General features: G+C 33.1%; 3 long non-coding RNA genes across 4 annotated transcripts; 2 read left to right on the forward strand and 1 right to left on the reverse strand.

The window, feature by feature from the left end:
- Positions 1 to 1,331: 1,331 nt before the first annotated feature.
- LOC123539021 (uncharacterized) lies at positions 1,332 to 15,030 on the reverse strand. 2 transcript variants are annotated; one of them, XR_006683888.2, is made up of 3 exons: positions 14,813 to 15,030; positions 3,368 to 3,521; positions 1,332 to 2,754 (listed from the first exon to the last, which is right to left on the reverse strand). It is a non-coding gene; the product is annotated as an uncharacterized LOC123539021 (long non-coding RNA). The 2 variants fall into 2 exon arrangements; XR_006683889.2 differs by lacking the exon at positions 14,813 to 15,030 and adding an exon at positions 6,505 to 6,964.
- Positions 15,031 to 29,099: 14,069 nt separating this feature from the next.
- Positions 29,100 to 41,012, forward strand: LOC123538767 (uncharacterized). The gene is made up of 3 exons (XR_006683824.2): positions 29,100 to 29,365; positions 37,747 to 37,900; positions 38,753 to 41,012. It is a non-coding gene; the product is annotated as an uncharacterized LOC123538767 (long non-coding RNA).
- Positions 41,013 to 50,317: 9,305 nt separating this feature from the next.
- LOC123538608 (uncharacterized) lies at positions 50,318 to 52,989 on the forward strand. The gene is made up of 3 exons (XR_006683757.2): positions 50,318 to 50,526; positions 51,596 to 51,749; positions 52,755 to 52,989. It is a non-coding gene; the product is annotated as an uncharacterized LOC123538608 (long non-coding RNA).
- Positions 52,990 to 72,089: the final 19,100 nt, after the last annotated feature.

A 72,089-nucleotide genomic window follows, 5' to 3' on the forward strand; every position in this document is an offset into this window, starting at 1 on the left:
ACATAGTAAATTAACACATTTTACTGCTGATACCACATAAAGTATTTAAACTTCGCATTTTAACTTGTATGAAGCGTTTAAAACTATTGAGATACCATATTCACTGTAGTAGGAAACTATAACGGTAAGCTAATGTATTAAATGAAGGATCATAATTCTCAAACAATACACAGGGGCATATCAATGACATTACATATGAAAGAGAAATACCACATCTATGTCAGAAAGTATACATTAAATATCTACAAATTTTAGAACATCTATGGAATTCATTCAAACCGAATTTTGTAAGTTAGCCGGTCTTTAATGGTATTTTAATAGGCGTCATAAAGCAGATTTATGATGTACTTGTATCAGAATATCTGGATGTTATTGAAATAATCCCAAATGTAACGAAATGAAGTAACTCAAAGAGAGAAACATTTATTTATCAGATTAAAACGGAAAAATATTCAACAGAAAAAGCCACGTTCAAACAAAAAAAGAGAACAAAACACGGAAAACAAAACAAAACAAAACAACAACAAAATAAATAAATAAACAAAAAAATAATGAGAAAAAAAATCTCAAAAGCGCTACCCACAGTACTGTTTTTGTACTCAAGCCAGTATGTCATACCATGAATTGTGAGTCTTAAATGATCGAGAAAGACAAAAGATTCCCCTACAGGCATTACTTCAGGTAAGAACAGAACTACTGATCTTCCGCAAGCCAATTGTTATTCATATGGTAGGAAGCACTATAAGGCCCTACCATGGTAATACAATTCAAGTACATTCATATCAACATACTGTATTCTTTCAATCTCATAATAAATCTAAAATGATCTTTTAAATACATGTATTATGGTATACATTTAATGAAAACTTATGATTCAAACAATTTCGCTGTAATACTATTAGCTTGCAATCTTCGACTGCAATATGCCAAATAACAAATGCGAACAATGAACAAATATACCACCAGAGTTCCATTAAAATGATTTGCACAAATTACTCTTTTCAGTTAAAGTGATGAATAGCATCACGATTTAAATATTCTACTCCTGGTTATACATAATGATCATGTCGCCCTAGGAGACAGAGAACTGCATAAACATGCAAATAACTTTCTAGCTGAAAACCATATGAGCCGCGCCATGAGAAAACCAACAGTGCGTTTGCGACCAGCATGGGTCCAGACCAGCCTGCGCTTCCGCGCAGTCTGGTCAGGATCAATGCTGGTCGCTAACCGTTTCTCTAATTGCAATAGGCCTTGAAAGCGAACAGCATGGATCCTGACCAGACTGCGCGGATGCGCAGGCTGGTCTGGATCCATGCTGGTCGCAAAGCCACTGTGTTGGTTTTCTCATGGCGCGGCTCAATTATGTTGTTGACATGTTGACATTCTTTAACAAAGTGAACAGTGCCCAAATGTATGATACTTTTTGTATATTAATCACTTATATAAATAAACTATTTGACTTGACTTGACTTGACTTATAAAGTTTACATTGATTGCATAAGTTTGTAGATTTTGTTTCGTATACTTGAAGAAATACTAGAAGTTCATCCTAGGGTCTTTTTGGCGGATATTTTCTTCTCTTTTAATTGTCTTTAGTTCACCAAAACGTGATAAAGCTAGAATATAATAAATCACATGTATATCTAAATGAAATTTTCTACCGCTAATTGAAAAACGTATTCAAACTCTTACAAAAGCTACAAAAGTCTTATAATATTTATAGAAATGTTCTATGTATTACATAGCTGTTTAAGGTATCCGATCCACAAATAAGCAAGGTCTCTATAACAATATTATTAAGATATATCAAGTATTGTTACCTGGTAACCTCATAATATTTTGGTATCATTTGAAAGTGTATTGCATACTGAAAAAGAAAATATTGATTCTATGAATTTCTTTTTTCTTTCACTATTTAGTCTTCATTGATATTTCAACAGAATTCCTCTCATTACAGTGTAAGATTTATCATTTCACAGTCAAAAACATGACTGTAATGACTCTTGCTTATTATTTATGGTCATTTTATTTACTTATTCTTGTTCAGCAGACACACTCTTTGAAATGATACAAAAGCATTGTGTTACCAGGCATCGAAATTTACTTATTTGTGGATCGGATACCTTAAAGGGAAATACCTCCAGATCAATATCAATTTTTATTGATATCAAAAATGATACAATTCAGATTATTTCATGTATGGAAATAGAAAAGTGTTTAACACCAATAAAGTTCATTTCTGCATGGAAGCTAGACTTTGTTGTAGTTTATGTAATTAGAAGCTAACAGTTTCACGTACCTCCAACCCATTTTGTGATCAAGATTTGTTCTGCGGGCTCATGTAAGTTATCGTTAATCTACTGTCAAGAATAGGCTCTTTTATTATACAAGTTATTTCTTAATGATTTTGATTATATTTCTTCTTAAAAGCTAAAGGATTCGTAGACACAAATTAAGAATCATTTTCCATTTGTTCCATATGAATAAACATAAACCATTTCATAAAACTATCAAATAATGAATATCCAATAATATACATCCGTTTATCACACGTTGGCGACTCCAGTAGATGTAAATTGCATAGAATTTGAATAAACAACACACGACTTTTCTTCTATATTATTTTCTTTATCATCTACAATATACGCCTTGTATTTTGCTTTGACAATATTAAGGATGATTCGGCGTTCCCTAACACGCTCCCTGGTCTCAAGTACTTCTGATTTTCTCTCATATTGCAACCGTCTTCTCCTGTAAATATAAAAGACTGATATTCAAATATAACATACTTGCTTGATCAAAGATCCACTCGTTAACATTACAATCAGAGGAACAATCATTGTGCCAGACCTAGTATTTCGGTGTGACGACAAACAAACCAAAACAGAAATCAGCAAAACCAACAGTGTAAAATATTAATGCTTTAAAAGTGATATACCAAATATAAATAGTATTACGCTTTTGTCATTCTCTATTAAGACACAATTGATTTTTAATGTATAGACATGATAATTAAAATGACACGGACTCAGGTGGGGAAAAGTCGACATAGCATAGTAAATAGCAAACACCATTTTGCAATAGTCACTTCAGGTTTATTGGTGCTATATTGTGATTTTGTGTCAGTATAGTCGTAACGATCGTTGCACGATAAAACCTCGCGGGATTGTTTACGATCGTCATACAACACAATCGTCACACAACACACGCCGTCTCCATTATGACTACTGTATTCAATTCATCATTCCATTTCATATTATCTAACTTCTAAGCATGTTTGACTGTGTACTTAATAAAAACAGGTATCGGCCATGATTTAATGTGCAATGATCATTGTTAAAATCCTTTACATTAAATTACATACCTGTGATAACACCAGAAGTTAATGGCCAGAAATACGAGACATACAACTGTAATGATAACGTATGGTAACCATAGCAACGACTGTTTCGTTTCCTTGTACTTATCTGTAGTTGTTACATTTAGATATGGCGTCATTTGTGCTTTTTCCACATTTTCTGTAAGAACATTAACATAATTATGGTTATAAATTTATGACTTAATAGGTTAAGCACAATACTGCAAATTATGAGGTCGTAGGTTCAAACTACAGGCAAGGCGTATATGATTTTTCACTCTCTTGACCAACTTAACGTCTAACTCAATTGTTCCCTAAATTTGTTTAAAGTACAGGGGAAGAGAAACATACGTTAGGGCCACTGGAGAAACGCTTGTATTCGTCAGAGTGAAAACAAAACGCACTAAAATGGTATTCTACCTTTGATGGCATTGTGGATGTTATCACGTAATTGCAAAATAAAAGAGTAATAGATGAAACTCCATAAATAAACTCTATGATCTGAAGGAACAGAAAATGTATCAACGCCGTGTCAGAAAACGCAGATACTTGTTGTTGCCCACATACATCTTGAAAAGTGTTAGTTTGTGTTAGTTCATAAAAATAGTTAAGTAAAAAACACGAAGCAAACTTTTGATGTTGTCGGGCCTTGATAGGCAATTAGTTCTTCCACGACATTATTATCTGTCCTAAACCTATAATATGTCTCAGGTTCGCTTAAATTTTGAATACTGTTTTGACTGTTACAACGAATAAATCTACCTTCAAGTTGATAATTTTTACAACGTGAAGACAACATGACAAAAGTCCAAGAGGAAAAACTACATGCAAAAAACACAGCCTCCCATACATCAATATACACGAAATAAATGGTATGAGTATATGTGTACACATATACAGAGACTGGGCACATATGTCTATAATACATAAACTCAAATGAACGCAATTATAAAAATACAGTCTTACAAAACCTCTCTATTAGGGTTCTATTTGTACATTAAAACCATCTTCTAATAGCCGCTAAGATACATGTATAAATTAACTGTTTTACTGTCGCAATTATCCATGTATACAATACAATAAGAAATGTCTGCTTTGAATGTTTTATGACATTCTATGACGAAACTTTTTTTCAATGACGGTGGTGCTGAGGTCATTAGGTGTTAGTTATTTTTCGCTAAGTGTCTGGTTGGGTATTATCCTTTTAATAATGTGATCGGTTTCTGAAGAATTTAATTTTATTTTTATGGAATGTTCCTGAATAACAATGCTATATATAGACATTGTAAGACATTATTAAACTTAGGAGACAGATGGTCGCGTAATGATCTACACGTAGTATGACAATTAAAAAGTTATTTTAATACATCGACGCCCCAGAATTAGAAGGGCGTAAGTGGAAAATCATAGTTTTCGGCAAAACGAAAAAACCTGTCTATGACAGATACGCCCTTCTAATTCTAAGGGCGTAAGTGGACTTTTCTGGTACTACAATTAAGTGCAGATACGCCCTTCTGTTACTAGGATTCTGAAAAACTTTTCACTTACGCCCTTTTATTATTGCTGAATTTGGTCAACAGCAGTTTGTGACGAAAATTTTTTTTACAGAATTATGCCCCTTGGCGTGTAGTTTCAAAAAATGTATGATTCATAAAAGGGCGTAACTAACACTTACGCCCTTCTAATTCTGGGGCGTCGACATATATCACAGTAAACAAGATTCATTGGAGGACATCAACTTTTGTCTATTTAAAAGTCTTGTCACTAAAGTAAGTTAGAAAAATGAATACCAAAAATAAAATAACTTCAGAACTAACTATGCAAATTATTATTAACCATTGAAATATCAGCATCCCTTCTTAGCTACATCGATCTTCAAGGGCTTCAAACGTAAACATGTGTTACTTCATAATTTATTGTAAAGCCTCAATACATAAAACAAGAGGGCCAAGATGGTCCTAGGTCGCTCACCTGAGAAACACATCAAAACAGTGTAAACATGTTTCCCAGATGACCCATATTTGAACTTGGCCTAGATTTCATCAAGGCAATCATTCTGACTAAATTTTATGAATATTCAGTGTAAAATGAAGCCCTTATTGCGTACAGGTTTTTCTTTAATTTGACCTAGTGACCTAGTTTTTGACCCAAGATGACCAATTTTCAAACTTGGCCTAGATTTCATCAAGGTAATCATTCTGACCAAAATTCATGAAGATCAATTGAAAAATACAGCCTTTATCGCATGCACAAGGTTTTTCTTTGATTTGACCTAGTGACCTAGTTTTTGACCTCAGATGACCCATTTTCAAATTTGGCCTAGATTTTATTAAGGTTAGCATTCTGACAAAATTTCATGAAGATCAGTTGAAAATTACAGCCTCTATCGCATACACAAGCTAAATGTTGACAGACAGACAGACGACAGACAGACGTCGGACACCGAGCGATCAACAAAAACTCATGGACAATATAGTCTGCATACAATTTTTTTATCACTACAAAACCGTTTAATTCTTGACAGATGTTAACTGGAAACCTTTGTCATGAAGAAACCTTTTCGCACTTATTCAACAAACAATAATTTTGACAAACTAAAGCATTTCTCAAGAAATTCTCGATACAATAAGTGATAGTTGTTATTTAAATTATTAATCAAGAAAAATTTTCTGTAATGTTAATTTCAATGAGTTCTTTGATTCTTCGTTAATTATTATTTATTTATTTATTTTGTTGGGTTTAACGTCGCACCGACACAATTATAGGTCATATGGCGACTTTCCAGCTTTGATGGTGGAGGAAGACCCCAGGTGCCCCTCCGTGCATTATTTCATCACGAGCGGGCACCTAGGTAGAACCACCGACCTTCCGTAAGCCAGCTGGATGGCTTCCTCACATGAAGAATTCAACGCCCCGAGTGAGGCTCGAACCCACATCGATGAGGGGCAAGTGATTTGAAGTCATCAGCGACCTTAACCACTCGGCCACGGAGGCCCCCTCGTTAATTATTAGTAATAATGAAATAATGATTTAGTGTCAAAACTGTGAAATAGAATTTGAAGCAATTTAATTACGACCAAAAGAAAAGATGACAAATATAAGACTATTAATGAAATACCTTCATTCTTGTCGACAATGCTTACCGTATATATCTTATAAGCTATTAAGATTTCCTTCTCGAATATTATTTATTTGTCCCTTGAATGGTAGACACCAAAAAAGATGCATCTGAAAATCCGTCGTAGATATCTTTTCTATTTTGCTTCCAATATCATACACAAATAGCGTTAATTAATACGATTCCAAGATAACAGTACTATGATGAAAACATTCATTGAATACATCTGCAAATGCTAACATCCAATAATAATGTAGCATAATTACACCCAAGAAACAATGTCTCAGTTGCAACAGCAAGACGATGTTGATTCATTAGACCATGTCTCAGAAAACAATAAAGTACTCTTAAGTGGGACCATAAAATTCTGTTTGTCTCTCTAGACTTTTCATATGTCGGTATATATATGAGAAAATCCGATATTGGTAAAATATGTCTCCAAGAAGTTGGCAATGGTTCAAACCTGTTATTTGATATTTTTGCACTTTAGAACAACCTGTCAAACAAAAAATAAATCGGTAAGTTTGTAACCAATCAATACACATAAACTACTGTATTTCTAATCTATTTCAAGTACAACGGAAAAGCGTTTACAGTTCCACTTACTGAAGTAAAACAGTAACTTAATATGCTCGTTAACTTTTCACTTATGTGGGTTATCACTTTCCTGCAGGCATTTCAAAAACGTTAGTATTTAATTTTGAATTTTATACTTGTATACATACACGCCAATAGGATTATTACAATATAATATTAGGCGCCTATCTAATGCTTTATTTCTTATAGAAAATCTTTGCTAATATTTTTGGGACAATTTTTTATGGATCTCGTGGTTGTGTCAATCCATGAAATTAACCCTTATCCTGCTAAATTTCTATAATGAACTTGTCCATCTTTCAGTTTAGGCAGTGACTGTCATTAACTGTTTAAAGGGGTGCTTACCTGAAAGAAACAGACTGAATGGCGAATAGTGCAGATCATGATCAGTCTGCACGGATGTGCAGGCTCATCATGATCTACACTAGTCGCAAAGGCAGAATCAATCGTGTCCAGCATGATAAGTGTCAATTCCAAATATACATGCGAATTTCCAATATTTGATATTGATAAGTGTAGCTCCGCGAAAGAACAAGGCCAAAAACTTTTACAGCTCCAAAATTAAATGGTTTCACAGTAGTGTAAGACTGTTTAACAATAAGAAAATTATGAAAATGTGAGCGTTCCATAACTTCAAACCTTATCTCGTATAAGGCAAATTACTTGAGAAGTTATACGGTTGTTAGCCATTTACGCATATATTTTTACATGTATAACTCATCTGCATGCAACATTTAAATGATTTCAGCGACGACAGTATCAAACGCTTCGCCTGAATATTGTCGGTGAAGTTACACCGTATAAGAGATAATACCTTCATACCTTATATCGCCAAGGGGCCTCCGTGGCCGAGTGGTTGAGAATCACTTGTCCCTCATCGATGTCAGTTCGAGCCTCACTCAGGGCGTTGAATTCTTCATGTGAGGAAGCCATAGAAGGTCAGTGGTTCTACCAAGGTGCCCGCTCGTGATGAAATAATGCACGGAGGGGCACCTGGGGTCTTCCTCCACCATCATAGCTGGAAAGTCACCATATGACCTATAATTGTGTCGGTGCGACGTTAAACCCAACAAAATAAATAAATTATATCACCAAATTCTGCTACCAGTAAGTTATTGTTATCTTCTCTGCAACAACCCACTTCTATTAACCTTAAATTGGCAATCAGAATTTGTTCCCAGCATGTGTATGTTTTGGAAAACGAATATAAAGTTAGTCACATTTGATAAAGTATTTCTTGTATAAACACAAAGCGATATTGATACCAAGATTTTTTTTATTCGTAGTTGTTGATTTCCTAATAATCACACAAATATCTTATAAACAACCGTATAGTATTTCTTCTTGGTTGCATTCTTTGCTTCCAAAGGGTCTTTTTACAGATTTTAATGAGCACGTACAATTCGTGTTGCGCTGGTGTCTAACTAGAAATCGATGTACAAAAAGTGTAAAACAGATTAAACACGTAAGATGACATGCTGGTGTACAGTATGATAATATAAAGAAAATTCTTTTCTATTTTAATGCTATATTTGATTCATATAATGTGATTTTATGATTTCTGCTTATTTTTTTAATAATCTTATAACTGAGCTTGTTGCTATTAAATATCCTGGCTTCATTAGCTTCAAATCAACAGAAAGTATGCGCATCATATGTAATGTCTCTACTCCAATTAGATTTGGTTAAGTATGTACAAGCGTTTTTCCTTTCAGGATATCCGCCATTTTGAAAAATGTTTCTTCAAATATTGCTTTCTATCAAAAGTTTTGCCAAAAATTAATGCTAAATAATTAAAAGATGGCTTATAATGTACCATTTAACCAAATAGATTCTACTTTTTGCGAAATATTTTTAACCCTTACTTTTGGCTGGCATTTGCCAAAAACCGACGTAAGATTTACAATGGAGTAGGGGTAGGTAATTTCGAATATCTATTAATTTAAAAGTAGATCAGGTTTGGTTTTGATATTTTTCTGACTGATACATATTCACGCCTGGTAAACAACAGAGCTACCTCTTTCAAAGGTATACGCTAAATCGCTCTTTCGCAACTTCCGAGGTAGTGCTTGTCGCGATAAAAGAACGGCAACAAAGGTGAGTGTCATCACATTTTTTTGCATTTTTACAATCATGGTATCGAATATCAAAAATCGGGAAATGGTAGGCGATGTAGGATTTAACTTTACAGAGAACTTAAAGTTTGCTAATTTATTCTTGATTTGTGGTCGTGACGGTGTTTACCAGCAAGCTGATTTAGCAGTGAATTTGGCTGTTTCGTCAAGAAAGCACATTCATTGTCAAATATTTGCATTTTAACTGATATTAAGAAGCAAACCGAGTAGGCGTGAGATAGCTGTAAAGTATACAATGCCTTTGGAAATAAAAATGTACCGAAAATGGTTTGGGAGTAAAAATATTCACGTTTTATTGTGAGAAACAGCTCTGTCGTGAAGGAGATAGACATGTCGACAAGGAGATAGCTCTGTGTTGCATTAACAGTTTTGAGCAGTTTTGAATGTAACAGGAAAGTAGTTATGTCCAGATACGAGATACAATTCAGTTATCACGTTTTTATATTTATACCTCATTTGTTTAATACAAATTGCTTTATATGTTCTTATATTTATTTTGCTTGTTTTATATTTTAGTGCCGTTTTAACCAGAACTTCTAGATTCAGCACTAGTACTAACATGTTTTCAGCAAGTGACTATCAACTTCTCAATTTTCATCATTGTGTCATAGATGGAAAACAAATGATTTCAGACACACTGTGAAATAGTCGGGGGCATCAGACCCAAAGCCCATGATCAATATGCATCCTCACTGTAGACCTAAGCGGGCCGTCTATATCATCTTAGAATCGGCATGTGCTGCTTGTTCTATAAAATAAATAAATTCAGTTAGAGAAAATGTAATACGTGAAATTATCTTGTGAAAAGCAAGGGTTACCTGTATTTTTAAGACGCCAACTTTAGTGGCAGTGGCTCTGAAACTTGTTTACATTACGTTTTACAATTGTTAAATCAAATCTGAATATAATGATGCCATAATTACTTTGCGTTGAGGACACGGCCAGTTTGTTTGAACGTACCGGTAAGTAAAATGTACTTTGTACAAATATCAGAGTCGCTGTGACTTCATCATTGTACGAGCACGTTCAAATGCACTTGTGAATATAAAATCTGAAGTTTTAAACAGTCATGCTGATTTACTAGCTAAAGAAAATTTATAGGACAACTTTACGCGGAATCTAATCATAATGCATTTCGTGTGTTGACAATGTACGCATGAAATCAGCAACCTCAATTACACATGCAATAACTGACAAAAAGACTAAAGTGATCGAATTCTAAATTTAAGAACTTTCTGTATAATTGGAATTCTAATTTTCATTTCTATTAATCTATCTTTTATCTGAACCAATCGGACGCAATTTAAATTTGCTAACATGCAATTTCGCGCAAACGGCAAAGACAGTTTCACACGGGCTTTAATTCGCGCATTTTCAATTTAAGAAGTTTTTTTTCCCATAAATCGCCAGAATCGCATGTGTCACTATTATGTACCGCCTGTCAATAAAAGCGGTACTTTTATGACCTTGTTAAAAATCAATATGACAGTGCAACTGATAACTGGTGACCTAGTTTTTGACCCCAGATTTTTGATTTTCGAACTTGAGCTAGATTTTATCGAAGCAATCATGCTGATCAAATTTTATGAAGATCAATTGAAAAATACAGCCTCTATGGCATACACAAGCTCAATGTTGACAGACATACAGCGACAGACGCCGGACGCCGGACATCGAGCCATTACAATCACTCACCTGAGCAAAAGTTAACAGAATGTACAACTATTAAAAATTTACAATTATAGCCTTATGAAATTTTTTTATCAAAACAATACTTGGCAAATTCATACATATGTATATCCGATGGAACAGTTACTGCATATTATTTCAAAAGAGGACAACCCAACGTAAATATTGCAAACTTTTTAATATTACATTAAAATTATGAACACAGAGCTCTATTATGAAAACAGAGCTATCTCTTTGGCGACATGACTATCTCCTTCACGACATAGCTGTCTTTCATAATAAAAAGTGAATATTTTTACTCTCAAACCAATTTCGGTGCATATTTCATTTCCAAATGCATTGATTACTTTACAGCTATCTCACGCCTACTCGATTTGCTTCTTAATATCAGTTAAAATGCAAATATTTGACAATGAAAGTGCTTTCATGACGAAACAGCCAAATTCACTGCTAAATCAGCTTGCTGGTAAACACCGTCACGACCACAAATCAAGAACAAATTAGCAAACCTCAAGTTCTCTGTTAAGTTAAATCCTATCTACATCGCCTACCATTTCCCGATTTTTTATATTCGATACAATGCTTGTAAAAATGCAAAAAGTATGATGACACTCACCTTTGTTGACGTTCTTTTATCGCGACATGCACTACCTCGGAAGTTGCGACAGAACGATTTACCGTTTACTTCTGAAAGTGGTAGCTTTGTTGTTTACTAGGCGTGCATATAATGATAAGTTATAATTGAAATAAACGTTTTCAATATAGCACTTTATATTATCTAGAAAATATAAATTTAAACAAAAAGAACAAAATATATCAACATTCACCAGTTTTTAACAGTTTTTTTCTTAATAAATCTCTTAGATGCAGGGTGACCCCAACTTGTTTCTTTCCATTTTGAAGCATTTTTTTGTGTTTCATTAAAGCTGCAAAATATTTTGAAAATCTTAACTTCAGAATTTTTTTTTGTAGATCTAAATACGTTTTTATTCCATTGAAAATTAAATTGGTGGGGTAATTATGTCAACATGTAAAACATGCTTATATAATACTGACATCACCGTATATTCATATTAACCTGTAAGACTTGAAATCCCTATAACATTAAGTGGGATATTATATGTTTTATAAAGTACCACCATTTTTTCAATTTTACAAAATTTCAGAAATGCTTAAAAGTGGGGAAGAAAATGCCCTATAAAATTAAAACGAGTTGCGTGACCTTCGTTTTTTTCTTCTCTTATTTGTCTTGGAAACTAATGTTCTTCAAGCTCTCAGAGTATGAAAACATTCTTAACGTTAGAAAAAATTTGTCCCTACATCCTTAAAGATACATTCTAACACGATCCGCAGCAATTGCTATATAAACATATAGCGGAATCGCCTTTACATGAATCTGCGATAAAATATGGTTGGCTGTTACATTTCACCCCCTACGATTGTGACATAAGAGATTCTACTTCTGTTCCATTACATACGAATTATTTCAGGGCCAAACGGTTGAAAATAACATTTCAAAAACATGATTATGATAAAAAGTCATACTGACTTATGTGTAGGACCGTAAAACACGTTTTGATCTCTACAAGCGCATTCAATTAGCTCAATTATGATTAATCGGTGACGTCATACATGTATGACATAAAGTATGACGGCATAATGATGTGACGTCATATAAAAGTTAAGCTTGTAACTCGTAATACAGGGTCAACTAACCTAATTTTATTATTCTGTTCATAAATAATTTGCGAGCTGTTAGATAACTAGTTTACAAATACTTCTCAAAATGCTAATATAAAAGGAACAAATATCTATATTTTCATTCGGCTATGCAACACTTTCTAACCATGGGGGTAAATTGTAACTGCATATATGATCCGAATGACGCATTACGCTGAAAATGTAGTACTTTAAAATGCGAATTATTTGCGTTGTTAGAATCGAAATAATAAATATATTCCAATAATTTTATCAGTTAATAAAATATGAGCAGTCGTTCAGATGCGAATAATTAAACCACTCGTGCTACGCACTCGTGATTTAATTATTACGCATCCAAACTCCTGCTCATATTTTATTAAATGATAAAATATCGGAACAGATGTATTATTTCTTGATTAAAATTTAAATATTAAACACGACATAAGGGGATGAGTATCTGTTTGCTATATTCAAACATTAACAAAACGATCCTAATCAGCCGCTTTCTCTGCTTAGAGGTGATTTCAATTTTATTTTGTGTGTTTTGTTTTAATATATTGATAAATTTTCGTTGAAAACAGTTATGTTAAAGAGAATAGTCTGAGTCCGTTATTCGCATAAATCTAGTTCGGGTATCTGTTGTACACAAAATACGTTGTAATGTATAGCTTTTTATTTACCTATAGTGTTTGTTTTAGGGATTTTCAAGTCAAAGAAAGAATATTCAAGAGGAACAAAATTGTAATAAATGATATTTAAGAAAAATTAATACTATCTCTACGTCAAACTATTATGTAGCAATAAATGGATAGAAACACTTAAAAAAGAGAAGATTAAAAGTAAGTTTCGTGTTTTTCTGTGTGCGATTAATTTAGCTGAATCGGAAAGTCGGGGCTTTGGACTCATTATACAAATATAACTGTGTTTGCATAGTAGCAATAGTAGCAAGCCTTTGGACAAAAATTTCAAAACCATTAATTTTACACTTTTACCATTTAATTTCCTACAACAAAATGTTAACTTCTGCAAAAAAAAAACAACAAAACAAACAACATCAACAACAACAAAAAACAAACACATAAAAAAAACCCAACTTTTTCGAGCATTTAATACATAAAAGTGGATTTTTGTGATATATTTTATAAGAATCCAGGTTCACGCTTACATATTTGACTTATTTAAAGAAAAAGGGCAGAAAATGACCTCACTTCATTTGTAACACACTTTCAGAAAATACTATCGAAAAGCTTAATATTATTTAATAGATTACGTGAATACATAATTGCATCACCTTTAAGCAGCTAAATAGTGTTTAAAGTGCCCATGACCTGATATTTGACCTTGACTACTGAATTCATTCTGGCTTCCGGTTTGAAACTGGTTATTATTGTCTCTAGCAATATGGAGTATACCGAAGTAACATTATTAAATATAAAAAGTGAATAATGTAAATTACTCTATGAATCATGGTATGACTTTTAAAAATTATTCATCATTTCTACTAAATTTTACCAAAAAGAAAATCGAACAATGTCAAATCAAAATTTTCATGATGAATTGGGCATATCAAATTACATTGTTTATGATGCTTTCAAATTGATAATCTGACTGATTTTATTCAATGAAAATGTGCATAAAAACCTGAATGCTTATAATCGTTTTTATAAACTTAAAGTGGTGTAGCGCAAATATTTCGATACTGATTTATTGTTTATAAATGAATTGATAGTAATAAGAAAAATCCAAAGACTTCTAAAGTAAAAGCCAAGCAAATGACGAGATTTACAAATATTAAACAAATCCAGTTCAATAGAAATACTGAATAGTGTTCTAGCTAGCTATCTTACAGAATAGTTCCAATGTATACCAACTTATACCTATTTAAATACTTTGCAAAACTAGCCACATTTCAAGACAACATTTACCCCGTTATAGATTTATATGTATAATTTAGCTGTTAACAAAGTTTTCAATAATTTAACATTCGGAAATTGCAACTATAACAAGTTTGAATTCATTAAAAAAACTACTACAGAAATATCTCACATCGTAAATATAGAATACATAATAAAAATACAGAATAAACTTGTATGCAGCGTTCAAAACTAGTGAGATACCATTTTCACTGTAACGAAATCTGTAACGATAAGGTAAATGTATTAAATATTCTTTCTTAAAATAACCCATCCACCAATAAATTAAAACAATTACCTTCACATTGACAAACAACGTTGGCAAAAACTTAAATCTTCCTTCTCAGATTTCTTATTTATTTTGCTTCAGACTATTTACATAAATAATACGGTTCCAAGAAACAACATTCACAGAGTTAGTTCGATGTTATATTATACAAATGTAAGAATCCAAATCATGTCAAATATATCCTTATCTAAGAAAGAGTGACATAAAATCATGATGTTGCACGAGAACGATGTGTTTCATAAAATTCTGTTTGTCACGTTACAATACATGAGAAAATCCGATATCGGTAAAGGAAGCACGCAGTAAGTTGCCATTAAATTAAATGCTCTAAAAGAAGATAATTGAGGTTGTCAAACCCATCCCATGGTTTTCCATTTTTAAATTCCATTTGACGTATGTTCATGCGTCTTTAAAATAAACTTTTGATAAAAAATGAAAGTATGGTATATTTACACGATACCTTCAAACTTCTAAAAGGAATTGGTGTATTTGATTACCACGCCGGTTTTGTATTCGTGATTCACATATAATTTGTTAAATGTGAAATATGAATTTCCTATGGGCACAACACATCCTTACAAATATCTGAGTTTACTAGACAGATATTAAAAATACTATTTTGTTTCATATATCAAATTGGTGAGAAAAAGATTAATTTACTAAAATAAGGCCAGACCATTTTCTTAACGTTTCATTTTGTGAATAGATTACATTGCAATGCTCCAAAAAAAAAATTTTGAAGGAGACACTAATACTAACCTTTCAATAGTTTGGAGAAATAATTGTTACAAAATCACCAGTATTCGATTTGTTTCTGAGATAATATTCGCCCTGTCTGGTCTTAAACGATTTTAATAGTAACAATATGAATATAATAACTTTAGATAACGACTATAAGTACGCACTTGACTACAGGACAGTCCAGTCTTCATCATAGTCCTATTAACTTAAAAATTCATGTTGTGTACAATTCATTAATTTTTAAAGTCAATGATTCATATGTATACGTTTTTAAATTAATTCTGGTTATTTGAAAGGTTTTTGAGGTCAATTTCAAGAGACCTAATGGTCATACATCGTGGCTATCAGAGAGTTACATGTATATGTATGCATTTTCTACTGTAAGCCATGTTTCATGACAATAAGCTAAGTGGACAAACTGTCCAGTACTCCCGGCAATAAGTAAAGTACAAAGTCAATCTAATTTAAGATAAACTAATTTTCGGACTGAAAGACTTTTATACGGAAATGAAAGTTTCTGCCTTATCTTTTACTTAAAGTAAAGAATCGTGGTGATAAGTTACATTTGTTAAAAATTACGTAACGTTATGACACGACATTTCTGTGTACGTGGCGGTATCCATTGGACCTTTGATATCTTGATTTCCATACGTCCATAACTTCACATGCTTTCGGTATTTTTATTGGTACAAATCTATGACAAATATTCCTACAACTAGGTACTTTTTGATATATAGAAAGTGGAAAAATCCGTTACAAAGAAAGATAAAATTCCTTTTCTTTATTTTGTTTTATTTTAATAAAATCATGACTGATACAGAAACACTCACTGTCGATAAATCTAATTTCGTTAGTAATTTCAGACCTAAGCTGTGTGTCTATGGAAACATTTCTTATGTCAAAATGATAGTAGAAAAAACATTTGTTTTTTTCTAAAACTCTCATGATTGGCCTAGTTGGTAATTTTCCTGTACTTAAAATGTCTTCCTTTATTACTGGTTGTGAAATCATTTAGACAACCTTTGGTACCTTATGTATAAACAATCTATTTTTAAAACATATAAAACACACATATTTTGCTGTATATAAAACCTATTTACATTTGGTAAATAAAAAGTTGTATAACTAGTAACTTAGATAAAGACAAGTCCTTGATTGGAATTGTTTTTTTTTACAAAAAATAAAAACAACATAAAAAAACAAAAAAAAAAACAAAAAAAACGGAATGCTGTCTTTCTGTAGAAAACGACCATTCCTTACACACTCTTTGATATCCTTATTATTACTCTTATCTTTCAAAACAACCGTATTGTATTTCTGACGGAGGCGAATTATTCATGCTTTAAGAAACTTTTTCGTATTAATGATGTCAGTAATCTAAGATGTTCAACAAGAAATCGATGTACAGACACTGAAATAAAACTGAAATAAACACACAAGATTACATGGCGGTATATATAACATAACGAAAGAAAACTATTTTCTGACCATAAGACTGTTTGTTTGTTTGTTTTGGGTTCAACGTCGTTTATCAACAGTCTTAGTTATGTAACTGCAGGCAGTTAACCTTACCAGTGTTCCTGGGTTCTGTACCAGTACAGACCTGTTCTATGCAAGTAACTCCCAACTTCCCAACATGAATCAGAGGTGAGGACGAATGATTTCACAATGTCTTTTATCAAATCGTCACGCAGAACATGTGCCTCACCTGGGGATCGAAATCACGACCCCGAGATCCGTAGATCTGAGCTCTCCCTATTGAGCTCAGTTGGCCGGTTCCTAGGATGTAGTTGATGAAACTTGAGTTTGTATTTGGAGGATAGATAAATACATTACGAACAACAAAATGGTAGTATAAAGAGACGACCACCTTTTACATCGGTGGGGTAGGACACTAAATTATCAAGGCGAACATTTAATCAGAACACATGCGACTTAGTTATGATACGGGACAAAAGACAATACTAATCCTAATAATGAGAAAGAGTATTGTAAGTGTTGCAGAAGGTATTGATCAGAAGTTGGAGATTCGCAGCCCACAGATTAATGTCTTATGTAATGACTTTGGGATTGACTTAGAATGTGGAAAAGTAATAAACGGTATGGCAAAATGATGATAAGTCCTCTTTCTCCCATAAATCAGGCAATTACAATTATTAGAACACTTTTCTACATACATTCATTGCATCTTAATGCATCCACTACTTTTAATGATCAAATTCTAAGAAACAACGATTTTGATATTGATTTAATTACGCCGTCCAACAATAACTGTTTTCTGTCAAAAACAGCCTAAGTTGAAAGTATATTTGTCATTATTGTTACAATTAAACGACAAATAGATAGCAAATTCTTTCAAATAGTATAGTTTATACACCATTTTTCTGTGATAGAAGGTTAAACAGCCAGAAAGTACTCGTATTGCATGTGTAGAATAGAATAGACGTAGTTCTATATAAACTGCTTTAAAAATGAACTTATTTCAAATATACAATACAGAATTACAAAATGTACACCACAAGTCGTTAATTGTCGGTAGAAATAATTACAATGTATACTCGACTGGTATTTATACGTCAGGCTGCATCAATTAATTAGGCGTCATTAAAGTAAGAGCAACTCTTGAACAGTTTTCAGCTATTCTACCTCCAATATATTCCTGCAATTAAATGAATCTGGTAAGAGATGTGATCATTATTGTGGAATAAATGGGACTTGTTATCGATGTTACCGTTGAATCAATGTATTGCATCAATAGTGCATGTATCATTTAAATAATGTACTTTATCGGGAATGTGTTTTCAAACAAAGGAATGTTACTTAAAAACGGTATAATCATATATGTGAGCGAGCCAGGAGTTTTATCATTATACAGTGTGTAACAATATCAATTTTCATTCTTTTTATCTTCACATTTTTATCTCTAACGCTGTACATACAAGATTTTGTTTTGAGTTATTGCCAAAGATAAATGTTGCTGACATGTCAGGCAAATTATACAGTCATGCTAATGTATCATTTTTATACAAGGATGTTTTGCGAATGTTGATATTAAATTTTATCTGTAAACGGCCTTCGTTATCCTTATCTTGCCTCAACATCCTGATCGTATTCTAAATGAGGCGTCAGGATCGTGATAAGACAAGTGACAGCAGCAACGACACCAGCATCTTCGATCTTCTAACTAAAATCAATACATGCCACCATGGAATCAAGATTATCAATGAAAGTTTTGGGAAAAGTTGATAATTGAATGATTGAAAATGCACGTGATTCTCTAAAACAAGACTGGTTGTGAAACAAGAAACTATTACAGTGGTTTGCTCACTGCAGGTTTTCTTAAAAAGATAGATGATTTATTTTGGGCTTGTTTCCTAAGTGAGTGTAAAAAGCTACTGAATGAGCCTGTGAACTGTACGATTCATCATATGTGGTGGTATAAATAATAGTCTGCATATAATTTGTAAGAGCCGCTTTTGTAGGTAGAGCCGGTGGAATAAAGTGTATGTTTACTAAAGTGTTGGTGTGTGATATTTTTACAGTGTGAAAAGGGCAACATACTGGTTCCGGACTCACTCGAGCATTATTGAACATATTTTTGTAACAAGTAGCCATATAAAATGTTAGATATTATTATAAAAGTCTAATAGTAATTTTCTCTCTTGGTTGCGCTTATAAATGAATTTATTTCTTGCTCTAACAACCGTGAATACGAACGTCATATATAGCAATTTGCGGAGTGTATCATGCGCATATTGTTTTCAATTTTACGTTCACATACACTCTGGTCTATTAAAGCTACTCGTCCACAGTTTGGATGAAAATTTTCAACATGTTCATTTCCATCAAGATTGACCTAAAGTGTACAATATGACTCTGAAAAATGATAAAGTGGGTGGAAATAAAAGTTAGATATTGGTAAAACTGCAAGAATGTCAATTGTCCGTATTATTTCAAAAGCGTTGCAACGGTTTACTATCTTCTGCACAAATTGTTGGATATTTATAAGAATATCTTGCAAAAAACTTATGTCAGTAGATTGTACCACTAATAACTTTCACGATAATTAGCGCTGCTTAAACATCGAGTTTTCGCACCGCGCCCCAACATTCCAGTTATAAAATCTCGCCCGCGCCCCTGCCATTCTAGTAACTTGTTAATTCTCGTGTTTTCGCTCGGTGGGATTGCAGGGCGGAAATTCGCTATTTTCTTGCGGCGCGGAGCGAAAACATGATAATTAGCGGGGTCGCGGGGCGAGATTTAGTAACTGGAATGACAGGGGCGCGATGTGAAAATTCGACGTTTAAGCAGCGCTAATTATCGTGTTTTCGCCCCGCGCTCCCGACATACCAGTTACTAAATCTCGCCTCGCGACCCCGCTTATAATCGTGTTTTCGCTCCGCGCTCCCGCTAAATAGCGAGTTTTCGCCCTGCGCCCCAGCCATTTTAACTTGTTTATTCTCGTGTTTTCGCTCGGCGGGGTCGCGGGGCGAAAACGCAAAATGGCAGAAATCAGCCACCATAGTTTGTGTATATCACGTCCTTAGTCTGCTGCTTTATAGCCACTCCTTTCATTTATAATGGTGTAGGAGACTTCTCAGTTTTACGCAAGCCGTACGTATTGACTTGTAGTAAATAGTGGTTTCATTGCAAATGTTTTCAAGTCTTGATTTCCCAAATACGAAGATGCCAAACAATTCTATTTGGACGTACAATGCCGTGTCCCTGTCATCAAAATGTTTCACTATTTATTCTGTTTAATGCGCCTAGTATAAGTAAAACAATAATTTTCATTCTATGTTTGGCAAATTCTAAAAGGAATGCAAAGTTAAGTAGAACTTACCCTGCGTCAGGTTCTTAGGCAAGCAATAAATTAATCCTTTTGGCACGGACTCCTACGAGTATTTCTTGTCAAAGTTGTTAGTTATAAAAGTAAAATATTTTGGCAACGTTAGTTAAAATGTTTCATAGATTTAACAAACAATTTATTCTGTTTAACACCAAGAGTGACGCTCATCTGTCGGAGAATATTTGAAGGGAACGGTCGCCTTGTGCTTATTGTTTTAAGTCATTTAAGTTAGCTCAACATTTAAGTTAGTTCTGCACGTCTGATAAACCGGAAGTGATGGCGTAACGTCATTTATCCGGAAAACGTAGATGAAAGACTTGATTCGGCGTACGGAAATGAAATCATTTTATGCATTAAATGCAATCCGTGAGTAAATTATTTCAATGACACTGTTACTATCTTTCTTAAGTTACAAAATAATATAAAAACATCTAACACGTGAAAATAATTCAAAATAATGTCATAGAATTACCCTGAAACGTGTAGTTCACTTTAATCATGGTCAAATATCTCAATAATAAGCACACGGACATATACAGTTTATTTAACCACATAACAGACCATATGTTTATTTACGACTGTGAGATGTTTCATTAAAATCTACATTGTAGAAAAATTTCTATAAGCGAAAATGTTATAAAAGTTGTGATTTTCCCATAGACTCCCATCATGAAAAATTGCGTGAGGTCCAAATTTTTCCAATCAGTCTAGCAAAAAAATCAAGCACACGACCCTATCTGTTTTAATTGCTGAATTTTATAAGTATATTCTGAAGTTTTGAAAAATCAGGACTTAATCAAATTCTACATTGTAGAAAATATTTCGATCCAAACGTGCAAAACTACCTTAACCCAGAGTTTATAGGTTTAAACCCCACAGGGTCATGAACATGCATTCTCATCTGACATCAGTACTGTCTTTACAGGAAGCAGCTCCTCGAGAATGATTTAAACAAGCTCTTACCTTTTACCACAATCGATATAAAATAGATAAATAAATTAGTCAAAAAATAAAAACCATAGCCAAATAATGAATTTTAAGGAATGAAGGACGAATTTTACTTTTCAATGTGCCTTGAACAAATTCATTGTTGTTTGCTTAAAACTCCAGCTAACACTTTAAACGTTAAACGCATGGTTGTAATCATAACATATTTAAAACTCATGTTTGTAATCATAACATATTTAAAACTCATGTTTGTATATCTACTAACTGAACACTATCGTATGAAAAATTGATATTATAAATAATTTTCTAAATAATAAAGTTTACGCACATAGAAATTGTCTGCCTAAACTGAAATGACATTTGTAAGTGTCCATACTAAGTCGTGTAAGTTCATTAAATGCATGTTTAGATAATACTCACACCACATTTATTTTACCCAGTGATACATACGAACATTTCAAACCAAAATGAAAATATAGTAACGGAACTGATTCACTATAACAAACATTTTTCGGGAATTAATTATACTTTAGTCGTTTCGAACAAATGTACACTTCATTACTTACTTATTGTTCTACTCAAAACACGCAAACTCTAATTAATGATGGATAGGAAATCTGCCTAACACAATCTTACATCGGATACTTTGAAGAAACTAAATGTAGGTTTATTTTATACGCTTGCAAACACGACGAACCGGCTGTCCCGCAATAGGACAAGCACGAGCGGGATTATTTACTGCCACTATATAATATTTAAGGTTTTTGGTCGCCTACAATTTTGCTTTCCGTTTTAATTAAGGATATTAAACTGTTAATTACTGGAGAGACGTCTCTTTACTCAAATTACTATATTGAAAGGCTCAATCAAAAATATTCTAGTTTCGTCCAACGCTTTCAAACAAAATTCTAAAAACAGATTTTATCATTTATTTAAATAGGTCTTCATTTTCGCAGATTCTTCTATTTTTTCTTTTTTGTCAAATTAGGAAATTGTATTTCTACCAGGCTAGGTATTATAAAATTACTTAAATATTCAAGCTTTTACTAGATATCGTTACTATACTGATGCCTTTCATATTTTATCACATGAAATCATCGTGAAGATATTGATGCTGGAGAAACAGTTTTTAAGTCAAAATAGAACGATAATATTCATACAAGGTACAGTAGCGGACCCGTAATGATAAGCAATTTCCATGCGATTACGTTGTCGCGGTATCCTACTTCAGTATTTTTTGGCAGAGGAAAAAGCACATGGGTCTAGGCACCTGCTGGAAAATCCCAAAATCGCATAAACGGAGTACGCATCCGTTATCTTAAATATTTTTTTTGTATTAATTTTTTTTTAATTATTAGAAACGTTTCTCCAATGTTTTGTGGCATTTAGCTATTTTCAAAACAATATGTGACAACACAAATAACAGGAAACTCCATTCTCAGAAGACTACAATGGATTAAATGAGACTTGATGGTTTGACGTAGAGATACCATTCAAGTACACTTCTTAGAAGATATTACGTTTTCACATTTGGCTAAGTATACTTTTACTGATTTTATTAAGCCCCTGGTTTGTCTCAGTAAGCGAAAATAGGTCAATAACGTTGGATAAATATCAATATTATACAGCGGCTTTTAAGTTCAACCAATATGATGTTTAAATAAAACGTTATACATCTAATAGTTTAAATCTATTACCTTTTTGTAAACATGTAAATCTTAGAAACATATCAGTAGCAACATTAATAAAATAAATGTACATGTCTGTACTAAGTAAACGGCCGCCTGTGGTATGAACTTCCCCCTCCCGTACTCTCCCCCTTACTTACATTTAAAAGTCTTTCGTCCTAGGCATATACCTGCTAATTCAGTGCGTCCGCCCTAAAACCAACGGACATGCAATTTTAATAGTCTCTGACCATCTTAGTAACTAATGTCTGCTTGTTTCGCTCACAAAATATGGTATCAGTAATATTTATAATAAGCTGAAAAAGTAGAGAAACTAGACGACAGACCAACTGTCTGATGATATACACTGATGTTTTTTAGTTATATATATATTTTCTATGGGGAATACTTGCATTTTGGATCTAATATTACTGACTTTGTTATATTCGATATTTTGCTGACTATATGCAATATTATAAACTGATCGCACAACACTTTAACGTTACGCCGTTTTGGCGTTACCGTACTTCCGTTTGATTTTTTTTTATCTTGAAAAGACATAGCGCCGAAACGTCGATAAAATAAACAGTAAAATTAATGCAGGTATCTTGTTGGTGTTGATCTTTTTAGCATCAGTTATACAAATCCTAATTTTTGAATGTAATTATACCTGTAGCTGAACTGGTAAACTTACATGAACTCTTCTAAAATATTTTGCTTCTTCTACCTTGTCCTATCCATCACTTGTCTTAGAAAAGACTGCTTGCAACTCGGATTATATCTAGATATACCTATGCAGTTTATGATGTTGTCTTACCTCAATGCAATTATTATTGAAAAGAGAATATATATGAAACATTTTTTTTTCTCGAATTTAGTGTATAAGGTTGCATAAATTCCAAGACTAGACCTGCGTGATTACGATCAAATTACTATACCAAGAATTTTCTACCTGAAGGTAGCACATATTTGTAGGTATCAGTCATATATAGTAATACATTTTTAGCAAGTGAATTTGAACCATTTTGTTATTTGTTTATGAAACTGTTTAAAACTAGAAGCTATAGTTTTGGTCAAACTGTTTCTTCTTTTTTTTTTTTTTCGCTTATAGTGCTTGTTAGTTTTTTGTAAATGAATCAAAGTAATCTTTCTTTCGTTACTCTAAACTTAATGTTAAGGATAAACCCCCTTTCCTCAGAAGTTGAAATGGTCGACCCCTTACTTATTCAGACATGATCAGTACAATGTAAATAGCTAATAATTTGATTCTACGTTTTTTGGATTAAGAACAAGAGCGGAGTTCAAAGGAGTACATCTCTTGTTTCGAGAAGAATTTTCTTATATTTTTAAATTGAATACATCATGCCATCTTGCGTGTTTGTCCAGGTTTTTGTACATCGATTTCTAGTTGTTGGTATCATCAAAGCAACAAAGTGTCTTATCGCACGAATTATTCGCTTCATTTAGAAATATAATACGGTTGCTTTGTTATATTTTTGTGTTTATACAACATGTAATGAGATTTATTTTATACTAGGTCCGTAGTCTGGCACGTTTATGAGAATTGCTATAATTAAAGAAGCAATGTTTCATAGGGCATGACACGCGACTAACCGTGTCGAATCTGCATTCATTTTGGAAGCAAATTAGTATACTATCAGATTTCATTTAAAAAAGTACAATCTGGCAAAGGAAGTGAGGATGTCATTTAGTGGATAATTTAGAATATACATGTACAGTGATTCAGATCAGGAATGCCCGCAGCTTAATATTAGTGCAAATAAAAACAATTTACAGCATTTTTAAAGCGAGTACGCCATGCAAAAATGGAAGTTTGCAGCAATATTTGAGGACAAAGGGGTTTTCAACGTTCTACATATTTATCGCAAACTTTTATTAACCATATCATCATTTTCTCATTAAAATGATACATGATTGCAGAACCATGTTTTAATATATTAAAACACTCATGGTTCTGCTATATACTATTTCGTTTCTTGCATGTTGATTGTAAAAAGGTAGATTATGTCGGGAAGCATTATTGTGGCTCATATATGGCACCAATTGGTAGGTCGACGTAACGTCAACGTTATCGTGTTTTAAAAGGCGAAGAGGTTACATGTCCTGTGAAATAAATTTGTAGTGCGTAGATGTCTAATAGAATATTCTGTGAGCCTAGTGATCGATTTAAGAGTTACACCTTTGTTTTATTACCCGCCGCCAGGAGGCGGTGGGTTTCTTGGTATGCTAAATTTTTTTCGCGTGTGAGACATGGAGCAAGTCACGTGACAGGTTTTCGATACTGCACATATTCTTATCCGTAGATTTGTGATACACTAATACTTTATTTAAATGATAAAATATTATATTTTTGTATGTATATTTTATCTTTTTTTTTTAAATAAGAAAAAAACTTGGGTCACGTGACACGTTTCAACCATCTTCGTAACACACCGTAAGTTACGACCATCTTCAACTTTCGCTTTCGGATGGCTGTGACCTAGTTCACACGATCCTTTTGTTTACATTTTTATTTTTACAATTTTCGCCTTTCATGTGGTACATTTGGCTTAGATACAAGACTTTTATAATTTGGTTGTGATGTAGGATTACCATGATTATCGGAGATTTGTAGAATAATTCGTTCTGTTTATATCAAATTGTAACAACGGATTGATGCGTATGACGTCATCAATATCTGCGTAAATAACATGTAAACAAATAATCAGCTGTTCAGTAAGATTATAACCTTTGATATGTAATGTTTGTTGAGTAAATGGAAATGTGTTTACATTACATCTGTTAGGATTCCGGTTAGGAAAGTGTGGTTAGTTTGCATAAACTATAGATATTAGATTTTTTTGTATATAATTTAATATATATAGATTGCCATGACCTGAGATCATCAGCCAACAAAACATTGCTCACAATAAAAAATGACCATCATTATGACTTATCTGAATATAATTTCTGGCGGCGGAAAAACTTTTGACTTGTATCATATCTGTTATATGATATAACAGATCAGCTATGGTGACACCCTTTCGGGCTCCTCCATGTCCGTGTTCCTGCTGTTGTTCCAATAACTTGCCCTTTGCCTCGTAAAACAAAACATTCCTTGGCGTCTGTAATGTGCCAAATAACATGTTGTCTTGACGTTGTCTTGACGTCTGCTTTGTCGTGTTTTAATGAAAATGAACATTGTTGCTCATATTAAAATTACAATTAATTTTAAGTACTTTAAAAAGTTGTATTGTTACAGAGAAGGTAGTATATATTGAACTGCCAAAATATTAATATTACATAGATGAGGCGTTTCATTGATACAAGTGATATATTTATATTAGCACTCTATTTACGTTTGTAGAAAATATTATATTCTAGTTTTACCTATTATCTGCCTTTGCTAATAATAGCTGTCATTCCTTAACTTTGTTGGCGTACGGAAACCATAAGGAATGTTTTTGATATAAATTATTCAGCTAAAGTTATTCCTATCCAATATGTAAAGCACGTTTTCCTGAGTTGGATACGTGTTTGTTTCATCTCTAGTGTTACGGCGGTCCCGTGGGAAAACTAGCAGCAAGCGCGGAACTTTTAATGAATAACATAGTAACAATTGGCGCAAACTGTACCTCTATTCAAATTGTAGGGATGTAGGGAGTTATTGCAGTGTTTTTCTTTGTTAAGAAACTGAGAGACATTTCAGAAGAAATGAATCTTGTAAGGAAATACTGCTTGTCAATATTTGTAAATTGTTACTTACGTATTTTGTTTGGGTTTGGGGGGTTCATTAATCACCATATTGATGTTCAATTCAATATCGGGTGCGTGACGATATAGACCGGTTATATTACTAGAAACAATTTTTTGTTACTCATGCAATATACGGAAAAAAGTCCTCAAAAGAAATCCGCGCCAAACTCTGAAAATTAGGTTATATTTAAGTGCAGATTCCTTTAGATTTTAAATAAATAAATTATTGCAAATTTATCCAAAACAAATCAGTTAAACGAAATATAAGTTTCATTTCTTTATTCACATGCATACATTACATTATAAAGCAATTCAAGAAGCATTTTGTAAATAATTGCTGAAACTGTTTAAGAAGTTCAAGAAAAAAATATTATCACAATTTGATGTTATTAAGTCACCCGCTTATCTGTAATAACATTGTGAATACAGTTTTGTTTTGCAAATCCCATGTAAATGTCTTTTTCTTGTTTCTGACTTTGAAATAAACATGTTTCAACCCCTTCTAACTCCAATGCCGACAAGCATGTTTTAGAAATATTTAATGTATAAATTTGGTTAGAAATTCTATGTTCTGACTTTCCACATCTATGTTCTTAATTTTGACAACCCTACCCTTTTTTGACAAAAACTGTAAAGTGCTAAACATAGCCTACCAGTACTTGCCAGAAATCTTAAAACATCTTTTTTTCTGATATTTGAAAGAAGCATTTACGCTATTGTATACCAGCAGTAGAATAATACAGCATATGGTCTACAGTAACGGCCACAATACGTATTAGAGTACTTCAGAATTCCAGATGCAATCTTACAAAAATGTGCCATGGTATTTTTGAGGACTTTTTTCTGTTTCATTTCCTTACATACTACTTGTTCCAAAAGGTTTATGTTGGAATTAGTTCAACCCCAAAAGTTAAAATGACCAGCCTTATAAGTGAGACGTTATTTTTACACAATAAGTACAAGTATTCATGCGTTTGAATTATGAAAATGTATTTGCTTTGAATCGATAAATGTGTACTCGTATTTTCACAAAATAATCTTGCGCTGTTTATATTCGCTGCATTACTCGGACATATTTCTCGATACAATTCTAATAAGCCATGCTTATCAAAAGAGACATTTTGAAAATTCCACGGGGAAGAGAGATGTATAAACCGCTTAAAGTCTGACAATGATGCCAGAAATTCTAAATACATAAAGGTATTGCGCCGTTTTGTTGTGATACACATAAAGTCGGGTAGATAGTTAAACTATATCCATGTAAATGGTAAAAGATTTTTTTTCGAATCTGTGGAAGTGTCAATATTTATTTTATTTCCAAAATAAATAAATAAACCAATTGCATGTTTTTAGAAATATACTGTAGATAATCTTTAGAGAATATATTGAGCATTACAAATTTCGTGAAAGGTTTAATATATGTGATCATTGTCAAGTTAAAAATAACTAAGTACTAGGTTAATCGATAACGCAAAGAAAATAAAAGTTGATTTCTTTTTTGCATAAAAACATGTAAATGTTGTATTTCAGATTTCCACACCAATTTTTGTACATTATTAAGTATTGCAACATAACGATAATCACCATAAGCAAATTAAGTTACCCTTATTTTTTTCTAAAATGTATGGACATTTAAATGCTTCACTGTGCATTTACAAACGGTGCAGGTACAATATCCTGCATTTGTAGTTTATAGGTAACATTTATATGCATCTCTCAATAGGAAGAGCGCAAATCTACGGAGCGCGGGGTCGTGAGCGCGATTCCCGACGGGGCGTAAGTTCTCCATGACGATTTGATAAACGACCTGCCTTTCACCTTTGATTCATGTAGGGAAGTTTGCAGGTACTTGTGGAGGACAGGTTTGTACTGGTGCAGAATCAAGAAACACTCCTTAGGTTAACTGTCCGCTATTACATAACATAACTGAAATGTTATTGAAAAACGGCGTTGTTAAACCAAAAACAAACAAACAAAAAATACATGCATGCGCTACTGGGAACTTGCATTTCTTCTTTGTGTATCAAGTCGTTTTAGTTGAAAGGAAATGGCAACTTCCGAGGACAATAAACCTTCCGTTAAATGGAAATCGTAATGAGGATACAGAAGTCAGGGTTTGATAAGCTCTTTTTATTACTTTCTCCAGTTGCAAGTTTGATCTATAGGCAACTTAATGAGTACTTCTCAGAAATAAAACATGTTTTACCAATATCGAATTTTCACATTATCTTTACTTATGAGGCGTCTAATGGGACAAACTACGATATTTTCCCGGAATTCTATAATGCCACTTAAAGAGAACTTTATTGTTTTCCTGAGACATGCGCTACTGAATCATCATCGTTCTGCTATTGGTTTTGTGATAAAGTGACCGTGGTAAAGATATAGGAGACAACATTTGCATATAAATTAAACTATGTTTCCTTCCAGGATCTGGGATATTTGAATCGTATTAAATTGTGTTTTTTGCAAGGCGGAATTTTTAAATTTTTTTTTGTTCACAATTGACCTTGTCTGCAAAAGTGTAGGAAATTATTAACTGAATTTGAAGACGACGGTTAAATCAAATTTGAGAAAGGAAGAGTGGATGTATAAGTACAGGTAAAGTTAATTTCTTGCCATTTTTAGTGATAAGAGGTAGTTAAAACGTAAGTCGAATTTTGCATGACTTTGTGTACTTAAGTATTATGTCAAATGTCTTTGAAGCAGAGTTACATGTAGAATTAAGAAAAATGAACATGTTTGACGTGGTATTGACAATTGCGTCTTACGAATATAAAAGGTAAACATTGTTTTCTACATCAGCGTTTGTTGCTTGGATGCAAGCATGATATAGTGTTGAAATTGAATCTCAGTTTAAATACACAGAGAAGTAAATCTATTTATCTTTTAAAATACCTGATCTCATTCTTGGCTCAGATGGTTTTGCTTTATCACTACACTTTCTGTTATTATCTTGTTGCATTCTACTGATTCATGAAACAATATAATTTTAAGTTCCGTGTTTAAAAAAGACTACTATAAAAATTGGAGGAAATTTCAGCCAACTTGATACTATACAAAATAGATATACATGTACATTAAAATATTTTGCTTTTCACTTTCTTACAAAAAGTAATCTATCCCTTCCATAAATGACCATTTAAATAGCAGGTATTCAAGTGTTCGTTCGTGAACATTGGTCTTATTTTCATCAAACGGTTTCATGAAACATTTCACTAAAGGTATATAATCACAGGTGAAATAAGATCTGTTTTTTTTTTACCATAAAATGAAAACAGGAGTATATTCCACATATTCCAAGACCTGACTTTATAGTTAACTTTGTACTCACATAACTGAAATTTGTTAAATGAGAAATGCGAAAGCATAGCAACATTATTATGTTCGTCTGCAATTGAAAATTTCCAAATGGCAAAATGGTTATTAGTGAAAAGAATCGTCCTTTGTCACATAGTCTGTAAAACTATACTTTTTTCGAAAATGCTTTGATATAACTATACATGTATATATATCGCTTAGGCAAAAATATACTCAAATATGAAATCAAATAGTGTGAAGCGTTGAATTACAAATCAAAGCGTATTCTGCTTTTAAGAAAGCTTTATTAAGGGTAGAATAATATTACAACAATATTGGCGTATTTTCCGCCTATAAAGTTTGATATATAAATGCTATCTGAATATAGCGATCAATTAGATACCATAAGATATGGTCTAGTGATAAGAGATACCAGGCATCTGTTTCGCTCATTGGTTCAGGTTATCTTAAATAGCACTCTATCTGGTTTGTTATCGCCAATTCTACCAAAGTAGAAATATGTTGTATGTTATGGTAGATAAAGAGCGCGTTTGATTGGCTATCAATTACTGCTGCATTTGTCCCTCAGCCTTCGCTGAAGGTCCGTTGAATAAATTTATGATATGACTGCGGTCAACTTTCCTTATCTTTGCAACTGACTGGCTATCCGATGGGGGAAGTATATGAATCATACGATATTTGAACAGTATAGCACACTCTTGTATGTAAGGATCTGTGACGTCACCGATAAGGTCTGCTATCTAAAAATAGCACAGGACTCAATTTGCGGACAAACAACCAGTGCATTCATTGTACAATAGCATAAGTAAACCATAAATTTTGCATTTATTTCGTTATTTTTGTTCAGGTTTCTAGCCTGCACATCGCAAACAAATGTTTTTTTCTTCACTTTTTATTTCACTAAACTAGCCGAGAAACTCTTTATTTTATATACATGTTAGAAATAACATACCGCATTTTTATCAATACATATATGTATGAATGGATGATGTTATTATATTATTCTGTTCATTTTGTGACATATCCAGTTTTAAAAAAACAATATTTAGAAAAAGTAGAATAACTCGGAAAAATGTATTAATACCAAATGGAAAGCATTATTTAAAACAAAAATGTATTCACAGATCCAAATTGTGCTTCTTAGATACCGTCATATATTAACAACTTATTTTCGTAAAAAATTCATTTTAAGTGTTTATAAATTTAATAGATCTACCTGTGAATGTAAAAAGAAATCTTATGATCGCATAATTTAAATTCATTGAAATTTTGAAATGTGATGAACAACATGTATATTTTAAAGTAAACTGTCATACACATTATTATTTTCGGTCACATATTCAGTTATTCGTTGAAACAATTAACACCTATGTGATATACATATGTTGTGTTTTATTACAAATGATCCCTTAGTGCGACATAATCAATTAAAGATATTTGACTTTTGATAGTAATATTTAGATGTTATCTGATAAAAACATGTTCGAATCTAATGCAACACCATTATTTTCTACCAAATCATGCATATCTGTATTTTTAATAAGGACCAGACCGACCACTGACATCGAGGATCATAAGCAAGTTTGCGTCTAGTGTTGTGTGAATCAGTAGTTTAAAGTAAAAAACATGTAGTTATTGTAGTTATGATTTTAATTCTGCTAATACATTCTTTGAACGTCATGAATCAAAATGATTTAGCATTAAAAGTTTCAACCACAAGTGCTCTTCGGTGTGTCGCATTCGAAAATATTGTAACTTGTTATTTAGACTGTAAACTGTTCTTCTAATGCAAGATTTTAATAGTATAATATGGGGTAATATGGATGCTACATGCTTCTCTTTATTTGCTTAGTAGGCCCGTTTTGAATCGTCTTGTTAAAATAATATGTCTGTATAGTTTGTATATTCCTTACATTCGTCCCAATATATTTTTTTTAATTAGTAATTTATAGTTTCATCTCTTTTATTTATTCTATTAACAGGTGCGACAATTTTATTCAGGTGGCATGTTAGTTTTTTAATTCCCAGATAGTTGATGATTCGTTATATATAGAAAACGCTCCCTTGTCCGCAATTCGCGCATTGCATTATGGTATAACTGCTGTATGTTCTATTTATAGAACACGAGAGAGTGCTATTCAAATTAGTAGCCAAAAATGATAACTTAGAATTTGGCCATATATCTAAAATGAGATGTCGGAGCTGCTCTGGGTGTATAATTAAAAAAAAAAAATCACTTGTCTACTAGTTGAACAAAATGCCGATGTTAACTTAAAAATATATTTTGATAATATAATACTGATTTAAAAAAGCCCGTAGTAACTTAAAAAGGAAGTCTAATAAATTGATATCTAGTAAATACTCGGATTTGTTTTGACATGTATATGTTGACAGATAGCATTTCCTGAAATTTGTTGCGCGCTATTTTCAATGTTTTAGTTAATATCGGCATTTTCAATAATTTTCAAATTACATCTTCTTCAGCTCGCAAAGGTACGGATTTGTGAGCAGGTCGTTTTTAAGGAATACAAAATGTCAGGAACACGAATTCAAAGATTGGCAAGCTCTTTTACTTCGTTTTGTTTTAAGTGGAATATGGTTGATTTATGGGCAACTTAATGATTGCTTCGTACAGGAAACATATTTTGCGGATTTCGGATTTTCTCATGTTCGTAACATAAGGAGAGTAGCGGGACAAACATTTATGATGTCACTTAACAGGACAAAATGCTTTATCATTGCCCTAAGATATGTGTTATTTGAATACACTCGTCTTGCTATTTATTCTGTGAGATACTAGACTGCAGTCTGAAGCTTATATTTGCATAAACTTCATTGAAACACGTCGGCAAAATATTTTTTTCCTTGTAGTGTGACCTTTGATACAAACAGCCTAATAGGCAAGATTAATCAGATATTGAAGAAGAAGCGTCAGAAGTTGCATATGGTGAATGTAATTAATATTATTCATTTGTTGAATTTAGAAAAAAACCCAGACTGAACTGTATTTGAAAATAGGCATATTTTGCAGTTAGCATTGTTTGCAAGTGTGAAGGAATTGATTGCTAGTGCAATGAATTTACGTGTTTTCGTGTATTTGCTCTGCTAACGTGACACGGACACAAAGTAGCCACACTCGAGTGTTTTATTTTCAGTAAGAAATACACTAATTGTAATAGAAAAATACATTCTTTCTGTTTTTGTCACAAATGGCAAATATTTCAAAATTTTGGGAGTATACATGTATGTATTTTTATTTCATACGGAGTACAGATTAAAGGAAACTCATTAAAGATTCAGTGAGATGTGTGTACTTTGTACGCATACACAACTTCAAATTTGAATTTATGTTCCAATTCTGTTTAACTGTTTTAGCCAGAACGTAAATAATTCTCAGACTATCAGACAACAAATACATGTGATGAAGTTACCCACAACAATGCCATCCAACTTAACTCTGAAGTGCGCAACTCGAACATCCGCATGGCGACTTATTTAAGCAGCTGTGCTGTAATTTATGTTACAGGTTGTTGTAAAGATATATTCAGTGGCATTTACGAAGATGATAAACCTGGGGCCGTATTCATAAAGCATCTTTAGTATAAGTTTTGACTTAAGTTGAAGATTTTACTTAAGTCTGTGGTGATTTCAGCTTAAGTCTAAGTAAAAAAACTTAAGTCCTATTCATAAAACAGCTTAAACTTGAGATACGTAAGAAATGACTTAAGTCAGAAAACAAAATGGCGTCGTGAGTACGATTAAAGTGTTGTTTTTCAGATAAAAGCACTTTAAACATAACTGTGCATGTTGTATCTGTCTGAAATAAATGTTGTGTTTTAAAATGTTTTCGTCCACAATAAAAGCAAAGAATTACTTATTAAGTTGTTTTATGAATAACAAATATACTTAAGTAAAATAAATTTCTTACTTAAGTAAGACTTAAGTAAATAATCAATTTCTTATGCTTATACTTGTGATGCTTTATGAATACGGCCCCTGGTGTCAAATAGCATTTAAAATAGGGTAAACACTGACTGACTGTCAGGCCCACTCGGACTTCCTTTCGTCAGCAATGTAACAAGTTTGATATGTTGACACTTTAATGAGTGCTTCTTAGAAGGAACCAATATCGGATTGTATCATGTACCGCAATAAACATATGAGGAGTCTACCGGCGGGACAATTCACGATATTTACTAAGAATTCTATGATGCTACTTAAGAGGACTTTATTGCTTCTCTGAGACATGCGCTAATGAATTACCATCGACCCGTTTTTACTATCGCGACTGCTTCTTGTGTTATTATATATTAGACTGATATCTGATGCTTACATTGCATATTCAAGGACAAATCTCTGAAAAATCTTTTCCTCAAGAAGATGGGATTACTGAATCTTATTAACGCTATTGTTAACCGTCTTAAGTAAGATGGATAATGTATCTGAACTGGAATTTTGATTTATAATTAACTTTGCCTACCAAAGCTTTAGGAAAGCAGATCAATTACGTCGGAAAAGGTAGTTTGAATGCTTTATTTGGAATGTGAAAATGTGAATAGCTAGTTTAAAGTGATAGATTATAGTTTGGTAAGCTGTAACAATTTTCTGTAAAGTAAAGGTAAGGTAATTGTTATAAATTAATCTTTGTTGCTTTATATATGACCTTGTTGTGAATTATTATCAATACAGAAATTTTAATGTAAATTTGTAAAGAAATGAATACGCATATCTTTTGAAATATCCACTTTATGCTCAAGGTAACGATGCTTCAGCTTTTACATTGCGCTTAAGTGTAGACTTGATCCTGGCTCTTGGATATTTTTTTATATTTTTTGATTGCGACGAAAGTCAATTTGGTTGCCTGAAATAACCCACTTCAATTTACTATACATATCCATGACATAGTGGCTAACACTACTAATAACTGTACTGGTAATCTCACTCATTTTCGATGTAAAAAGTCCAATAAAACTACATTTATTTCTTTATTTTTTTCCTTTGATATATAAAAGAACATTGATTTGGTTAGTTTGTGATACAAATTTATAAAAAAAATCATTATTTTTTAAGAACAAATAAAGAACATTAGCATAAAGAAATTGAATAAACAATTTGGCAGTGGCTTATATCTCATCTTGTTCTTTGAAAATCTACACAGTAAACATGTGATCGTTTATCTGAGGTTTCATATAGCCTATACATGTTTTCTAAAGTAATTTTATTAGGATACTTTCTTTTATGTGTTGATTACAATGTACGTAGTTTTGCTGTGTAAGGAATTCCATCAGTCAGAATACAATATATGGTGTGTAAACACACTTTCGCTCCAGATATCAGACAGTTTGTTTTAAACGAATCGTGTGTTATATAAATTTGCTGATGTTCTACAGTAAAGAAAACACATACGGTAATGAAACTTTGCATGAATGTGCATTCCATAGCTACCATCACCCAAGCCAAATTTCATTTTTGCAAATTAGATATAACCAAAGTTATGGCAAATTGAATATGCGTTTCACTTAAGTATAAATTTCAGACTTAAATGTTAATGAATACGGGCCCTGTTACCACACTATAACAATAGTCAATAGTACTCAGCTAAAGAGTTAAATTGATATAAAAATATGGCATATTTCAAACATCTATGTCTTAACTGGTACACAGATACAGCGTGTTGGACAATGGACAATGGAATAACTCTAACAGTTGGCTCTGTTTGAACAAAATGTTCTTGATAAAATCTTATTTAAATAACTTTACCGATGCATTGCATATATAAAGAAGAATGCTGTCAAAGCAAACATCTGTTAAGAGAACGTCGGATTAACATTTAGTACGTCCCGAACGGTTTCATCTGATTCGTTGAAACCCATATAATGTTTATTAGAAAATAGAAAATTCATTCGAAACATAGGACGCATTTGAGCGACATAAAATCAAACATTGATTGTTTCAGGCTTTTAAAGAGTTGTTATGAGGTTAAACAAACATCTCACAACCCCCTACCTCCATGTAGCACCAATTTAAGGAAAATGTCATCAAAACTATGATTTTTCAATAGACTTCCAATACGAAAACCTGTTTGATCCATTTATTCCAGAATCAATAAAGCTAGAAATCAAGCATACAATTATATAATTTTATTTGCCTATTACTAGACTAGTATATAATTTTCTTAATATATCATGAGTTAATGTGCACCGCCGTATGAACATGTTTGCGGGTGTCTCTAAATTGTTTTCGTACTTGTAGCATGTGTGAATGTTGAGTTCTGCTCAGTTCTGAGCTAGAGGACGTGGACGGTAGATTGCATTTCCAATACCGTCCATGAACAGGAAGCCTGCAGCATTGTTGTCGAGTTGCGCGACCTGTTAAGTTTCAACTCTTTCAATTTTAAAAATAAAACCGTTTCATTCTTCTTTCTTGGATAAAAGTGATCCGGACACGCAGAAGTACCTTAACAAGTAACATAATATGCGATTTCAGTCTGTAGAACGATGTATAATATGTATAATATCAATATTCTAATCACGTATTTAAAAACTACTAAACAACCACACTACAGTCATCGTAATATTACATAAAAGAATACTTCATTGGTCCTATAGCAGATACAAAATGTACATGTACTTTGGGTTCACATAAGAAATGACCCCAAAAGTTTGAAAATTGAAATGATTCCACTTAATTTGCAATCTAATTAAACTTAGGAAACTTAGTAACAGTTACATAATATATTTATCATTTCTAAATTATCACAGCTATGATCTTTTTTGTCGTTTTTTTGTATCTTCAAAATTCGTTTGAAACGAGCCTTCAAACGAAGTTTGCTTTTCGAAAATTATAAGTTCTGACTATGCTTCAAGGTAAAATTGCTTTTGACTGACTTGAAACGAAATTATGCGAAATATTTACGTAAATACTAGGTATTATTTTTTAACAGTAGTTGAAAGACAGCGTCCTCAGCACGAAATGTCGATATTTGATTTATTTTTATGAGGATGTCATTTACAAAGTTTATAGTAATGTTTGGGTCAGGGTAAGTTTTCCTCAACTGTATAAAACGGTTTATTGGGGGGAAATTACAAATGTATGATCAACACACCACGTGGCTGTGTTAAACCGTTTTTACTAGGTGTACCAACTGCTCTTTCATTTGTTTGTTCCGTCCTCATTGTTTAATGATTAACATTTTTTCTGTGAATTTTGTGTAAGTGTTAATCATGGATACGTTCTTGCAACTTGGCTTTTCCTATTAGATATCTATTCTTACTTTGATAGCAGTTGATGTGTTACATTGTATATACATCTATATACCAGAAGGTGACAGAATCTCGAATGATGTTTTTTGTTTGCTTCTTTGCTTTCTTTGACAATTTGACTAAAAACTTACATGCATATTAGGTCAATACTGCTTTCGGATAACCTTGATTTCTTGCAGCTATTAAGTTAACGTGTTCTCAGAAAATACCTGGCAACTTCCCACAGGAATCTGAGCTGAAAGGGAAATGACCTAAGAAATGATTTTTCAAGTCAAGCATCATGTAAAATATACACCTCACTCGAGAGTCATACCGAGGATCTCTAGATTGGAAGTAATTTACTCTAAATATTGAGTTGGGCAGGACATATTAATCATTATTGTATTAATATTTTTATAGACAACATGGAGAAACCATAAATGATGCCATATATAAATGTGACAACGACAGAAAAGTATAAGAAGGCGGAACAGTCGTTACTATGGTTACCATACGTCATAATTACAGTTGTGTGCCTTGTACTCCTTGCCATTAACTTCTGGTGTTATCATAGGTAAGTAGTGTTAGGTATATGAACATGCTTCAGTGCATTAAAGTCATTTATAATAAATGAACTACATTAATTTCAAACATTTTCGTACATCTATCAATTAAGGATGCATATTTTACAGAAATGCATTAATACCATATGGCATTATAAATAATACAATTGAAGTTTTTAACACTATTTGTTGAGAACTGCGGCCATAAGATATTCCAATAGGGTTATTAGTCGTGTTATATGTTACGTACTATATTGGCCTTATTTGTGTAACTCAGAAAATTGACTAATGCAAAGTTAGTATGTTTTTTTTTTTTCGATTTGCAACTCAATTCCGAAAACAATGCGTCCTCATCATATCTATCTATGTTTACTAGTTTTGTGCCAAGTTGAAACAGTTTTCTAAGAATACTTCCATTTGAGAATTTCACGTTTTTTGATAGGAATAAAATACATAATTTGTCCTTGGAATGTAGCGTAGGATCATTTGTTAGTCGATGATCATTTGTGCTTTGTTAAAATAAATCATACAAAATATCTATTCATTCATTATAACAACCCGGCTCAGTTTGCGCTAATTAGTGGTAATGGCATTCATACAGAGCTTTTAATATTGTCAATATACAGAAAAGAAAAATAAATAGAAATTACGAAGAAGGCTACCTGATATGGTGTTCTTTTATAAAGACGTCAAACAGTAGTTGCAGTGTGTCTCCTTTTGTTTTGTCGTTTTGAAATTCAAAACTTTAGCATATGGTTTGTATCAATAACTCTCGGGTTAAATGATTGAAATCGTAACTACAAGATCACCGCTCTTTGTTAAAAATAAACAGTATCGAGTATACACTTTCTTTTTGCTTTCAGGAGACGACGGTTACAATATGAGAGAAAATCTGAAGTACTTGAGACAAGGGAGCGAGTTAGGGAACGCCGGATCATTCTTAATATTGTCAAATCAAAATATAAGTCGTACATTGTAGACGACAAGGGCAAAAATATGGAAGGAAATTCATGCGTTATTTATTCGAATTCTATGCAATTTACATCCAATGGACAAGGAGTCGCGAATATGTGATACAACAGATGTCTATTTCTATTTTAGTTTTCTGTATAACAGTATTCCTATTTGATTGTTGCCTGTCTAGTTATTTGATAAAATGAAATATTGATATATAAACGAAGTGGCAAACTTGCACTTATGAAACCTGCTAATGTCAGGAAAATTTAATTAAAATGAAAACGATAATCTTGCAGTTAAAATCCTATAGTATAGTTAAAAAGTAGTGCGCATGATAAACAATTATGTCGGGAGCAGTTAACTTACAACAGTTGTTCTTAACAGCGGCAGTTATATCTTAATTACGAAAATGGCAAAGTTTAAATCATTATCGTATTCGTGACCAAGCTGACGATTTCTCCAGTAGTATGACTTGTTTAAATATTAGTATAGGATAGTTTGGACATGATGAAATGTCGTTATATCAATAGGTATGTATCTATGTCTTTACACAGTCATAAGAAATCATATTAGACCGTCTGTATAAACCATGACGAAATAATCAAAGTTATCGTGAAGTGTTAATCTTTAATTTCGGATATTTTCTATGTTAAATAATTCTATTTCAAGCAAGCAATTTAAGAGAATGCGTTGTTTAAAATATGCAAATTCATTGTATTTCAATAACGGAGAAGGAAAACCACATTTAAGTATAAGAATTAAGAAATACATTATTCTGTTTCTAATTGTTAGAAGTGTTATATGTATTTTGTGAAGCTGTTGTTTATTTCACTGAGAAACGACAGTAAGTTTTCAAGATATTTCGGATTCATCATATTATTTTAAATGCAGTTGTTGGTAATTAATGCGGTCACATATGATGTAGAAAAAGAAGAATGAATACTTATCACATCCCTCAGCTGAAATTGTTTAAAGAATGAATTCTTATACATCTCTCAGATGAAATTGTGGTGGAGTAAAAATATTGTTCTTTTACATTGGCAAAATATAGAAGAGGTCATTAGGTTGTTCACCACCATTCACTTTTTTAGTGCCTTGAAGTACTGGAAATCTTTATTCAAGCCATTGGTTAAAGTAGGATCTTTGAGGGTGGCAAATTAGAAATGTTATTCAGTGTATAGCCATTATTTATTACATAGGTAGAATACTATGAAGTTAGGTCATGCTTGAAATATCTGCAACCATCTTGAAATAAATAAATTGTTCAAATAAAGATACCCAACTTGAGCGCATCATTTCCTATTTAACGCCAAGTTGCCAAGTTTATTGCATATTGTAATCTTTTACATCTTACATCTATTAAACAGTCGTCATAAAATAATTCGAGGCAAACATTATTAGCTTTGCAAGGATTAATTCATGTTTAAAAATATGCTTGAGTGCAATTGAGACTAATTCTGTGAAGTGTGTGTTAGAATTGTAAATGTTTATTACAATTATTTTTATCACTACAAATGCATCTTTCATTTTTAATGCTATATGCTGACTGTTAATAGTAAACTTTGAAAAGCAATAAAAGCATTACACGTGTTTCATATCTCATTTTGCTAAACTTGGCCCATACATATGAGCCGTCTATGTTCTTTTGCAGTTGCACCACATCATTCAATGATCCATAGTAGGTGCAACTATAAATTTCCATTAGTCTTGTTCTTCATGATTCAGTGCATCAATTTTCTTGTATGAAAATTAGTTTATCATTGGTTTCGAAAATCTCTTACTTGTTCTTTGATTGTACGTTAGATTTATGAATATGTTTATTCGTACAACAAATTATAAAACCTTTACCCTGCTAAGTTTCTAAAATGGGACTTGGCCATCATTCAATTTGGGCAGTACCATTTATTATTCGAAGGGGTGTTCATTGAAAACTCACTGACTGAATAGCGAACGGTGCAGACTATGATCCGACTGCAAGGATGTTCAGGCTGATCTTGGTCTGCGCTGGTCGCAAAGGCAGAATAACTTACCGACAGTAGGCTAAAGGTTAATCACATGCCGTTGTTACACATGCTTTCTCTGTTATATATGCTACTGAATTGTCAAACAACATATTGATGAAATAAACATTACGTACTGTGCACTGAAAATAAATAACTTTTTGTATGCCTTTGTGTGTATAATTTGCCTTCCTTTTCATGAAAACATGCTGAACAACAGAGGACAGGATATTATCAGTGATACAATCATGTATATTTGTACGGGTGTCAGTCATACGTTTTTAAATGTAGTAGTGAACGAAAAAATAAATGCGTTTCAGACTGACATAGTCCTAAAAACAATTAGGCATTTACAAAGAGCCACACATCTGGCATTGTCAGATATCAATAGTTTTCTATATAGAAGGCGTCTTTACAAATTATGATCATAATAAACAGTAGTTTTGTACTGAGCGGAAATACATAAAACATGTTAACATCAATCAGCTTTTAATAGAACTCGTATGGTATGACACTGAAATAGATTTTCCAAACAGTAGCATGACAACCAACGTGAATTTATTACAGTTAATCCCTGTTATATGATAAACAAGAGTACCTTTAAGTTTTAGAATAATTGGAGATTGTGGTAAAAACAAATAGCGGCCTCTTTTACAAATAAGACCATTATCATATAAGAATCTTAATGCTTTAGGAGATCAAAGCAGGCTTTGGATATGTAATAAAGGATTGTTTACAATCTTGTGCTTCTGGAAAACACAATGCTTTTAATAAGACTTCATGTCTAAACTAAAAAGTGTTCACTCGATGTCTGTTTTAGTAAGAGTACATTTTTTTAGTTGTCTTTGTACGATAAAGATGACATTAATATTTAACAATTTATGCCGAAATACCATTGAAGTCTTTGATAACATGTCTCAAGTTTTCTAGAATTTTTCTTGACTCAGCTTTACTAAAACGGTCCTCCAAATTGTCTAATACAAGTAGATAAAAAGGCGAATCTTGCTATCAATATAATGCCGCCTAATAGTTGGCCTAAAGATACTTTTCAAGTATACATATTCTCTATTATTTCTGCCAACAAATACGAGCTTGTAAAACTTGTAGAGTATTTGGTTATTGATTTTGACCACTGCAAGATTCATCGCTGTCTTGTTAAATAGCAAATATGTTTAAAATAGAATATAAAATTGCAGAAGTAATGTGCTAAAAATAGTCGTGATCATTCACGTCCGTTTAAATGAAACATTCTGTGATTGAACGACTGATGTTCATACACCGCATAACTATAAGTCTACTATGATCATAGTTCTGAAAGAAGTCATATTGTGAGGTTTCTCTAATGCGCTAATTTATTTATAGTACATGCATTTTTAAAACAGCATACAATCTTTAAATATATCTTTCCGATGCAAAGAAGCGAGTGCTGTCACTAGACGTTCTGAGTTTCAAGTGAACTTGCATGAAACAAATAAAATTATACAAACAACAAACAAATAAAAATCAAAACTAAACTAAAAAAAAGGATAAATATCCAACAGGGAAAGCCACATTCAAAAAATGCAGCCTCCCAGAACGTTAACGCAGCACTCAGGCCGTGCACACGACCATGCACACGCTCAAACAAAGCAAACACACAAGGACAAATCGAACAAATAAAGGAACATAGTGGGGCACCGCCTTGGAACGGTTAGAGGCAAAATCACCACTGGGGAGCTTAAACCGTTTTATGGTGCACCTAACTTCACACTTACCCCCATGTTCCAAAATCACAGGACAGAACAATTGCCCAGACCCAAATCTTACGAAGTTTGTAAACCACATCCCCTTAAAAAACGGGTTTTGATATACATTCTCGCAGAAGTGTCTTTAAATTGCTATTGTACTTTAAAACCAAATCTGAATTACAATTGTAAAGTATAGCAAAGAATTTACGTAATTTATAATAACGGTAGCCGTATTGAAGATCTGAAGCGTTTGTTTGTAATATATTGATTATGTTCATTGAACTCCTCAACATGACTACACGCTCTTGCAAACGGAATTAATTGAGAAATATATATACCTCAAGATGTTGCATGGGATACAGCCCCATCTAAATGGGGGAAATTAAAATCAACATTATTGTCATAAATTTTGGTATGTATGAAATTGTTGTAAATAGAGAGATGCAAATCTAGAAATGAAGCAGTTGTATCCGAGTTTATAAGTTTAGTTTTATTTAATTGGAGATCCCGGGGATAAATAGTATTCATCAATTGAGCACGGATTATCCATATTAAGAATATCATCTAGATAGCTTTATGTATTATCAAATGCAGTAATGACGTCTGCCTGTGTATCTGGAGAAAGGCCCAACATAAAATTTCTTTCATGACAATGTAAAAACAAATCTGCGAAAACAAAGAACAAAACAAAAATAAAACAACACAGAACAGCCAAGAATCGTGATGAATTCTTACCAGTCCACAGCATTCATTAAATATGTCAGCATTGATACAAACAAGGATATTCATGCAAGAAAAAACATGGCTGCAAGTTTATATACAATTCTTTAGATGTTGTTCGTATAAAGCGGAACTATTTGAAAGGATCGTGAATAAATTAACCCAATTCGATCAATATTTTATGTCAAAGAACAAAGCCCTGCATGTTTGAAAATGGAGTAATTAATTAAAAAATAAAAAAAAAAGCATTATCATTTAAGTTTTAACAGTAATAGACGACAGAGAAATCATATATTTTTTTATACAAAAGGTGTCCAATTCAAAGAGCAAGATTATAAACATTCTGGTATTCGACTGAAATAGATTTTACAGTTAGGCATCATGGCAATTTCTCAAGATCCTTTGGAAGCATAGAATGCAACCAAGAACAATAATAGCAGACTCGGTTTGATTGAGTCTGTTCATGAGAGGTAATGAAATGTGCAACACCTCTAACGCTCCCTAGCACCGGCTTAAGCGGAACACTATTATACATCTGTTGGATGGACACCATGAACTCAAAGGACCAGAAAATATAACAACGCTGAATCCAAATACGGGGAGACTAAAAACAAAAAATATATAAAAAAATAAAAGTCTGCGCAAACGTTAAATTGTGGGGTTAGATCAACAGAAGCAGATTCTGTTTACTGCGTCATTACGAGTGACTGTCTTGTTGTCAGTAGTTGAAATATCATCTAATTTCTTTGAACACTTAGGTTGTTCTTGTATTCAATTTTGACTACACTTTTGTGGCAGTGTCTTACATGCACGAAGCAAAAAAAAAAACAACAACAACCAAGTGTTATGATTTTGAAATTATCTGGAGATACTCTTTTTTTAATTAAAGTACGCTCCAAATATGCAACTGGTTAGAAAAATAACTAAACAGATGTCAAAACATACACATCGCCATTTCAGGTAAAGAGAACACAATGGGAGTTGGTAAAGATAATTATCCATCAAAGCGTGGCCGTTGGCACTTGATTTCAACTACTGAAAACTCTTTGCATAAACGTTTTGTTCCTTACTAATTTCAGAGCCATTAGAAGATACGAGTAATAACGTTAGAACTTTGATGTTCAAGAATTCATATGTACTATTGCATTATTTCTCTCAGCAAGTAGCGTAAATGATAAAATATAGAAATGTAAGTTACATAGAGAGGTGTTGAATCTTTCTAATATCTGTACCCATTTAGTTATTTGAAAACTGAACAAAACATTCTAGTTTTATAGAAGAACTTCTGCAATATTTGCGCGGATAAATGATAACAAAATGTATAAGATAATTCTTTGGAGGCACAGAAAGCAATTAACAAGCTAAAAGAAGACTCGGCTTGATAAAGTTCGTGAGAGGTAAATGTGCATAATGTTTCACGTCCAAACGCCCCTTACCACGTGCTTGAGTGGCATTCTAAAATACAAATAGAACGAATGAATTCCAGAATCATAAGAGACTAGACAACATAGCAGCACTATGTCTGAAAATAGATGAGCGTGACCAAACATGTTGTACGTTGATTTAAGAAACATTTCTAAAGACATTTAAGGGTTTTGCTGTTTTAAAGATATAGAACATACGCCGTGTTTGTTACATAGCTACGTACTTTCAACTTTTTCTTTTGTGAGAAAAGCTGTTTGAAAATTAAGGATATTAGCATTTTTCGAAGCCGATAAACCTGTTGCTAAAATAGAATTAAAAACTGAGGAAGCGGAATAAAGTTGGTGAACCCACTTCTTCCTCTAAACGGCAATGTTAAAAGCTTAATTTTTTGGCGACTGAACGAGTGATTCTTTGAAGAAATGTCATTTACCGATATTGGATTTTCTGATGAAGTCTAGAGGGACAAGCTATTGTTTCCTTGAGACTTGTGCTAATGGGTTACCATTGTTTCAATGCTGACATTGTAACACAGTTTCCCGGGTAAATATTTACTGGACTTCTATCTGTTGTTTACATTGATATATATAATAATAATAATTCTGCAAAATGTTTCCGTAATAACGCTGAGATATTGTTATCATATTTACGTTATTTATTAATCTGATTTATTGTGTGTAGGCAAGATGGAAAGGAAATGATTAGTGCGTGTTTGATAGTTGATGTTGTGTGCAAAATAGAAGGTAATTATATCTTAGGTTTTCAGACAATAGATATGTTAATATTTAAGGACGTTTTAAAACAATACTAAAGCTGTTACATGTATATACCAATAGAAGAGATCATTTAAATGATTGCATTTGTGGCCGTCATTGAAATAAAAAACTTTTATTGAATATTTACAGAGCAGCTCAGCTTGCTAATTTGTTCTTTGACTTTTTGTCAGTAAAAATCCCAAACTAACTACTTATATTTAATATTGAAGATTTTTACTATTTTCAAAACTATGTTAAATATAAAACTACTTTTAAAATGATATTTTGCTATTTGTTGATTTTATCATTATCGATACTGAAGTATGTATTTTAATTTATGATTAAGGAAATTTACTTTTATAATACAATGCTCTGACGGCTTAGCTTAAGCTTTACGCGTTGTGTAATGTCAAGGATGTCTCTTGTGCGTGTTTGTAGAAACAAAAACAAAGGGACATTTAAAGGGATACACAGGGCAAAATTGTGGAAAAGGAAAAATGAAATCCTTTGAATCAGTGTAGAAACGATATTTTTCTTTTGTAATCCCTGCATGTTTAAATGAAACATCGACTTTGTAACACTTTACAATCACAACCGTTCGTAATCTTGCAGGCGTAATGAAGTAAATTATTCAGCACAAATTATTCTGGTCACGTTTTCACATTTTCTCGTATTATCTATAGTGATATAACATATACGCATGAAAGTAGCAAAGAAAAATACCTTAGACTCATAACAAACTATAGACCCCCAATGTTTAGACCTTGTTTGATAGATAGATAGATAGATAGATAGATAGATAGAAGGAGAGAGAGAGAGAGATGTTTAGAAGATTTGAAGTGCCTTTCTGGTAGTCGAAAGTAGCCACGTGATTTGTAAAGAAATATCTTTTTCAGGAGTATATCCGTAGTCTACAATCTGAAGTTGTATAGACTATATGTTACTTATATATTTGATGTTACTATGCAAGCAAAAGTTTGTGTTATTCAGTACCACCGTCATGACACGTGACGGAAAATGTCTCTTTATTTTTAGCTGAGCTAATTAGAAAACATTTTGTGAAGTTCCTCAATGCTATCACATTTCCCTGGATAAATAGTCCAAATAATAAACATACAGATATTGATAATGTATTTTTGGTAATGTTTAGATAATAGATGTTTTCTAATCCATTTCAAACCATATTAAAATTTAAGATAAGTAGGCTATTCTCTATAGACATTTTGCACGGCTACGAACATGCATTTCTATCTATATTTGGACCAGTCATTTTAAAGAGAAAGAACGTGGCAGTTCCGAAGACAAACAAGTATAATTTAAAATCAGATAAACGTAGAGTGAGTTTGCCAAGAGGAATTTTTGAAATCGATAGACTTTGTCATGAATCTTAACGTTCGGGGTGTCTAGCGGGACAAGTTGTCCGTATTTTCTAAGAAGTCTATAATGCTACTCAAGAGGAATTTAGTTTGTCCCTGATACATTCCCTAATGAATTACTGTCGGCATGTTCCTGATGTTGTAATACTGTTTCTTGGATGAATATATACTGAAGTGCTCTCTGAAGCTTTATTTTGCAATAATATTAGACAAACATTGGTCTTAGAAATCTTCTTTCCCCGAAGCCCTTCAATCTGAGAATCGCGAGAATCTGAAAATCGTATAAAAGCTACTTTTGGCTTTAATGTTTCATGTTATGTAAAGAGCGAACATTGTCTGTCAGAATGGTAGCTGGTTTTACAGGTATGTATGTATGCATGAGAAAATATTTTTCATGTATGATTAACTTGGATGATTTCTAGTAATTGTTTTTATAAATTAATCATATATATTTTGCAATGGGTGGCTTGTCACTAGTCTGGTCAATCACTGATTGGCTTGAAGATATGAAGCAGATATATAGGTAAATTATGAAATTTCTGGACTGTTTGGTAATCAAAAATAAAACATAATTAATCATAATCAAGAAGAATTCGTTGAAAGATCCTTGTCACGCAATGTAATATTTCAGAAATGTTGTCACATTAAGTGGATACAAAATAATAAGCCGTACTTCAGATACAATACAGAAGTATCAGTTTTAATATGTGAGAAACATTTGATTTATTTTAGTGTTTGGTTTGATAAACTTATGACTAAAGCAAAAGATTTATTTTTAATTTTGTAAGTATTTTTTACGTGAATACAGAGGCATTAACTTATAAATATACACCCGCAATATTTCAAGATCAATTGTACACTTTATCCATGCGTTAAAATTGTCGTTACGAAATGAAATAAATAATATGAAATATTTTTCACAACAGTGATACACAAAAAAGTATCTGTTAATGTGGCATCGAGGCAAGTCAATTGTTTGTTTTTGATGACCTCAAGTAAAACTAATTGCAAGCTTAAGACCGTTAATTAATTACCCTTACGATTGAAACTTTGACAGACTTTGAATCTATTTTACACATATTTACAACGTTTCTACAACCCTCTGCCGAAAATAGTTTTCCGTACAGTCAAAACAGTTAATTTATAAAACTTAGTCAATTAATTATGTTTGCCGAATATATGCTCTATATACACAGTGTACCGAAATGTGACGTCAATCATTTCTTTAAAGTTTAAGTTGATACGTAATGCATATGTATAATTTTACACAGAACAAGTATTAATTTAACAATATTTGCTAAAACGATTGTAGCGACACAACTTTCTTTAGAACGTCTACAAGCAAATACATCTTTCAGACATACAATATTAATTGTAAATAGCACTAAAAACAAAGAGAAATATCAAACAGGGAATGCCACTTACCAAAATCGCAGCCTCCCCAAAACGAAACCTACAGCACGCAGACGTGCACACCACAAACACACACACATACACATACACGTGCACACACACAAAGCCAACACACGAGGACAAAACGATCAAAGGAATACACACACATACACGCGCATACACACAAAGCCTACACAAGAGGACAAAACGAAAAAGTCTTCATCATTGCGCTCCTTTTTATGTGATCAAAAGTCTCCTAGCTCAGAAAAAATACAATAAGGAACTTCGCGGCGATGTTTTGATAACACTAAAGTAAAATAAATTCTCTGAAAACTGTTAGACAATCATAGTAAGTAAATATTATTTCTTTTCTGAATTCTTTAAAGTAGATACACTCGTTAAGTTCTTATCTACCACCTTTTCATTGTTCAGTAAAATATGTACTGAAATAAGAATATTAGAGTACTTTTATCAAACAAATGAAAAAGGTAGGTCCAATCTACTTAACAGAGATGCCGATAACAATTTCCGAATCAGAAACATTCATCTTCGTCAACATCGACTCCCGATGTTGCTCAACTTAACAAGTGATTGACGCGGCAATATGAGATACTCGCCTTGCTTGTAAATAGGATATTGCTGAGTGTGATTGACCCTTTTACAAAATGTGTAGTTTTCAATATTTTTTCTTTGCCTATTTTCGGCTAAATGACAGACAATTTAGTTAAAGTTGATGCTTCATAATTATATCCTGCACTTAACAAGCACAAAACGATATTTCGTTTTCTTTCAGTGCATTGTTCTCAGACAAGCCTCTCATTTAAATTTAAGCCAGACGGACGTCTCCTATAATCAATACGCGTCGAGGAAGTAGTTGTTGGTGGATTTTGACGACCTGTAACGACAAAGCACGGCAAATATGTTATGGTAATAGTGGGGAATGGCAATTATAAGGCGAAAATTTTAAAACAGTAAGAATCTACTGTCGCAAACATGAGGAAGAACGGTTTCAGTTTAATGCTTAGATTGGGAAATTGGGAAATGTATCAAAGGTAAACTGAGATTATTGAGAAGTAACAATATACTTCCGCTTCAAACAAAGCGTATCAAACACAATTTCCGTTGTTGGGTTTAACGTCGCACCGACACAATTATATGTCATATGGCGACTTTCCAGCTTTGATGGTGGAGGAAGACCCCAGGTGCCCCTCCTTGCATTAGATCATCACGAGCGGGCACATGGGTAGAACCACCGACCTTCCGTATGCCTGCTGGATGGCTTTCTCACATGAAGAATTTAACGCCCCGTGTGAGGCTCGAACCCACATCGGTTAGGGGCAAGTGATTTAAAGTCAGCGACCCTAACCACTTGGCCACGGAGGCCCCAAGTTTTCAGAAATGGAACAACACTTAGGCAACGGCACTACCAATAAAGCGACTCAATGCCATCATGCAACAGCATTAATAAATACAAGTCACTGTAGTCCAATCTTTCTTGCCATTTAAATATTTTTCTACACCAATGCTTCGCGGCGATTTTTTTAACAAACTGTACCACCTTAAAAAGGCTGTATTCGTCAGGGCATTGTCCCTTCAATCTTATCAAGCATAGCATTCGTCTTTTTCTTAACTTTTTTAATTCAAAATTTTATATTATAAGAAATAAGATCAATTTTCCGGGTATTTATTGAACACTCATAGTAGGTTTTGAAGTACTGTTTACGTTCGATTTAAAAACGATGCAAATATAATCAACGATTACTGTAGTTTATAGGCATCGCAGTTTTGCATTTAACTCAGCTACTTACTTGTCGTTGGTGTGACGGGTTGTTTTAAAAAGAAAACTTGAAAAGAAAACAAAAGCAAATCTGATGTAAAATAAGTGTAAAAGCGGACTAAGTTTAACAAGCTCTCTTACATTTACCAATATCGGATTTTGGCATATATCTTAACATATGTGGAGCCCAATAGGACAAATCAAGGTATTTTCCCATAGTTTTATAATGCTTCTTAAGGCGACTTAATTGTTTTCCTGGGATATACGCGTATGAATTTCCATCACTATAGCGGGTTAAAGATATACGAGACTGTAATATGATGCTTACATCTGCAATAAACCGTTGTGGCAAATGGATCTTGGAATCATATTAACGCTATAATGTTTAGGCAAAATGGATACGTTTTATGAGAAATACTGAATGCTTAAATCTTCTCTTTGGTGTTTAGAAGTTAACTTGACTGGACAATGGATAAATAATGTTTGATATAGAAATTTAAATGTGAATCAGGTAATTGGCATTGTCAGCAAGAATGAACCTTTTCAAGTAATTCCTTGCCAGTTTGAAATACGAGAGAATAATTATATAATGTAGGCTTTGCATGCTAATGTATGAATGTTAAGTACAATAAAGAATAATGATAAACTTCAATTTGAAAATATAGTTTCAAATATATACTTTAAAACATTTAAAACATGTTTTATAAAGTTACAAATTTTGCTTACTTGAATTCACAGTCGAAGTCAAAATTCAAATAGAAGTATCAGTCTGTAACAAAGTTGATGCACTATGATTGTTAAACCCTGTCCAAAGTCTTAGCTTTGTCATCTTGAACGTTTTCTTTTCTATAAACATAAGACACACATTTAAGTTTGTCGTTTTGGAAGGACATAAACTGGTCATGCTTAAAATTCCATGACTCCAGCTTCATTATTCATTCGTAATTCAGACAGTATTATCATTCCTTACATTTTCCAAGTAAGAAAGGGTAGAAATCTATTTGTTATTACAGAAAGAAATTGTACTTTTCGTAAAGTATGAAGATTGGCTAATATATTGTGTTTGCCATGGAGCAATTACTTAAAGTGAAATTGAAGGAGTTAACATAAGTTCATACAAATGAAATATCAACTTTAATAATAGCTCATTATTTTATTGTTTAAACGAATATTTCTGAAAAACATATTTTGATGTCATTGTAGTTTTAACAATATGCTTTGGAACTAACATGTTTTAGACACAGGCAATATTATTAATCAGTTTAGTAAATGAATCGAGATTTTTAGATTTGATTTCGTGTAGGCATTCTAGCTCAGTGTGTGAATGCATACATTTGCTTTATATGTATTAGTATAAATGAACATTAATATGTTATTATTTTGCTTATCAATATATTGTTTGAATAAATAATAATCATAAAAATATGATTTAGTTAAAGCCGTGTTTTTTTTTCTTCGTATTAAGCTGAACACTAAACACAATTTCATTTGAAACGGACATATTTCCCATGTCCCGAAGAGGTCGTATAAAGCTAGTTCGACTGTATATGTAAACATTTTATCATTTATTTCCATTACAGACAATGTGGAGAAACCATAAATGACGCCATCTTTTAATCTGACAACTACAAACAAGTACAAGGAAGCGAAACAGTCGTTGTTATGGTTACCATATGTCATCATTACAGTTGTGTGTCTAATTCTACTGGCCATTAACTTCTGGTGTTATCATAGGTAAGGATTCGTTACGTACAAGATCAGAGGCTTGTATATATATTGCACATGTGTCAGTTAATCAAACAGTGTACTTTTATTTCGTTCAGGTACTTATTACGTAACTCACCAGACGCTATTTTGTTTTTCATTATATTGTTTTATAGCTTTATTTCTATTTTTTATTTTTTGTTGGGTTTAACGTCGCACCGACACAATTATAGGTCATATGGCGACTATATAGCATTAAACAGTGTACACTGAAACATCACTTCTTCAGAAACCAGCCTGCCCGCTTAGCTAAGTAGGAAGAGCACAGATCTACGGATCGCGTGGTCGTGAGTTCGATCCCCGGGAGAGGCGTATGTTCTCCGTGACGATTTCATAGAATACATAGTGTCTGAAATCATTTGCCCTCCACATCTGATTCGTGTGGAGAAGTTTGCAGTTACTTGCGGAGAACAGGTTTGTACTGGTAAAGAATCCAGGAACACTGGTAAGGTGAACTGCCCGCTGTTACATATTGAAGAACGTCGTTAAACCCAAAACAAACTAGCAAACAAAGAGGTTTTATGTTGGTGTTTTATCTCCCTCGATGGTGTCCTATAATCATTCGTTCTATATTGACCTTCCATGTGTAGTTTATTTTAAGAATAATTGTAAAATTAAAAGAAATATTGTCTTTTTTATTAAATTCTATATGGTTTTTCTTTGTTATTCAACTGTTACTGAAAATTGAATGATTTTCTATACCCGTATATTTTTACCGATTTTATGAGTAGCGCAAACTGATCATTTTATATGCATAAATTACTTCCGCGAAAATATCATGTTTTACACTGATAAAGAAATACGTGTTAATCTTCATATGCTATTTCACAGACATGTCATACAGACGCTTCCGTGTTATCCATTTTGGTTTTGATTCTAGACCCGTTAATGTGACTTGCTAAAATGTAAATTGTAAGATCACTGCCTGTTTAGCAAATACATACTTCAGAGAATGTCTCTTTTTCATAATTACAGGAGAAAACGGTTACAATATGAGAGAAAGTCAGAAGCACTTGAGACCAGGGAGCGTGTAAGGGAACGCCGAATCATCCTTAATATTGTCAAGTCAAAATACAAGGCGTATATTGTAAATGATAATGACATGAGTGTAGGAGACAACTCGTGCGATGCTTATGCACATTTTATGCAATGTACATCTAACGCACATAGAGTCGCCAATCTGTAAAGAAAACAAATGTATTTTCTATGGTAACATTATTACATTTACAATGCTGCGTAACTTGTACTAACTATAATAAAAAACAATCTATATTCATACTAAACGGATGGAAAGTGATCACCAATTTTCGTTTGTAAAGTTTTTTTCAAACATCAAAATTAAAAGGTACTTTGGAAGTAGTAAATAAAACAAAACAATCGTATTATTTAAATACTATGTATCCTTCAACAGCAGGAAGTACACACGTAATGTACTGCTTAGATAATCAATTCCAATGTCTGTATTTAGGTTACATTCCGGTCTCATAATTTGTGAACGGGTCACATGGGAAATGCTGGAATTCTCGATTCAAAGAAAAAAATTCTCTATAGAATCACTTAAGCTCTTATTTACATGAGAATACAATATACTGCCTCTATGGACTTACGCAGTTGATATTAATAGGCAGAGGGAGGTCGCTTTAAGTAGGAAGTACAGCCAATTAGTGTCTGTAACTGTCATAGATAGGTAATTTGTGCAAATCATATTGCAAAGCTAATGCTATTTTCACATTAAACTTCAGCGTTCATTTTGAACATCTTGCACAGAATAATTCATTCAGTTCAAATCATTATTTTAAAATATTGTGAGAGTTAATAATGTCAAATATTATTAGCGTTTTACACGATGTCATACACGTTTAAGAATATCAATTTAGTGCAACTCATATCTGATTCAACTCAAAAAATGTCCAAAGATATAAGTGAAGTTCCATCAAAAACCACATTCATTGGCATAATATAATTATTTCAATCTTCAAAATCTAGAAACTAAAATTCAATTAACAACAACGCAAGAAATTCTACGATGTCTTACAAATAGATAGTATTAAATTATATAATGGTTTTAAAGTTTGTAAAACATAGATAAGTTGAGTATAGACGTAGTTCACGGACAGTGGCAGTCTTTATCTTTGTGTCTTATGTGTAAGTCAGGAAGGGAACCGCAGTGAGCTTACAGCGCATCGAGCTTATTATATATATAATAAATGTGAGCTCTATGCGTCAAACTGTGACGCATAGAGCTTACATGTGAGATAAGCTCTATGCGTCGAAAAGGCATGATCGTCACGTATAGAGCTTACTTATGGATGATGATGCGCTATGTGAAATTATGCCTAGGTAATACGGTATGAATGATTTTATTGAAAGGAATCAGGGAGCATCGCTATGTCCGCCCATCTGTATGTCCAGAGCTCTTTTCAGGTATGTTTCCTGCGGAACTCCACAGGAAACTTCGCTGTCACAAATATATGCGAATATTACAGGCCCGCAGAACGAGGGACTAGGCACGCGATTACCCAGCACCACTGCCAAACAAACGTTTGCTACATACAAGATGACTAAAGAAATTACCGTTACATCGGACTGATAAACATTGGATCTGTGGTCTAGTCTTTAACACGCTGGACTTTCATTTAGGGGACACGACTTCGATCCCCCGCGAAGATAATTGTCAGTTCGATCAGTAAAAAGATATAGATAGAGTTGTGCCAGCGTATGATCATAGTGTCATAGCGATGTCTTCATAAGTACAGGGTCTACGTGAGTTTTCTGTCCTATCTTTATTTAAAAGGACTGGCGAATATGGGCTCAAACCCATGAAATTCATAAGCCATACATGCTGTGTCAACCCTTACGGTACACATACCTCCAATTGGAGCGCGGCAAAATTGCGCAATTCTTTGCATGTCCGCACCCATTTAGAATATAATACGCACAACATACTAACTAAAGGTTAGAATTGCTATCACTATGGTTACAAAATATAATATCTAAGATATGTTTTGTTTAAATCGCTTGAATCCGGTTTAGATCTGATACCGGAGTCTGTAATATATCACAGGCGCACCAGATTTGTTTTTAGTCGCAGCCAAAAGAATCTTGTTGGCACGTTTTATGAATTTATGTAACTGATCCGGGGTGCCCTGTTTCTCATGCAGATAACCAGTCTGCGGACTGTACATAAACCGGAACCGGAAAAAACATCTAAAAATTGCCTCAGTATTATATGCAGACAACAAAGATGAATAACTATATACGGACGTTACCGTCTCGGGATTTTCATCCCTTTATATGAATTAAGACACCGCCTAGAATGGGAATTTATCTTTTATATATTCGCCACTCATAAGAAAGTGAAACATCGCTCGAAACAGTTAACATTTATTGTCACCATACCTGTTACAGCAAATAACATACTTTGCAAAATTTACGGGCAGCTGGTGTGACGGTGACGTCATTCACCGCGTTCCCGCACTGGCATTAGGATTTTTAGTATTGTTTGCACTCGGCGCAGAAACTTGACATCCTTTACACTTCCTTACTTTTTTTTAAAAAGGTGTTTGCTTTTTTCCGTTGCATATATACAGTTTTCATTACGAAAACATGTTGGCACGATTTAGGAATATCTGTGACTGATTCATGGTGCTGTGTTGTTCTTGCAGACAACCAGTCTCCGGACTGTACATAAACCTAAACCGAAAAACATCGAAAAAAATGCCTCGGTATATGCAGACAACAAAGAAGAATAACTATATACGGACGTTACGGTCTCGGGGAATTTCATCTCATATCATCTAACCGATGGTCTCTAGACTTGCTACAGTGCTTTGTTGCACCTCAAAATGGTAGCAACGCATTTTGGTAGTCGCTACCGAAATTCGGCCGAGTTTTGGTTATCACTACCAAAATGCGTTTCACTCAACGCAGTTTGGTACTTTACAAAAATATAGTACCAAAATACGATGGATATATAAACATCCAACGCAAAACGATATTAATAATAATCTCATGATTTACAAAAAGAACATTTTGTGACGAATGGACAATATTATTTCAAAAAGAGTCATGATGGAACTTAGTCGCTCATCCGACCTTGGCCTTTTGACCTTGAAAATATAACGACCCTAATTCAGTCCGAAAGGGCCATTGGAACACACGTGAGAGAGGTCAAAGCAAATCTAACTTTGACATACAACGAGAAATACTGAAGGAACTTGGCACAACTGTTCACCATAATTTACTTAGTGAAACAGGCTTGTCAATTTTCACAGACTCAAACAAGAATGCGAAACTGTCACAAAATACGCCCGTAATGCAGGAAGAATCACAAACACACATTAAATCTATCAAAAAGCTAAAGGTAAGTGCTTTTTGCTGCCGGTCATTTAACTTGCGCGGGATATTATGCCCATAAATATTATTACCAAGTTAGGTGAATTTGGTTTTTTCTTCATTTGTATACGACAAATTCCGCGATAAATATTTATAGAAAATCATTCGCATTTATATTTGTAGATAAAAAATATGATACATGACATTGTATACCTTTTTGCAGAGGAAGCTTCAGTTCAGAGTAAATGATATATTTCTAACCCATCTTAACACACAGAACCCACCATTTCCATGCGTTTTCCGGGGAGCACCCCAGAACACCACTAGCATGTATACACCAAAATAAAAATCTAAATCTAACGTCGGAGAATTCAGTTTTTGGGAAATTATTCGAGTAAGCCCCCGTCCACATTCTACCATTCTTATACATTGTGTTTCAAAGATATTTGTGGTGGACTGTCGAAACCCATCGCCTTTAAAGAGAAAAAAATCTTTTTGTGTCGGAATAATAATATCAGTCATGTGTTTACGAATCGGATAGAAGGCACCTGCGCATTGGGCGGTAATGAGGCTTGCATATCGTATACATTCTAGCATTTTATTCTGGCACATTATTTTCCTTGCATACCGTATTTTACAAATAACATGTAGAAATACTTAGGCCTACGCAGCACTATTTCTTATAGTAGAGAATGAACACAAAGCGCGGGAAATCAACGTCCGTAAGCAGAAGTTACGTCATGATGTTTTGCGTTACGCAGAATACTATAGTAACAAAGTTCCAGTTTAGTTTTATCGTTTGTTGCGTAACGTTATGTTAAACCAACGTATTTTGAATCAAGAAATATACTATAACGAATGGAGAGAAACTATCAAGGTACCTGCTTTTTTCGTATTTTAGGTTGTCATTAACAGCACGAGACTCATCTGGCATGGGGGTGCCAGATAGGTTTTGCCGGCAGATTGTGACTCAATGCAGACTTGGAGCGCCGGTATAGTTTAGTTTAAACATATTTTATTGCCAATATATACATATATAAACAGATAACTACGTCAATTGTACATATAATAGGCAAAAGGGTCGACCCACAAGTTCTCGCAACAAGCGCCGGTATAAATTACAGACTCCGGTTCATACCGGATTAACTAATTTTGAACGAAAAATATCTTAAATGTATATATTTTGTAACCATGCTGATACTAACCCTAACCTTTAGTCAGTATTTTATGCATATTTTACACTAAATGCGTGCGGACATGCAAAAATATGCATATTTTTAACGTGCGCTACAAATTGATATTCACTTTCGGGCATGCGCAGAAGACCGCTCCAACTCTGCAATGAGTTACATCGTTGCCGGCATGGGTGAAATCACCGGAAACGCCAGTCCGGTGTGTAAGAAATATTTATCTAAGATCCCTAAAACACGCACAGAATTCACCATTTATGTTTATGTAGGATGTTTTAAAAAAAACTAGGTGGAGGACCCATGTGTCATTCTTACAGTTATACTTCGTTTTACAGAATTCAACATTTTCGTGCTTTAAAACTCTCGGTGGGTTATCCCTCCGACAACAATAGCACATTAAAACAACAAAATAATACAATGTTATTGCATAGGAAGCGTCGTATGAGGCCCTTTTCAAACGCCCAGGAATCTACATTTTGGTTGTTTTTATACGAAAACTATATCTCGGCAGGGGAACTCCAAACCCCATCCCCCACCATTTTTATAGAAGACATTCCCTCCTTTTATCTCTCTCTTTTGTGCATTATGTAAAATGAGCACAGTCCCTGATGTAAAAAAAAACCCTACCAAAAACGTTTCAACCCATGGTCCTTAACTAATCATATGTACCCTTGCAACGTATTTTGTCGCTACCAAAACTCGGCCGAATTTGCTGAACTTCATTTCTTATAAATATGTAAGAACTCAAGACTGATTGTGAAGCCTCGATATTAGGAATACATTGATTCTTTATTGGGCGTAAATATTTAAAATTAGATTTTTTTTCGATACAAGTTATAATAGTATGTAATCTCCGAAAAAAAGTACTCCGTGTTATTTAGAGATAAAAAAACTGGCCGCACACTACAAACGTAGTACTTTTGCGAACGAAATAAGTATGTTTCGGATTATAATAGCAACACATATTTAATAGAAGATTTGGGTAGAATGCACTTTAGCGGTCCCCGGAAGTTTACAATGCGCATGCGCAGCAAGTTGGGGTGTAGGGTAAAGCGGGGGTGTGGGGACTGCAGCCCCCAAATATATTCATCTCACAATAAAGTTACACCTTTTAACTTTTGATATTTAAGACATTATTAAACTACTATTATTATAGGGACCGCTAAAGTGCAAGTGCTCCGAAGATTTTAAATTAGCAATTTCTTTTTAGATTTAATTCAGTACACCATCTGCGTATAAATATAATAGGGTTATTATAACTGTAGCTGGATCTGGGATGCAGTATTCGGCTCGAGTGGATTTTGCTAGATCGGATCTCACGAGGCGCGCAAGCGCCGAGTGTGATCCGACCTTGCAAAATCCACGAGAGCCGAATACAAAGTCCCAGATCCAGCTACTGTTATAATGACCCTTTTATTATATACCTTTACCATTTTGATTCTTGTTTTGTTCTTGAACGAAATCTTCAATGTTTCTCGATATTAATTGGAACTTAGTGAAGTTTTTATGTGCGCTATTTATAGAAATGTGTCGTGTCATGCATATTAATGAAAATAGTCCGGCAGCATACAATACGGAAGTTACAATACGGAATTCAAAAGGTACAATACGGAATTTTTGTCTGTGTGTTCATATTTAATTGTAAAATACAAGCTGATTTTTTACAGAATTTATTTAGGTATATAATAAAGATACTTATATTTTGATATGTGATAATGACAGCAAACCAGCATTAATGTGGATTTGTTTTAATCGTGACTGTTGCACGACCGTGTCACAGTGCAGACTCGGCCACTACTACGATCAAAATAATTTGAACAGGAGTTTGATGAAGGATGATACTCAATAGAGCCTATGTCAGTTTTTTTTTTGTTTTGTTTTGTAGTTTTACAGTATTTTTATTGTATGCTAAACACAAAAAGGGGTTATAGGAAATATGCATAATGAATACGAGTATGACTTTGGGATTTAAATTAAAGCTAGTGTTTGTTTCATTCGCTTTGGAGATTTTTGGCATTAGAACGTATAAGGAAGAGAGAGAATATTAAACTCTATTTTAGCACTTACCCCGATGAATTTCTACAACGAACTTGTCCATCTTTCACTTTGGACAGTACAATTAACTGTTAAAGGGGGTGCTTACAAAAGGATACCGACTGAATGGCGAACAGTGCAGATCATGATCAGACTGCACGGATATGCAAGTTGATCATGATTTACACTGGCCGCAAAGATAGACCCAAACGTGTCCAGCATTATTATGGCTAGTACGAGTAGTAACTCCAGATCACAGCAGTGTGGTTTAGATGTAATTTTGCAGTAAGTAAATGTGAAAAGAAATATCGCCTGTAGAAGACACATGACCATACTCTATTTCCCATTTGACATACTCTATTTCCCATTTGATGCCAATTTAAACGAGAGTATCGAAGACTTTCATATCTAAAAAGGTATTATTCAGTTTAGAATATTCAGTTTCTTATAAAGTACTTTTCTGTAGAAAATTATACACATGACTTATTTTATATTAAATATTCCCAACGGAATTCATTCCCGTCGGAAATATTTCCCATGGGAAATATATCCCATAGGAAATATTTCCCATGGGAATAATCTAAAAGTCTTCCCATTGGAAATATTTCCCATAGGAAATGATTCCCATAGGAACGTCCTCCCATGGCCGAAATATGGGAACGGTTTCCAATGGGAAATCTGTAAAATAATAAAATGACAAATAACTTTTTCCAAAGTCATGTTATGATGTGCCTGGTGTAGAATTAGTTTAAAAGATAATGATTTATCATTTTAAGAAAAAAAATATATTTCCATGGGAAATCCACTTTCCATGGGAAAATTTATCACATGTTCTTCCATGGGAAAGTTATTTTCCCATGGGAAAGTGGATTTCCCATGGGAAAAGACCGCATTCCTATGGGAAAATAGCATTTCCCATGGGAAAGTTAAGTTTTTAATGTTGACTGCTGCTTTGTTGGTGGCATAAAATCAAATTGAAAAGTATGGCGTGCATCAGAATTTGAAGTACTTTACTTTTGCGAAAGAATTTTTAAGATAGCGTGTACAGAAGTACTTGCTGTTTTTGCCACATATCGGCGTGGCAAATTAAAATTGGCGGCCATTCAATGTTGTCATGACAACCGAAGTATCATTACACCTATCTAACATGAGAAGACATAGGTTTATCGGTCCATCTTGAAATCAAAGTACATTGTTATGTTGTTTTACATATTCAAATGTATGATGCCCAATTAGTGATACACATAATGTGATGCATAAATGACATTAAGTATACAATTCATGCATGATAACGTCAAATTGCATTCATGGCCTTCTAAAACCCATGTCCCTTAATGCGTTTGATGAGTTTTGTAAAATAATTTAACGCTGTAACAGATTTAAATGGTAGAAAATTGTTCTTTTTATCTTGGAACGGCCCATATATAATCAGTATTACAATCATTCGTTTTAAATGAACTTTTCTACTCTTTAACGACTTATGTCTGCCTTTAGGTATGTTTGAAAAGTATGTTAACACCCAACATTTAACTATGATCCTTAAATCATTCTACGTTAAGTAGAATCATACTAAAAATCAACATTTTGGTAATAACTTCACCATTACAATTTCTGTTATACTCATTAAGGAGGTAGGTTACCTTGTTACCAGGGTAAATTCAAATTAGTTGAACCGCAGCAATTTTTTTTTGTATTCCGTGTAATGTAATGTTTTGACTGCTACAATTTCAATTTCATTTATCTCTGGCCCTTCAAGTACAATTTTTATACAGGTTTGAAGAACATGACCCTCCAAAGGTATTTTATACAGAAAGAAGAAGGAAAATACGTATATTTAACAGTTTCAGTGCATTTCAGTTATTGTTATTCGTGGAAGTTTGCAGAATTTTAGCATGCGCGTTGGCTTTCTAATATAACCTTAAAATATATATGTCGCGGGGCTCGTGTTTCCATGGTAACGCATTCTCTTATCTATGTATTAAAACGGTGCTTTCGACAGCTTCAGTGTCATTCTGTTTGTGACCAACATGTAATATTTAGGTAATATTATTAGCAAAATACCAATCACTTCACATGGTACCCTACTTTTCTCAAAGTTTAAAGTAACCATGGCAACAGAGATGTTTAGAATCGCTTATATCTTGCTTTTTATCGTAATTTCTTATAAAAAGTATAAAATAAGATAATCGTTCTTGTTAATTTAGCCTAAAACATTTTATTTCTAACGTAAGTAATATTTTCGTGTTATTTGCATTTATCTAAACTAATTTTACAGCTTAAAATACTTACAGCAGTACCCCTCGTCTGACATTTATTATGGAAAATTCGTTCTGCATGCTGCTATTATTATTATGGATATTGTTGAAATGCAAATAAAATGCCGAAGCTGTGTTCCTTAAATAGACCGGTGTCAACGCTTTTGAATGTTATATTGAGTTTAATAGGTCACGGGCTTCGTTTCCATGGTAACATCAATTTAATTCGAGAAACCACAATTTTATACTGAAATTTTAAAAACTTTAGAGCTTAGTTTTAATATATAAGTAACACATTATCAACAGAAACTGAAAAATAGGTATTACAAATCAAACTGTCCAATCTTTATTTGAAAATGGCCGTATTAAGTAACCTTTCACCCAGCTATATTCCCAATAACATTGGTTACCATCATCCTTTCTTTTACATTCCGCATAACATTTCAATATTACGACATAAAATAAGCAAAATATTGATTATTATTCAGAACGTAAGACAAAAAGAAATATTTCAGCAAATAATGGCTGTTTAAAAATAGTTCAAACAAAGAGAATGCACAGACTTACGTATTTTCAAAATAAAAGCCATTAATTTTGAGCGGTAACTGACACGTAACTGACACGTAATGTCATGACGTCAATGACGTGATTTTAAAGCAACAATGTTTTGAAGCGTTTCTGCGGCAACTTATTCATTATTTTTGAATTATTAAACCATTAAGCATCAGATCGGAGACAGGTTCATGTTTGTTTTCCCTGAAGAATGGATATACAAACACATTTAGTTTGTCGTAAACGTTGTCGTAAATCGTCACGTTGGCTTCCGGTTGGGAATGCGCACACAAAATATTAAGGTAACCTACCTCCTTAAGGGGTACTCCCCAAGATTGTCGAAATTTAGTAAATGGTTTTGTACTTTTAGAATAAGTTGAAGTAAAAAGTGAAAACGTACTAAATCAAAGTGTTTAAAGAAGATTCATTCATAACCATATCTATTAGGTAAATTACAAAATGTATACTGAAATATCTGTTTTATCCATTTAAGGTTATAGAGAAACGTGTGACTTAAACCGAAATTCTCCCACTGTCACTACCTACAAGTTTTGAAAAAAAGTTGAATAAAGAAAAACAAAAACAACCAAGCGAGGCTTGAAATTCTTTTTGACCAAATCTAGTATAAAGTGCAGTTGAAACATAATATCAAGAACTCGCTTATCTCCAAACTCCGGTTATCTTGAAGAAATGTTTAAGACCTGTCCAAAAAAAAAACGCGTGCACAAAATATTAAGTCGAATTTCGGTTGCCTCGAATTTACACTCGGTCCCTTAGAATTCGCGGTATAAAGATTCAAAAGTGTTATGTAGTTGACCTAATGTGAGAAGCAAATATTTTCAATACCTGCATTATATGGCACGGACAACGTTGGATAAATATGCGCTGACTTCGGCCCTGCACCCATACAAATGGTAATGTTGTGATTAAATTTGGGGGCATATAAAACTGAATTATTATCATTATTGTTTCTTGAGTTAGTAAGAAAGATACAGTTTAATATAATAAAGATTTGTTTGGCGGTGATAGAATAATGTATTCATTTTATTCTCTGCTGACAGGGACATATATTGGTCATTACATTACACTCCAAAATAATCATTTACAGAGAGAAGATATTTTTACGGAAAAAAAATGAAATACAGTAAATGTAGTCAAATATATACAATATATACCCCAGTTAGTCAAATTTTCAAGGACATTTGTCGATCAAATATCCCCGAAAACATTTTAGAGTATCAATAATTGCACGTATACGTCTAATTAATATGCAAACTAAACCTTATTTGAAATTCCTTAACAAAGTTTCAGTAGTTTTAGTTTCATATACCCAGTGCACTTTCTGACAGTTTCGATAAACCTTCATGTAAAGCTATTTTGAATAGTTACATGGAGCATGTAAACTCTGTGAATTTCCATATTTAGTTTCGATGCTCAGCAAATACCACAGGGTCCCTGTTTACTCAATATTTACACATTTTCAATAAATAAAATGCTTCAACATATTTCCAGTATTTTGAATCATATACGATCGATTGCTACTTTCTAAATAGGTATGCAAATTGTGGAAATGTTGCTTTAAATCATAAAATGATATACATCTGGGTTCTTGCAACGTTTTCTTTCTTTGCAAACGCAATGATTTGAAGACATTCAGACTGAGTGTTTCCCTCGTAATTTCTTAATGTACGGTTTTATGTTTAGTTTGAAAAATACACGCAAATTATTCTTCGCTAGTGTACTTTGGTAAATGTAAATTATATTCAAGTTTGATTGCAATTAAAGATTTAAACTGATATTATGTCTCTCGGTAGAAAATCATATACTAGTAATATTTAGTACGTGATGCACTATCGCCAACACTTGTCCAACTTTACTCTTCGTCCTGCATACGAAGGTATACTTAAGACGAATTTTGATCTATAGATTAACAAGAGTTTATATGATTATGATGATGGTGGAAATATAACTTGATTGACTGCCTTATAATAAAGAAAATATGATCTGTTTAATTTGATCACCTTTTCTATTTACGTTCACAAGAAGTAAAGACTGCCAACGCGTTTACGTCTTACGGAAACATTAACGTAACTATACACTAGTTTAGGAGAGTTTGAAGCAACTGTTAAATTTACTGACTTATATATGGTAACCCGTATACTAGTAGTACATTATTTTAAAATCACATGTCATTACTTTTACGCTGACTGTCTTATTTGTATAGCATGAAGGAGAACCATTATTTTGATACAAAAATATTTACTGGGTAAAACAAATAAATACATATTGATGTAGAAGTGTGCCTTTTTATACTTACGTAAAGAAATTATTATAAGCTATCCACAATCTTTTATATCAATTTTATATCAATGTTTGACAACAAACATATATGTATTTTTAAATGTATGAGGAACTGAATCAACAAAACTGAAATAAATCAACCGGGGGTAATTTGAATTGCAATACAAAAAATGGTAACTAAATAAAAGATGTTAACATAATTCTTTTCTTCAGAACACTGTAATTTGCCGTTCTGTGTGATTGAATAATTCTTATTGCACTAAGCTGAATTAATCATACGAACCGTGCCTGGCGTTTCCTTGCAAATCACATTTTCTTGGATATTACATTCATGGATTCTGACAACAAAACTGCGAACATTGTTACAAAATCATTCGTTACCAATTTAAATGAATATAAAGAACTTTTCAAACATCTATTGACTTACTCCCGTTGATTTTACAGTCAACATCTTCAAAGTTTGTTATGACACAGACTATTTTGGAGAAAGAATAATAATACTTGTTATAAGTGAAATCATGCAATTATGTACGTTGATATAAATAAGCTCTGAACTTAATTACTGCATGACGCAAATGATGCTATATCTGCTCTCAATTGACACGTTAGATGACAGATTAATCTTAAAAGAACAGACCACCAACTTGAACATATTTCTATTTATCATTTTGACAAAGCCATCATTTCAAAAGCAGCTGCACATTTCACAAATCGTGCCTAGTGGGCGGAAGACAAATCACAACGTCTTTCTTTAAAATATGGCTCTCGTTATCTAAATAATTCTATCAAACGCAAGCAATTATTCGAATGTAAATCTAAAATATCATTTGACATGAAGGTGATTTTGATATCAATATATTTTGCCGTGAAGCATTGTGAAACAGAGTGAACCATTTATCCCTGAAGTTATAATGAAACATATGAATTGAAAAGATTTTATGGATAATCGTACGGTAATTGTATCTTAGTGAGGATAAAAGCAACAACTTCATGCAAACCTTTTGTAAAATATCTAAAAACATTTTTCAAAATTGTAACTTGCTCCCTTGCTCCAATGGATACAGCTACAAAATTGGCGTTAATGAATTTATGTAAGAAAAACTCTGAAACATCTTAATGGCATTCTGCTAATTCAGAGATTTGTATTTAAAGCTTAGCTTGCAAAATAAAACCGTAATTCACGAAAGACTCTGTTACGGGTATATAGTGGATCCAGCAGTAGGTACTTTTCTTATTGAGCTAAACAGGCGGGCATCATTTACATCTTGAATTATTGAATATATTACTTCAATGGGCTTATCTATACAACTGTAGCTGAAAAGATGACAAACATGCCGCGAATGTTTGTTAAAAAGATATTCTGTTTATTGTTGGAACAGATCAGTGAAGCTCCTGAAAATTCAAATATAACAATGTTAAATTGGCGTTAACCTGCCATTTTAACATGAACTCCAAGGAGAGCATTTGGAAGCATAAAATACAGCCAGCTTTTGTTTAAGAGAAAAAGGAAAGTGCAAAATCAAATAGGTCTCTTAGCACCGGCTTAAACCAAACTCTAATGATACACGTAATGATCCCAACAGGCCTAGAAAATATAACAAGGTAAATGTAGATTTCCCGAAAGCACAGAGCACCCTAAATACAGCCATAGTTGTGTCATGCATCGCAAAGCAGTCCTGCAATAAAAAGAAACTGCATAAAATAGACGAGCTGTCGCAGACTTTATAGGTCGCCACACGTCGACACATTAAAACTAATTTCTTTTGCAAGCCAAAATAGGTTGTCAAGCTGTTCTACGCGAGTAACTTCCAACTTCATGACAGGACGAATGATTTCAGACACAGTGTTTTTTATCGAATCGTCACCACGAACATACGTGGATCGAAGTCCCGACCACGCGATCCGTAGATCTGCGCTCTCCCTATTGAGCTAAGCATGTGGGCATCATTTCATCTTGAATAATTTAATACATAAATTCAATAGGCCTATCTTTATTATTGAGGTTGACAAGATGACAGGCGTGCTGTGAATATCTGTTAAATAACTAAAAGATATTCTGTTTATTGTTGGAACAGATCAGATAAGCTCCTGAAAATTAAATTGAAAAATGTTAAATTGGCTTAAACTCAGGACGTTAACAAATCTCTAAAGTAAGGATAGTATTTGGAAGCATAAAATACAACCAGCTACGGTTTTACTACAACAAAATTAAAAGGACGTCAATATTGTCGATATTGTCATCTATGTATGTGATAAGGTTTATGCAAAATGTCGTGCACTTTTAGATATGTCACGGTATCCATTTTTGTCATATTTTGTTTTTATCTGTTCATTGCTATTTCAACCATATTTCAACACAACATTACAAACAGAAAGTTCTTAGTTTCTATGTTGCCTTCAAATATGTAGCAGGTGTAGTGAAACATATCCTGTATTTAAGATAAAACAGCATTAAATAAAGTCTTGAGATTGAATTCTAAGTCCTTTAAATAACAAAAATAAAAATGAATTTACATAGTTACGATAATTATGAAAGTTTTAAATTATATCAATAACTGAAGTTTTAATATTTAATTTAATGCATGGCAACACTTGCTTTAGGCAAGTTCTTTACTTACAATCAATGCTATCGTCCCTTGCAATTACACAGTTGAGTGGAAAATGAAAATGGTTTTAGACACAATATTACAATATTTTCTTACACACAGACATTTGGATATATTCATATGTGTTTGATTTATACCCTTACATGAGTGCTTCTGATGTTTTTGTCAGCTTAATTATGGTAAAGAAAATAACTTTTAACAAGCCGATAATAAAATGAAATATCATTGAGTATACTGTAGTGAAGATAATGCAGTTTTGCTTGTACCAGACTGTCACATTTATGAACAGGTGTTGTAATACCTCGCATGTAGGATTAGTAAAGGTGCAATAATATAGAGATAGACCCTAAAATTTGCATGGATAGAAATACATTAAATAAAGTCTACTTTAAAGCAGAGCTATCTATTCGTTTACTTCCCTTGCAATTACACAATAGAGTGGAAAACGAAAACGGTTTGAGACACAATATAATACTATTTTTGCAAAACAAAATCATTTAGGATTTATTCATATGTGTTTGATTTACCCCTCAAAGACTGGTTCCAATGATTTTGTCAACTTACTTATGGTAAAGAAATAACTTTTAACAAGCCGATAATAAAATGAAATATCAGTAAGTATTTTATAGTGCAGATAATACAATTTTGCTTGTATCAAAATGTCACAATAGAAGCACTTTTGTAATACAGAACACCTGGTAGGATTAGTAAAGGTGCAGTTATATTGATCTCTTTTTCCTATGTTTAATCAATATTGATCTGTATTTCCTATGCATATTTAGTGTAAGTGGTCATTTTACTACATTTTGGTGCCATCTGCACAGGCGGGGAGATTGGTGTTGGGAGTTCAAACCCGAATTTCAACAGCAGGATATTAATGGTAAATAAAATGATGAATATTTCTAATATTATTCATTTAAAAAAAGTATCGGATTCTAATGAGTTTTAAGTTATTTGAAGTATATCAAGATCGCATTTACAGCTAGATCAATAAAGACTGATGAAGTATGACTGTATGTGTATTTGTATGTGAACCAAATGTCCCACATTTCTCTGTCGCCGACAATACAGATTACAATAGTAAAGCATACATCACAGTAAGACGTGTCTTAATCCTCCTTACTGTTGCCAAGTCATTGAAGATAAATAAGTATAATCGTCTATCAAAACATCATAAACAGATATGAATTCTTTGAAATGTCTCTCAAAGCTAAATGTAAGTGTCACTGTAAGAGCCAAGAAGTCGATCGCTGACTCCCCAATGAACCCAATCCTATTAATAAGATACGTATAACACGGATAAGCGGAAAGCCTGCATTAAGCCGCAATAGGGATAAATCTAACTTAAACGGACTTCGTTAACAGAATAGTTTATTCGAAAATATCATGGGAATTTCAAAAATTACACGTGTGCTAATATCTAAATATGATTAACGTTTTGAACTCCTAAACAATTAATGATCATAGTATTTGATAATTAATAACAATAAATTTATTCAACAATTTATAACTTTCATTTTCTTGATAATTACTATTACGAAAATAATTTAAAGTAAGGAAACGTCATTTAGTCTCACCGAATAGAATCTTGTTATGTATAGTCTTTGTGTGATTATAAGATATGCGTGGAAATTTTATAGGCTATATAGACATACAAAATAGTAAACGATATTATGATACTCCCTGTTCAGTATATAATTTATAATGTATTTGTTCTATGAATTAATTGCTAGGAAAAACTTGGATTTGTTGAGAAAAGTATAATTTAACAGGGAGTCAGTGGCGCAGTAGTTAGCAGGTTGGACTACAACGCCAGCGGTCCAGGTTCGACTCCAAGTCGCGGCTGATATCCCGACTAGTGTTCAGTACCGGGTGATTTACTTAAATTGATACTGTTTCAAGCAGTGTCTGCCTAGACTGGATGCTGGGGAGGTAAATATGACGCCTATCGTGGGTTCGACTGGAAATATATTTTTTTTGGGGGGGGGGGGGGGGGGGGGGGGGGGGGGGGGGGGGGGGGGGGAGGGGTTTACGGCGCACCAACACAGCATAGGTTATATGGCGCCAGACAGTACTACAAATTTTGGTTTCACATCCCATTTACATCGAAATAAAAACATGAGGTATGGAATCAAAATTTGCATACCTGCTGGAATCACAGAGTTACAGCAAAACCAAGGGTTAAGACCCTATTAGTCGCCTCTTACGATCGTGCAAGGGTAAGACAGTTGTTCCAATTCTATTCATACACAGATCGTCCCAGAACCACATGGGGCCCGGCTGGAAATAAGTTGTTCCCTTCCATTCCAGGTGGGGAATTTCGTCGACTACCCACGTTAAACAAGAAACTTTAAAAGATAGAACTTTTTAAGATCTTGTTGATATTTTCAACAATTTACAAATTACATCTATTAACACATGCAAAGTTACATATTTAATGTAAAAGGTCGTTTTTAAAGAATACAAAATAATTGTTGTAAAGTAGAATATAAAATGCGGGGAACATGGACTCAAAGATTGGTTAGCTCTTAAACTTTGTTTTGTTATATCTGGAACATATTCGATTTATTGGCAACTAAATTCCTTCGTAAAGAAAACGTATTTAACCAATTTCGTATTTTTTCATGTTTATTAACGGGACAAACATTTATGATTCCACTTAAGGACAAAATACTTTATTATTGCCCTAAGACATGTGTTAATTAAAATCACTCATCTTGCTGTAAATAGCAGAGCTACCGGCGCCGCGAAGCGGCGCCGACAGCGTCGCATTACGGTTAGACATATGAAAAAGAAAATGAACAGAGAGATCTAACTGTGTATACTATCAAGTTGAAAATCCGTTGTACTTTTTGGAATCGGTGTTGCTCGGATTCTTTCAAGTACACTATGCACACAGTAATTAATCAGTAAACACGTCAGTAGACGCTTACTGTTTACGGTTGACAAAAGCGTCTCGCTTACTGCTTTGAATATTGAATAAAAATGCAAATGAGCGTTTGATAATAAGAAATAAGTGCAAAATACATTTTCTACGAAGAAAAAAAGAAATAAAACACAATATTTTCATTTTGAAACGAGTTTCGTCACGCTGCCATTACTGAACTGTATTATATATACTTATGTTTGTCTTATGACGTCATAACTCCACAATGGTGTAATGGTTAGCGAGTTCGCGTTGTAATCCAGAGGTCGTGAGTTCGAATCTCACCTGGACCAGATATTTTTTTTTAATTTTGATTTTTTTCATTTCACTTTTTTGAGTTTTGGAAAAATTGAATAACTAAAATCATTCATGTGAAATTCAACATGTGTTTAGTTTTGATGTCAGGTTCCACTTTAGTGCCTGTGTAGTAGTCACTTGACATAACTAAAAAAAAAAGAAAAGCTTTAGGATCAAAATATACAGGCATTAAACTGTGAAAAGCAAATAATGCTCTTAAAAAAAAAAAAAAAAAAAAAAAAAAAAATTGGCGATGAATTATCAACAAACATCAAAAAGGTTCTTACTACTATCCCTATTCTATAGTGCTAAAAGATTAACCACTTTTGGGTTTAAAACAAGCTTTGTACAGTCATGTAAATGATTGTAATTTTCTCATACTAGGCGTCAGTTATAGCAGTATTTTTGACTGACAGTTGGACACATTCTTCCTTCCAAAAAAAAACCAAAATTTGACAATAATGACATTTAAAAGAATTACAATAGTCATTTATCTTTGGAATTGGAACATTAACTTTTTACATTAAGTCCTCATTGCCTAACATTCACACGCAAAGACACAGAATTCCTTTGGCTATTGGCCTAATGAGATTCTGTTAGGTTTGAAATTTTCAAAGTTCAAGCTTTTCAATTTGAAGCAGTTATCATTTTGTGACTGGTTTCCAGTATGATAATAAGTTATGTAAAATTGTTGATGCAGTACGTTATATTAAGAATAACAGAAATTATTCAAATACGTTTTATCTTTATCTTGGTGCAGTTTTGATTATATACAGACTATTTGTGGAGTTTTCAAATGTCGAGAATTAATCTTGATGCAGTCTAAAACATGCATTCAGAAATCATGAATTGTCATTAATAATTTTAATAGATCTAAAGAACATAAACTTCCTAAACGAATCCATAATTCCAGAGAATTCCAGCACCACTCCTTTAATTTTTAACAGGCACTGGTGATTTTTCATGGGAGCTCTGCTTTTTAGGTAGCACCTAATTTCATATTATTGTGTAACAGTTTATGGGACAAACTCTGATGCATTTTTTTTTCATAACTTCATAAGAAAATACGTCGGAACAATGTTTTCTTCTTTATGGTGTGACCTTTGATTGGTAAATACTCAGTTTAAGCAAGATTGATCGGATATCGAAAAAGGAAGTTTAGTAGTTGTATACTTTGATTCCGTAAAGTCAAAGCAATTAATATTAACCATTTGTCGGATTTAACAACAGACAAACAATACTTGGACGTTTTAGAGCTTATGATATATTTACAATTATCATTGTTTGGAAGGAACTTATTGCTTGTACAATGAATTTTCCTGTTTTCCTGTATTCGCCACGCTAACGTGACACGGGAAGAAAGCAGCTGCCACGCTAATTTCTAGTATTTACTGTTCAGTTTCAAACATATTAATTGTTAATACAATCTATAAGAATATGAATTATAAATCGGAACTAAGCAAAATAATGGTAGACTGAGTCTGTTCATGACAGGAAATGATATGTGCACCTTCCCGCACGCCCACTAGCATCGGCTTAAAATTGAATGGACTTAGTTTAAACATATTTTATTTCAGTAATACATGAAACATTTACAGAACAATTAATTAAGGAATTGAACAGAAAGCTATATCAGCTTACGGTTGTCCTCTCCTTGAATGGACTTGCATATCTCAAAGGACCAGAATATATAACAAAACTGTATATACAGATAGTATAAATAATAATAGCACTTTTGCTGAATAACAGTTATAAATATACTATTACAATTGTTTTTTTTTGTTTTTGTTTTATTTTGGAGCATTGCTCAAGTA

The sequence above is a fragment of the Mercenaria mercenaria genome, chromosome 18 (genome assembly GCF_021730395.1).
Source record: "Mercenaria mercenaria strain notata chromosome 18, MADL_Memer_1, whole genome shotgun sequence".
Classification (NCBI taxonomy): domain Eukaryota; kingdom Metazoa; phylum Mollusca; class Bivalvia; order Venerida; family Veneridae; genus Mercenaria; species Mercenaria mercenaria.